The sequence below is a fragment of the Hemicordylus capensis genome, chromosome 1, assembly GCF_027244095.1.
Source record: "Hemicordylus capensis ecotype Gifberg chromosome 1, rHemCap1.1.pri, whole genome shotgun sequence".
NCBI lineage: Eukaryota > Metazoa > Chordata > Lepidosauria > Squamata > Cordylidae > Hemicordylus > Hemicordylus capensis.
The window spans coordinates 172695763-172767851 of NC_069657.1; the positions used below are offsets into that span (position 1 = coordinate 172695763).

The following is a 72089-nucleotide window of genomic DNA, read 5'->3' on the forward strand; positions in this document are numbered from 1 at the left end:
CACCTTCTGGACCCTCCCCCTAAGAAAGGACCAAAGCCACTCCAAAGCAGTACCTCCAGTCCCTATACTCGAGAGGCGGCCCAGAAAGACACCATAGTCAATAGTATTGAACGATGACATCAAACGCTGCTGAGAGGTCCAGCAGAACCAACAGGGATGCACTTCCCTGTCAAGCGCCCAGCATAGGTCATCCACTAGAGCCATCAAGGCAGTTTCAGTCCCATATTCAGGATGGAAGCCAGATTGAAAGGGGTCTCAATAATCCATATCATCAAAGTCCCTCTGCAGATAAGACACCACCACACACTCTTATCACCTTGCCCCAAAAGGGAAAGTTAGAAATAGGTCTATAGATGTCTAGGTTGGAAGGACAAAGGGAGCACTTTTTAAAATAATGGTCTTACCATCGCCTCCTTGAGGCATGGTGGTATCTTGCCGTCCCTTAATGAAGCATTGGTTATAGCCTCGAACTATCTGTACCTCCCTAGCAGATTTTATTAGCCATAAAGAGCAACGGTCAAGGACACACGATGTTGCCCTCATATTTCCCAGGATCTTTTCCACATCTTCAATCTGTACTAACTGAAAATAATTCAATACAATAGGACCAGATATTACCCAAGACATGTCTGCTGTAACTGCCAAAACCCTGGAGCCAAATCAGCACAGATTCAAGTGACTTTATCTGCAAAGTGACATGCTAACTGATCACAACATGCTGTAGATGGTTCCTCTCCCATTACCTGGGGAGATGTGTGGAGCAAAGCCTTTGCTACATGGAATAGTTCCACTGGTTTGCACCAAGCGGATGCAATGGAAGCAGAGAAAAAACACATTTCTTCACCATCCCCACCATCACGGAGTAGTCCCTAAAATGGGCTCTAGTGCGTGTTTGATCAGATTCACCACAACTGTGCCTCTAGCATTGTGCCAGCTGTCATCCGAGTTATTTCATTGACCTAAGCTCCTAGGAAAAACCAAGGAACAGAGAAGGCTCCTCCAAGCTGGGGAGGGCATTTAGGAACAACCATGTCCATGACCCAGGCTTTATCCATGTTCCAGAGATTCACCAGGGCCTCGACAGAGTCACCAGCTCTGGACACTAGAAACTCCCCGAGGGGCTATCTGGAAACCGAACAGATCCATAAGCCTCAGGGAGTGGACCATTCTAATTGGTCCACCAGCCCTGCAAAAGACAGATGTGATTGCTATGATGAGCTCCATGTCTGACTTTGAGACTAACTTGTGCTTCACTCACTGCTTTGCTCTGCAATCTGCATTGCAAGGTGTACTCAGTCAAAAAATGTGGCTGAAATTTCTCTAATTGAGCATATGGCTATGCTTGCTGCTAAGTAAGGGTGCTGCTGTTGCAATGCTAGGAAGTAAGATAAGGAGTCATAATTGTGTGTGGGAGAGCAACTTGTGCCAATGATGTTACTGCAGCACAGGTACTATGGCTGGCAGTGGATTCTGGGTCAGTGATTCTTTTTTGGCCATTTTAGGACTGTGTTTGAAATCTGTGTTGGGAGGGACAGATTTCCTTCTACTGTGTGCTTCTGCCATGTTTTTCAAGGCAGGACTGCAGAATGCATTGCAAATTGCAATGCAAAAAATGTGTGCATGCACTCTTTGAGTATAGCTTGTTTAGGCCATGGAGAACAATGGGGGAATGCAGAACACTCCACTGTTTCCCATGGGTAGCTCCTAGGGGCACAAAAGTGGGTTGGGTGGTAGGGCATGATGGGTGCTTCCTACCACCCAACCCACAAAACAAATGGGCAAGCAGGCTATTTTAAACATGTTTAACCTTTTCCCCAAACTCCCATAGGATCCTATGAGGGTTTGGGGAAAATATTAAAAACCACCTGCTTGCCCATTTTTTTTGTGGGCTGGGTGGTAGGTAGCACCCATCATGCCCTACCACACAATCCACTTTGGTGTCCCTAGGAGCTACCCATGGGGGACAATGGGGTACTTCGCGTTCCCCCATGGCTCCCTGTGTGTGACCGAAACACTTGAAACATATCAAGTTGTTTCATCAAAACAGCTGGCTCGGCCATTTCAAGCCCAAAACAGAACACAAAATTCATTTTGTGCACATCCCTAGTTGAAACCCAACAACTTTAAGTAATCATATAGTGGACACTGGGTGTATCTTAATTGGAAATCATATACAAACCAATGTTCTTTTCTAATTTCCATGCATCTCTATGGCACAGAACATTAATTTAGTGCTTAGATTTTTTTTTTAAAGGTCATTACCATTGTTCCAACTTTGCCTGCTATATTATAACATCTTAGCCCTAGATGTGTCTGCTAGATATTAAAAGACTTTACTCTCCCCAGGTTCAATGAATGCAGGTAGGGGGTGGGGGAGTGCCCTGACTAGTCATGCTGATGGCCCCACACACTTCTTGAACCAAAGTTTCACTGGCCATGTCCCTGGGTGTCTGTCTGCAAAGGCCTGTACGGCAAATTGGGAAGGTTCCACTTGGAACCCTGGCCAACCTGGTTCCAAATGCTGTGCTTAGTGCTGCCTTTTGCAGACAAGCACTGAATGTGTGGGTGCCAGGGGGTAGGGGCAAAGCCACAGGACATGTTAGAATGCAGAGGCATGGCCATTGGGCCTGCTTCCATTCCTCCCTTCCAGGTGTTCCAGGTCTGCATAGGGTTCTTATCTTAAGCCAGGGGTTCCCAACCTGCATTCCTCCAGATGTTGCTGAACTACAACTCCCATCATCCCCAGATATAATTTATTGTGGCTGGGGGTGCTGGGAGTTGTAGTTCAGCAACATCTGGAGTACCACAAGTTGGGAAGTTAAGCATTTGAGCAGTGTTAAGCATTTGAGAGCGTGGAGAGTGGAAGGCATTAGTAATGGTTCCTTTTAAGTTCTTGATCTCCTACAATTCTATCACTCTGGTTGTCTAACACATTTACTTGGAAGTAAGCCTCATGGATTTCAATGGGATTTATATTCAGGTAAGCAGGTAGAGAACTGCAATCTAAGTGAAACATTTTTTCCTTCCAAATTACTGTTGCTTGCAGTTAACAATTTAGCCAGACATCTTCAACTGAAAAGATTTTCAGCAGTATACCACAGCATGACGTGTCATATTGTGCTAGCCTAGAATTAAGATTGGACTATAACTCTAATAAAGGTTTTGTTAACTTTTTATTTCTGTATCTCTGATGCAGTATTTAAATGGTTAATGTGTATCTGCTGGACTGAGTATGTTGTGCTTGAGTGATCTTTAAGATGAGGCTCCCTTTTATGAGAAAACAGCAGGTAATCTCATGAGTATTATGGAAAATGGAAAAAGCAAATGTTAAAGGTTTCCCAGGTCAGTCTCACCTTTTGGAATGGCTTCTGTGCATCACCTTGACTTTGTTAGAGGTCTTTCCATTGCTTTAGAAGAGAGGTAGTGGTGTGTGTGAGAGAGAGAACGGGGAGGGGGGAGAGAGACAGACAGAGAGAGAGACATCCCCTTTGGTATTTCTCCTGCTTTTCAGTCTGATTCTCAACCACCTGTCTCACTCCATCTCATATAACTAGAAAGCACCTGAGGCGTGATGTTTGCAGAAATATAATCTAAGGCTGCAATCACAAATAGCTATTTGGAAGTAAGTTGTATTGGTATCAATGGGATTTTCTTCCAAGTCAATGTGTCTAGGATTGAAGTGTTTGAGGGTCAATTTGTAATATGTACCAGAAAAATGTCAGAAAGTTTAACACACAGGAAACTTTTCCAAAAAGGGGGAAAAAAAAGTTCTCTGCAAAACAGGAATTTAAAATACCATTTGGATTACACAAACTTTAATTTAAAAGAAAATCATTTCCCATGAAATTGGGTTTTCATAAAAAAATTTCTTTAACATGAAACCATATTACAAACAAACACCAGAAGGACGTTTGAGATCTGAGCACCAATAGAATTCCTAATTAGGGTTGTCAGGTCAAACCCTGAGACTCAAGAGCCAGGGAAGGGGGAGCCTGGAAGCTAAAAGGAGGAGCTTCTAGGAATGGGCGTGGAGCTTTCTGGCATCATCAAGCTTCTCCTCATTGATCTCCAGGCCAGGATTATTGCCCACTGTCTTATTGTTCACTTTTTCCCTTGGTGACAGAATAGAAGCAGCCAGGTGCATGAGAGGGTTGAGGGGATAGAGGCTAAGACTGCAAGGTAAACTGGAGAAGAACTCAGCTGTTGTAATAGTCAACTTTGTATTTAAGGAGAATACTACGATTTGCCAAGATTTACATTCCAAGCGAAGGCGTACAAAAATTGGTGACACATCTCTACCGTCTACTCAGACTGCTAAACCTCTTACATGTAAATAAACCAAACTGTGTTATTAGCTGTGCTTAACATATTAGCAAGACATGATAACATACTTGTTGTGATGGTACCTCAGCTTGATGCCATCATTAATCATAACATAAATAGACCTGTTCACATGACCGTTTGGGCATGGATTGGAGAACTCCTATCCCATTAGCAGCACACACACAACCAGATCATCTTTTTCGGTCAGGAAACACAGGATTAAGCCAGGCACAGTGACTTCTGTTGAACGTGGCTACATCTGGCAAGCCCTACTCCTCCATTGAAGGTCCTTCAAAGCCTTTAATGGTGATGGCCATTTTTTTTACTCACACTGTCCCACCACAACTCTGCATCTCAGGTCATATAGTTAACTAAAATATCCACCATAAGGAGGTATCTGTGTGGTGGAGCCATTACGTAAATGAAACATATGACATCTAAATAAACAAAGAAAAACCCTCTTCTCTGGCTCACACCTAAGGGATAGTATACATGCAGTATAAGTTTTCATGCCTGGTATTTCCATCTACAGAAGTTCTGGGTAGTAGTTTGTTCCACTTAAATTTCCTAGTTTATTTTGTTCCTGCTGATACATAGAGCCATACTGCTACAAATATGTCCTTCCCTGCCCTTTCTATAAATTTTATATCCAGAAATATGAGCATCACATCGATTCTCACTTTCCATCAGATTTATGAAGTGACCACTATATTTATGTTCTCTCTTCATAACACTCAGAACTTATTTCCCCATTTTGAGGCTTCTGGCATTAGCACAATACCTGTATTAGGACTCTCATTTGTGTCATCATTGTATTTGTTGACATGCAGGTGATAGGAAAGAGGTGAAGAAAATCACTTCGGTAGCACCAGTTTAAGGGAATTGTCATATCAATTTTTACAAGTTTGCTAAGGCAAAAACTAGGGAGATCAGCTCGTCAAAGTCAAAGGCTGATGATTAATTCATCAGATGTCTTAACTAGTGAAACTGTTTGAAAAGCAACAGCTCTCTGCAGATGTTTCTTCTATGCCATGGCAAGATATACAGGTTAGGAAAAAACAGAATTTTTTACTCACTTTTGGCAATTGTACAGTCATGGGAACTGTATCCTTCCATGCACTGACACCCCCGCTTAGTGCACTGGCCATGACCATTACAGAGTTCAGGACACCTGAGCACTCTGATGATTTCTTCATGCTTAGTGGACAGCTCACTTGCTGAAGGAAAACCCTCTGTTGTGTTATGTAGCACTCTTTTTTCACAATCATTCTCCAGGAATGCGATCATTGCTTCTCCCCATGTGAGGTCATCCTTGATTTGTACATCTAAAAGGCACATTTCAATGGCCACATCCAGTTGGCTACCAAGAAGACCCTTGCAAGCTGAGCCCACGGCAGAGTTTTCAAGAACTTTCCGACAGCTTGCTAAGGCATTGGCCAAGGTTAGGCCACTTGGAGTAGGCCATATCAACTGAGCTTTAGGCCTCTTCCCTTCAAAATAATCCTCTGGGAAAAAATATGTGAAAGTCTCCAAGTCAGCTTGACTCAAGCTTTGAAAAGAGGAAACCGATAAATATTCAGAATAATCTTCTTGTTCTCCTGAGAGCTCCTCCCAGTTATTAGAGGATTCTGCAAAGCTTTCATTTTCTGTTTTTTTCAAGGAGATATTTTGCCCATTCGCTTTTAAGAGGCTATCAGGGTTGTCTCTTTTTTTGATTGACTGTGGCAAATACCACTGGTCAAGAGGCTTGGCTGACCAATTCCCATCAGCAAGTAGAGCAGAATCAGTTTCCAAATTACTGGCATAGTCTGATGTGACATCTAAATATGGAATTATTAATGTGTAATCCAAGTTATGGTAATGGCAACCCAAAGATGGTGGATGAGAATTCTCAAAAGTGTCCACATAATTTACATGCTCCTTCTGGCATAGGCAGTAATGTTTCGTCTTTGCCCATTCAAGCAGTGGTGGAGTCCTGTCAAACAGACTCATTCCTGGAGCTATCCTAATGAAAGAGAAGCAGGTCAGAAAGCAAAAGGGTTTGACGTATCATTGAACAACCTTTCTTTGCATATAGTTGGGGTCCAGGGAACGAATGAGAAAACAACGCATGCACGCGCGCGCGCGCGCACACACACACACACACACACAGAGTAATCATATTATGTAAACAATGTACAAGAAAAATTCAGTTACAAAGTATATTGTAAGAAGCATTCCTTTTGAAAAAAAATGTATAGCATGCCTATGCAATCTGTGACCTATCAAGTCAAATGCCAGAAATACAGAGGAGCCAAAAGATTTCTTTGAGGTTTCCATGACAGTTTCTTGCTCCTTCAAAAGTGCAGAAGCCTTCAAGTAGCCTCTTGTGTGGTAGCCATAATGTAAGAAACAGCCATCAAGAGAAATGGGAATCAGAACTGCAACAATAAACTCCAGTTTATTGAAAAAATCTTTAAACATTCAGATGTTGATTCAACAGCAGTCAAGGCTCCATACACATTGCTTTTTTAAAAATAAGAAGCTGAAATAGTGTTATAATCAGCCACCAAAAGTAGTGTTTGACCAACATGTCAGGGACACAGAAGAAGGGCGAACATAACCTGCACTATATAAACGTGCTTCTAATTTCTATTTCTATTTTTGCACATGTTCTTTTGATTTCATTACAACGGCATTCAAGTGCAAAGGAATTGAATTTTAATGTGGAAATCTTTCAAGTGGCCTCTCGCGTGGCAGCTGTAAGACAGGAGCATGTGGCAGCCCACAAGAATAGAGAAATCACAGTATTGATCTGCAATGCAATAATGTCCAAGAAAGCCTCCTCTAAGAAAATGCAGCCTTGTGTTTCATGCATTTTCTTCCTGTCTGGATGAATTCAAAGTCATAACCAAGTGATCATTTAGCAACTTCCTGTCTAGCATGGCAAATTACAGCTCACTAAAGGCTATTGGTATTTTTCCTTAAATAGTTGTAAAAAATGTATGTATTCATACAAATGTATAAATGTATGAGTTGATTGGGGGTGGGAAACCTTTAAAGACATGGATTCCACTTGGGAGATGAGGCAGACAGTTTCGCAGATGGAACAAGATAGAAAGACACTTTTTAAAAGCCTTAAGACATTTGTTTTAGCATGATAGAAATTGTCTAATATTACATACATTACATACAACCTAGATCCTTTGTCACCAGAAGCTCCCCGACTTCCCACACACACCAAGAGAAACACGGGACCCAGAGCTAGCAACCCACCATGAGTGAGGACATGGCCTTGCCTTCATCTGCTGGAGTCCACCAAGGACTTAGTAGCCCAAGCAGAGGTCCCACAGCTGGAGCCAGTGCTTGGTAAATTGGGCAACTCCCCTTTAAACAGAGCCTTCCCCAGGGAATAGATGCTGCCAATCCCACTCTGCCTGGGCAGCAGCCATAAATATATTTGAAGCAGTCAGCCACAACTGCAGGAGCAACATGCAAGGTGTGTGTGTGTCCCCATTTTGGGTCCTGGTCTCAGACGAGGCCCCAATTTGGCTTTAAACAGGATATCCACTACTGGAGCATGTTCAGAGCAGCAGAGACATTCACACAGAGAGAGCCTTTTCCCCTTTTGACAAAAATCACTAGTCAGCTGTTTGGTGAAAGACAGGAAGCAACTAAAAAGGTCCCTTGCTGTAGGGCTAAGTTCAATTCCAACAACTCTTGGCCCAGTTACCTCTGGGGCTCAAGGTGTTGGGATGAGTTGCAGAATTCCACATGCAGTATTGACACTTCGCGATTTTCCATTGAGTTAGGGACATGCATATGGAAGTCTGATTCCACATGTGTATGGAACCTAGCTGAAGCTGGGCAACAGTAACTGACAAATTAATGATACTGAAAAATTTGATATTCTAGTGACTAAGAGCATACATCTTCTTTTGGTCTTAAACTATGAGTGTGTCTTCTGTCTGACCTGTCCTCAGTGCCCATGAAGCTGGAGGTGAAGTCTGTTTGAGGATCTGGTGGTTGTGAAGGCTGAGGTGAAAGAAGAAGAGATGGAAGCTGGAGATGAGGCTGCAGCGGGTTTGTGACAAGGCAGAAGCAGGACTGGAGGAGAAGCAGGGTGGAAGGTTATGTGAGGCTAGAGTTCTCTGGAGTGGCCCCAGGGAACAAGCTAACTCACCAGTGTCTGCCGACCAACTGAGCTCATAAACACTGCCTGAGCTTAGATCACTCCTCCCCAGCGCTAGGGATGTGCGAAAAATTTTGGGCACAGAACGATCTGTGCCCAAAATGAACAATTTCGGGTGATTCGGGGCTGAACCGAATCACCCCCAATGTCCACCGATATTTTTAGGGCACGAGCCGAATCACCCGAATTTCGGACCTGAAAAATTCGGGTGATTCGGTTCATGGTTGATTTTTGGCGATTTTTTGAAGTTTTAGTGACTTTGGGGCAGTTCGGGGGCATAGCATGGGATCTGGGCAAAAGGAGTGGGGTGGGGTGGTAGTGCCTAATGGGTGCAGGCTACCACCCCAATTTCAGGGGGATTGGGCAAAGGGCTGATTTTTTGGTAAATTTCTGAAATTTTCATGTCTTTGGGGCAGATTGGGGCATATTGGGGCAGAAAGTGGGGCCTGGGGCAGAATAGTGGGGTGGGGTGGTAGTGCCTAAGGGGTGGAGGCTACCACCCCAATTTCAGGGGGTTTGGACAAAGGGGTGATTTTTTTTAGAATTTTGGAACTTTTAGTGACTTTGGGGCAGTTTGGGGGCAGAAAGTGGATCTGCCCCAAAAGAGTGGGGTGGGGTGGTAGTGCCTAATGGGTGGAGGCTACCACCCCAATTTCAGGGGGATTGGGCAGAGGGCTGATTTTTTGGGAATATTTGAAGTTTGGGTGTCTTTGGGGCAGATTGGGGGCAGAAAGTGGATCTGCCCCAAAGGAGTGGGATGGGCTGGTAGATAGTGCCTAATGGGTGGATGCTACCACCCATCCCCAATTTAAGAGTGATTGGGCAGAGGGGTGAATTTTGGTGAATTTATTTTTATGAGGTTTGTCTTCATAAGGTGAAGTGTGCTAAATTGATTACTTCCTCATATTATTCATAGTAATTGAGGTGTGAAAAAGTGAAAGTGGGGTCATGAGAGTTGTTTAATTGAAAAAAATCTCATTTGCTATGATAGAATGAGAATTCACACCTCAGAAAAAACTTCTGAGGTGTGAATTCTCATTGTATCATAGCAAATGAGATTTTTTTTTCAATTAGACAACTCTCATGACCCCACTTTCACTTTTTCACATTCTCTATTACTATGAATAATATGAGGAAGTAATCAATTTAGCACACTTCACCTTATGAAGACAAACCTCATAAAAATAAATTCACCAAAATTCACCCCTCTGCCCAATCACTCTGAAATTGGGGACGGGTGGTAGCCTCCACCCATTAGGCACTATCTACCAGCCCACCCCACTCCTTTGGGGCAGATCCACTTTCTGCCCCCAATCTGCCCCAAAGACACCCAAACTTCAAATATTCCCAAAAAATCAGCCCTCTGCCCAATCCCCCTGAAATTGGGGTGGTAGCCTCCACCCATTAGGCACTACCACTCCAACCCACTCCTTTTGCTCAGATCCCATGCTATGCCCCCGAACTGCCCCAAAGTCACTAAAACTTCAAAAATTCTCCAAAAATCAGGACTTTGCCCAATCCCCCTGAAATTGGGGTGGTAGACTCTACCCATTGGGCACTACCACCCCACCCCAAAATTCTGCCTCTGGGCCCCTTTTTACCCCCCCCGAATCAATTCAGATTCAGATCCAGATTAAATCCAAATCCGAACCGAATCAAGGGTGATTCGGGTGACCCAGATTCGGGCACAAAACAGAACAGGGGTGATTCGGTTCGGGTCCAAGCCGAATCACCTGAAAACCCGAATTGCACACCCCTACCTAGCGCCGCCTTCATGCCTGGCTTTAAAGGGGCCATTGCCTGGAGTCTAGCACTTCTCCCATCTGGTTTTCCCTGGATTGCTGGTGCTGCCAGCATGTTGACATTAGGGGTGGGGGCGGTCATGGTGGAGAGGCCAGCTCTTCAGTGGGTTCAGGTTCCCCAAGTGTGACTTCAACCATCTCTGACCCTAAAAGAATAATCACTGGGGAATCATCACTGGTGACAGGCTGGACCATGACAGTGAGGGGATTCTCACAGTCAGGCAAAAGCGGGCTAAGGTTGCCTAGCCCACTTTTGCCCAATTGTCTGCTGCCAAGGGAGCTGTGTGGCTCCCGGCAGCAAACCCTCTTAATTCCCCCTCCCCTTAGACAAGGTTTGTGGAGCGAGCATGCCACTAACCCCGTCTTATTGATTGTGTGTTGCTGTGGCATGGCTTTGTGCCATGGAGGCTGAAACAAGCCTCCCAGCCCTGGGGGTCTCTCCAGGATGCCCTGCGCAATTGCAAGAGGCGTCCTGGAACTCCTGGGGGCCACACGCCCCTCAATCCCCGCAGCCCCTGCTGGCTCTTTGACAAAGCCAGCAGTTGTGTGGTCAGCTGATCTGGCCACCCAGGGCTGCTTTCCTGCTCATCTGTGGAGAGAGTGGGCTAAGCCCACTCTCCCCGCAAACCTCTTCCCAGTGAGTCTCACTGATCATGAGACTCGCCTCAGTGTGTGTTCATAAGGTGGAAATACTGACATCCTGCCTTATGAAGCACCAATACAATGGGAGAAGCATCAGTGCTTCTGAAAAGTTCAGTTATCTCAGCTTCACTGCTGACTCAGGTAGGGGTCAAATTTCAATTACCTCCCTTTCTCCAGGAAGTGCTCAGTGCTGTCTGGAAATATGTCCCTGAGAGTCAAGAAGCTCTCAGGGATATATTTTTGGGTTAGACAGAGGACTTCTAGAGGTGAAACAGGACTTTTAGCAAAAGGGGAGGTCTTTGAAATTCTCCCACACAAACACTAGCTCCAGTGTAGTGTTAGTCTGGGACTTTCTGAAGCACTGGTGCCACATTAGTATTTTTCCCATTGCACCAGTGCTTAGTTAATTAGGATGCCAGCTATTGAACTGTGCTGACACACAAGCATTGCTATTCCTGCAATTCAACGAGAAAAACATATTGAGGCTATTCCCACAATCCCTGGAAAGTGGGCTAAGATCCTTTCCAGGGATCGTGGGAAACACTGGGCTCGCAGGCAAGCCTGGTGCTCCCAAGGTGGCTAGTCCACCTAATTCCCCCTCCCCTTAAATGAGGTTAACGGAGTGAGCGCTCTGTTAGCCTCATTTGGTTGCTCATGTGACGCCGCGACATGCAGTGACAGATGAGTGGACCCTCGACTGGGAGGCTGCAAGCAGCCTCCTGGACTCGGGGGTCTCTCCAGGATGGAAGTGACGGAGCTGGCAGTCATGTGGATGGCCAATCCAGCTGTCCAGAGCTGCCTTTTGATCATCTGCAGGGAGAGAGGGCTAAGCCCACTCTCCCTGCAGACCCGAAAGAAGCTCTTCTCACTGATCGTAAGAAGAGCTTCACTTTCTGTTAATTTTTAAAAAGAAAAAGTTGAGTGGGGGGGGGGGCATCATTAGCAATTTAGGTTTTGTAGGATGGAAGGCAATACCATGGTTGTTTCACTGCAATCTCTTAGACTTTTGGGACTTATGCATATAAATCTGATGATTATGTATTTAAAAGCCAATTTCATGATGATGAGAACAGTATTTACAACACTTACGCTTAGGGCCCCTTTTATTTTTGAAGGGAATATATACTACTTTCTATAACTAGGAGACAGCCTGAATTTTACAGCAGCATTAAACAAGTGCTGGGGAATAGGAGAACAGAGCTGCCAGTAGGTGAACTCTCCAGCTGGCCCCTGGTGACCAGAGGCATTGAAGTTTCAAGTGCTTCAAGGCAGCAAATTGAAAATACTTTACCAGTTACCATCTCTGCTGTTTTTGCCTTGTTTCATAAGCATGCTAGGGGCTTTGGAAATATGGAGAGCTTCATTATTTATATGGTTGACATTGCTCATTGCTGCATTCTCTCAGACATGACCCTTAAATGAGCTGTTCACTTTCCACATCTGTACTCTGACTGTAAAATCCACCTCAAACACCAAGTACATCCCTACATCAACAACATTCACTGAAGATTCATTCTAGAGTAACAAATGTTAGTATTACTTGTGATAGTGCCCTAAGGCAGTTGATCTGGCTCTACAATAGACTGGCATGTGGCCCCAATTCATATTGTATGACTAGATCCCCGACTACTGCTAATGCTCCACAGACCCACATAAACATGCTAGCGGGTTGAAAATGTGGCAAGTTCCATGTTAGGAGATTGTTCCATTTTCTCAAACATGACTCTGAAAACAAGGGTGGAACCATTAAAAATGACTTCCTTGTTGCATTAAAGACCTTGAGGTGGGTGGCAGCAATTTATTGCAACCCAGGGAATTGTGCAGCCCGCTGCCTCCAAGTTTGATGGCTATTAATATGCAAGGGGACCATGTTTTAACTTCATAGTATTAGCAGAATCCAATGGGGTGATTCTCACGATCAACAAAAATCAGGTTAGCAGAGGTTAGCCCGATTTTTGTTGACCGTAAGAACCACCGGGCTCACAGCCGAGCCCAGTGGTTCTTGAGTGGGTAACCCGCTCGAGAAACCCTACTAGAAAGCAGGTTTGCAGAGCGAGTGCTCCAGCAAACCTGCTTTTTGGGATCGTGAGTAGCCGTGGCGTGCCTTCGCACTGCGCCTACTCATGAGTAGACCCCCAGCAGGGGGTCTCCCCAGTATGCCCTGTGTGCTCGCACAGGGCATATTGGGGCTTGTGGGGGCCGCGCGGCCCCCGCTCCCCCACCCCACGCTGGCTCCGTCACGGGGCCAGCCATCGTGTGGGTGGCCGATCCGGCCGCCCAGGGCTCTCTGCCTGCTCGTGAGTGGGGAGAGTGGGCTTAGCTCGCTCTTCCTGCTCACTGCCCCAAACCAGGTCTCACTGATCGTGAGACCCGGTACAATATCTGTTATATGCTGAATCAAGGTCTTCACCAAGGCAGGGATCTGTCTCTTTAAAAGGCCTTGCCTTATTTCTTAAGTGCTGGCTCCAGGACTGGCACATCTTCAGCAGACTTCACTGAGTCTGAGGACAAAAGCAGGCATGTGTCCTCAGGTCATGATGAAGGTGCTGGCTCAGGTTCTCCTGGTGTGGTGGGTCATGGCAACATAGGATCACCTGGGTCATGATCATGAGGTCTTCCCACTACATCTCATTCCCTCAACTGTCCACCTCATTCCCCAATTGGATACAAAGAACTGGATATAAAGTCATGGTACCCGTGGACTCACACTGGGCACTGAAACTAGGCTTTCATTAAGCCCTGGACACTACCATGAGCATGTGCAGTAGCGCCTGATGACACTGCAACCATGGACATTTATTTTTCCATTATTCTAGACAGCTCTAGAAATTCTTGGGCATGCTTATGACATGTCCTACTTCAAAATCACTGCAATATCACTGTGAACTCTCGTCTAGGGATGGGCTTGTTTTGGGCCCTGAAGCGAGGCTCAATCAACTCTTCACTAAATTTAGAGGCTGGATTATTTCGTCAAATGTCTGGAGGAATTTTGGCTAAATAATATGGATTTCCTGAATTACTTCAAAAGTAGATGTGTGCTTATCCATATGTATGCATGTATGTGTGCATCCATCACTAGAAATAATTTTGGTTTCAAAACCAATATTTATGAGGATGCGTTATCAAGTTTGTATTTAGGAGTTTGGGTAGTTATTTCAAACTTAAGATGCTTATATTCAGTGCTCTGACTTACTTTTGAACAGCAGTATCAAAAGAGTTTCATATTTAACATTTATTTATGTTAAAAATAAATGTTAAATTTATTTAACAGAATAGACTTGTTAGATATTAACATTTTGTGCTACACATTTTGCTGGATCTTGTTAAAATCTACCCTTGAGTTCCACAGTCACGTATTGCAATTAGTGTCCAGGAATTAGAGAACAGAAGAAATATAAAACCTTGAATTGATGCCTTCTGTCAGGATTTTAAGTTTTCCAGAGTGGGTGAGAACTGTGCTCCCTAACAGCTGAGAGGGATCTCAGCACAGATGTTAATATGACATCATTTATGGATATGCAATTTCTTTCTAAGTAACAATAGTTGGGAATGTATGTTATACAAATTTATCTAAGATATCTTGAAGGCCTTTACACTTTATTTTGTTACCATGGGAAAGAATTTTGTATGCATCATTAAATGAGTATTTATTATATAACCTGTATACACTTTTTTTTAAGGGCTTATTTTTTTCCCAGTGCATCTTTTAGCAGTCTAACTCTTCATTTCTTACCTCCAAGCTGCTATGAAATCTTCCTCTGATGTGTTATTCTGACGAGGAAGTACAGGGCTCCCGTCAGCCCTGTGGAAGTCATTTTGACTATTTCTGTCAAAGATCCCACATAAACCTCTGGTGCTGTTAAAATCAATGCCTGGTGCCCTTACTGTCAAACTCATTCCCCAGTCGTTTACATCAGCTCGAACAAATGCTCCTGAAGGGAATACAATCTGAAGAAGCAGAAAATCTGGTGAATGGAATGTGTGAGCAAATGTACACTGTTTTTCCTGCAACAAAAACACCCTGCACACCCTCCTAACAATAATACATTTACCCAATGCTTGAATTGTTGGGAGAAAAGTAGAGGAGCCCTTAATGGAATCCACAAGCTTTACCGTGTTGACTCCCCCCAAATTTGAGCTATCATGCCCCTCACATGTCTTCTAAAAACAGAGGACAAATGGAAGAAGGCTATTCTGCTGCCTTGTGAGGCTGACTGGCTTGAAAGGCAGAATATAAACCTTTCAATAAGAATCCTCTCTAATAAAACGCTTGGTGTCCGTCCGTGGACGGGCACCAAGCGTGTGTTCGTGCCTCCCTGCCCTGTTCTGCGCCTGCGCGAAGCGCAGGCCCAGAACAGGGCAAGGGAGACACAACCGCCAGCACCCGGCAGACATCTTGGACGCCCAAAAAACGGCCGCCCAGAAGAAGCCGGGTGAACGGCGGAGGGGAGCACCAAGCCTGGTGTTCTGTGGAGGGGAGCTCTGCCGCCGCCTCGGCCACTAACAGCACGGCCGAAACAACGCCAAACGGCCAGAGACGGCCACCCCGTAAATGCCTGGAGCAATGGCGGCGGGGCATAAACAATGAGTAGGACAGGAAAGCCGGGCAACACCGAGACGGCCAGAGGCAGGCGCCCCAAATACGCCAGGAGCAATGGCGATGGGGAAAAACCAAAAATAAGGACGGGGAAGCCGAACAAAACAAAAAGGAGGACGGGGAAGGCGGCCAATTAACAGAAGGAGAGCGGGGAAGCCGGGCGAGAGAGCGGCGAAGCCGCCAATGAGACCTGCCACGCTAAACAAAACAAGATGCACCAGAGGAATAGTCCTCGCACACCCGTCCTCCAAGGTGCCGAAAATCAACTCCCCCGCTTCCCCCCCCCCGATCAAAAACCCCTTGCAAACTGCATCGCCCCCGCCTATCGCCCTCCCGCCCAACCAGCTGCCGAAACCCAACTTACCCACTGCACCGAGCAAACAAACAGACAACCTCCAAGAAGAAGGGAAGAGCTTACAGAAAGAGCTCCTCCCTGTGGTAAGCCTCTGCCTAGACTGCCGGTATGGACATGAAGGACGCCTATTGCGTCATTCACGTCCATTGCAACAGACTGGGCAGCAGCAACTCATAGAGAGGAACTCTTTTCACAAGCTCCTCACTTCCTCTTCACGAACAGCTCCGGGAACCAAAAAATAAATAAATAAAGTTACATCAAGCACTACACCACAACCCCAATAAACCAAATCAAAACAAATAGTGACACAAAGCACAATACCCTACACACATACAACACAACGCAAAAGATATACACTAAATAGAGCAGCGGCCACTGGCGGTCCCCACATCCCCCGCCCAATAAAAACAAACCAATCAAAGCCAGTCCCCCACCCACAGCCAGGGAGGGGGGGAAACCCGTTATTTACACGCGCACCCACCGACTGTCAGAGTAACGGTCGCCAACAGATCACTCCTACAGTGCTATAAGCACACAGCAGACGAGCAACATAGCAGAGAGAAGAGAAAGAGCTGCAAACTCTTGCAAATAGCCCTACTCCACCAAAATACCTCAAAGCTGCCAAGACTGAGAAAAAGGCAGTCTTGACACACTCAGGTGAGGCAAGAGATAGCATATACAGACCACCCCCAACATCCTGACTGACTCTGCCTACCGGCAAGCCACTAACAAAGTAAACAATTATATATATATAAAAAAACAAAAAAACCCCAAAACCAAACAGAAAGAAATTGACACTGCTGTGCTGAGTACACCAAGAAAAAACTCTGAAGGGAAAACCACCCTATTAAAAAAAAAACACCAGCCTAAAGCAGCAGCCAAGGAAGTAGCAAATAATAATAATAAAAAAACATCTTGCAGAAGCATTACAGAACCCAGAAAGAAAATTTACACATAAGCCAAACATAAAATACACAAAATCCAGCAAAAAAGAACAAATATGGCCAACAAAAACCAGAAACAGGACAAACATGTCAAACCACAAGAACCAAAACAAACCAGAGCCAACCAAACAATAGAGGAAGAAATAATAGCGCAGCAGATGCAGCATAGAAAAAATAAGGCCACAAGAGAAAAACAAAAACGCGCAACAAGATCAAATGAGGAGATTCAAAAAAGAAAGGACAGAGCCAAGGCAAGACGCAGAGAAAGAAGAGAAGAGCAGAGTCCAGAGGAACGAAAACTAAAGCAAAAGCAATACGCAGAAGCAGAAAGAGCAAGAAAAAGGCAAAAGACTGCTGCAGAGCAACAATTAGAACGTCAAAAAACAAACCTGAAAAAAGGGGACCAGGACAGTGCACCCCAACACACAACAACATCTCCAAATGACATAACAATAAAAACTAAAAACAACATTGCCACACACACATGTCCAAATTTAGAGCAGAACACAAACACTGACATAACACAGAGAGAGGACCAAGAACCCAAACCCAAAAGACGGAAACATGAAATCATAGACACACAACAAAGAGAGAGGGAGACAGCAGAACACCAAGAACAGCTGAAAAATAAAAAAAACTCAGGAGAGAAACAAAGAAGAGCACATAAAACCATGGAGGAGAAAAAAAAAGAACATCAAAGAAATGTTCAAAGACGAAGAGAAAAGAGAGCAAGCCAGACTCCAGAGGAGCAACAATTACAACGCAAACAAGACGCAGACAGAAAAAAAAAACAGAGGAAAGAAATAAAAACCCCAAGCCAACATAAACAACAACAACAACAACTGATATGTGCAGCAATAAACACAACAAAACCAATAAACAACACAGCAAACATCCCGGAAGACAACATCCAACCACACACATGTGGACATTTAGACCAGAGATGTGAATTCTGCAATGCAAAACATTTCAAAGGAGAAAGACCCACAGACCGGAAATTCACACAGTGCTGCTCAAAGGGAAAAGTGACCCTTGCCCCTATTAAAACCGACCCGCTCATCCAGCACCTGATGACGGGACAACATGAAAACAGCAAGAACTTCATGGAGAATGTCCGATCTATAAACAGTGCACTAGCATTTGCCTCCATAGGAGCAAACATAGTGCCACCACCAGGCCACGGGCCGTACTGCTTCCGAATACACGGCACAATTTGCCACCGAGCAGGCACACTGCACCCACAGCAGGGCCAAGACAGACAATATGCGCAACTATACATCTTAGACCCCACAGAGGCCACAGAAAGAAGATTACATAATAAATCCAACACAAAAATCAACCCACAACTTATGCAAGCTCTAAGTACACATTTTGCAAAAAACAATCCCTTTGCTGAGGCTTGCAAGATGCTACACCAAGTAGAAACAGAGTGCCAAGAGGACGCAGAACAGACAGGCGAAGCACTTAGGGAAGTAACCATGACCATAGTCCAAGACTGAGAAAATGACCAAAGACGTTACAATGCACCCCAGCATAATGAGGTCGCATTTATATTCAAAAACAATGACGGAGAGCCACCACTGGAAAGAGACCTACTAATTCACTGTAAACCTAGAGCAGGCAACCCAGACCATAACATTACACAAAGAATAAGTGTCCTCGATCCCAACCTAGAACCCATGGTATACCCATTACTATTCCCCAATGGAGAACAAAGCTGGGGGATAGACATACCTTTACAACTGAGGCCACAAGCCTTAAAGAATTTATCAAAGCAACCATGTTCACCGAGAGTACGAGTCACCCAGATGCAGTACTATGGCCACCGTTTATCCATCAGAGACAACTTTAACGCCTTCCTAAATGCAGGCCGCCTAACGCAGCAATACATGGTTGATGCATATGTAAAAACAGAGGCCAATAGACTCAATTTCGTCCGACACAATCAACCAAAATTGCGAGTTGAAAAATACTCAGGATTGATGGACCACTTAAACGAAACAGCCAATACAACAGGCCAACTCCCAGGAAAGACATTTATTTTGCCGTCCTCATTTGCAGGTAGCCCCAGAAATATGCTACAGAACTATCAGGATGCCATGGCTATTGTCAGAAAATACGGAAAACCAGACCTCTTCATTACAATGACATGCAACCCAAAGTGGAATGAAATAGAAGACAACCTAGAACAGGGCCAAAATGCTGCAGCAAGACCAGATATAGTGGCAAGAGTCTTTCACCTGAAACTTAGATCCCTAATTGAAGACATCTGCAAAAACCATATATTTGGCCCACCAACAGCCATTGTATATGTCATAGAGTTCCAAAAAAGAGGCTTGCCACATGCCCACATATTGCTCATCCTAACTGAACTCTATAAGCCAAAGACTGAAACATCCATCGATAATATAGTATCTGCAGAAATCCCGAACATTGAAACAACACCACGTCTGCATGCAATAGTAACAAAGCATATGATCCACGGTCCATGTGGTACTCACAATCGACATTCACCATGTATGTCGAATGAAAAATGTACAAAAGAATTCCCAAAAGAGTACCAAGACCAGACTATTGCAAACATCAATGGATACCCCAAATACAGAAGAAGAAACTCTGGAAACAGCAAAACACAGAGAGGAAAACCAATAGATAACAGATGGGTTGTGCCCTATAATCCATTTCTGACCCTAAGGTATAACTGCCACATCAATGTCGAAGTCTGCGCATCAGTCAGAAGTGTCAAATACCTATTCAAATATGTATACAAAGGCCATGATTGCGCAAAAGTGGAAATCCTAGAACCAGACACTTTGAACCATGATGAGATCACAACCTACATGGATGCAAGGTATGTCAGCGCGCCAGAGGCAGCATGGCGACTAAATGGATTCGAGATGCATTACCAATCCCATACAGTACAAAGACTGCCAGTGCATCTCCCAGACGAACAAGCAGTAATTTTCAACCCAGAAGACATTGGCGCAGCAACCGACAGAGCAGCAAGCCGTGAAACACAACTGACAGCATGGTTCAAATTAAACCAGCAAGATGAGAAGGCAAGACACATATTATACACAGACATCCCAGTATATTATGTCTTTGACAAAGCAAACAGCACATGGAAAATTAGACAGCGTGGGGCAGAAAAAATGATTGGCAGAATGTATTCTGCAAATTTACAAACAGACCAGGAGCGCTATTGCCTGCGCCTCCTACTGCTGCATGTGTCAGGAGCAACATCCTATGGAAACCTCAGAAGCGTGGATGGAAAAGAATACCCAACTTTCCAAGAAGCAGCAAAAGCAAGAGGACTCATAAACGATGAAACAGTGTGGGACAGCACACTTGAAGACGCAGCACAGTACAACATGCCCACGCAAATCAGAGAACTCTTCGCCTACATCTGTGTCTTTGCATCCCTCCAAAACATGCAGGAGCTATTTACAAAATATGAAGACTACCTCATCGAGGATTATGCCCATAAACATCTACAACACAATAAAGAATGCACAGTCTGCCGTGACCTCGCCCTGCAGGAAATTGGAAAAATTTTAACACTCCATGGAAAGAGATGCACAGACTACGGCCTGACATACAACAAGCATAATACCGAGCACCTTACAGAAACATACGACCAAGCCTATGAAAACCAAACAGCAAAACATATGTCAACAACCTTCAATGATGACCAAAGAGCAGCCATGGAAGAAATTTTAACAGCTAGCCAAAACAATGAGCTTGAACACCGCTGCTTTTTTTTGGATGGACCAGGAGGCAGTGGAAAGACATACTTATACAAAACCATCCTCAACACAATTCGTGGCCAGAATGAACTCGCGCTCCCTGTAGCCTCCACAGGGATAGCAGCCAACCTTCTACAAGGAGGCAGAACATATCACTCACAATTCAAACTGCCAGTACCAATACTGGAAAACTCCGTGTCTAACATGCGCCTCAATTCCCAAGATGCAAACAACATCAAAAAAGCCAGAATAATCATTTGGGATGAGTCAACGATGGCACCCACTCAAGCAATAACAACAGTAGACAAACTGATGAAGGAAATCATGGAGAACAACAAACCCATGGGTGGTAAGCTTTTTTTACTTGGAGGAGATTTCCGACAGACACTTCCCGTAGTACCGCATGGGACCCAAACCCATATTGTAGAGGCCTGCATAAAAAACAATACACTGTGGAACACATTCAAGATCCTGAGACTTCACAACAATATAAGATCAAAAGACCCAGAATTCAGTAAGTGGCTAATCACAGTAGGCAACGGAGAGACACCACACATTGAGGGATTACAAGAAAACATCATTGAGATCCCATCAAGCATCATATGCAGAACAGATATCGTGAAAAAAATTTTCGGAGAAAAAATACAAGTGCGGAACATCCACGACATAGCAAAAAGATCCATCCTTTGCCCAAAAAACAGTGATGTAGACAGCATCAACGACCAGGTGCTCCACATATTAGAGAGTGAACCAATAACTTATCTCAGCTCCGACTCCATAGATGACACCACTGAGGAAGATGCCAAAAACTACCCAGCAGAATTCCTACATGACCAAACACCCCCAGGAATGCCAAAACATACACTCACCCTGAAAGAAGGCGCAATCATAATGCTTCTAAGAAACCTGAACACAAAAAAAGGCTTATGCAATGGAACCCGCCTGATTGTCACACACCTGGAAAAAAATATCATACTAGCAGAAGTAATTACAGGATCAGCACAGGGAGACATGGTCTTCATCCCAAGAATAGATTTGGCACCAACATGCACGGACCTGCCATTCACCTTAAGAAGACGACAATACCCAGTGAAATTAGCATTCGCAATGACAATCAACAAGTCACAAGGACAAACCCTGGAAAAGGTCGGAATCTATCTGCCTGAACCCGTGTTCAGCCACGGACAATTATATGTCGCGTTATCAAGAGTGCAAAGTTTTAAAGACGTCGTGGTCAGGGTGCTGGAAGGGCCAGAACAAGGAAGACTAATACCAGACTCAGAACAAATATTCACCAAAAATGTGGTGTATAAAGAAATACTATAACGGCGGAGGGGGGGGGAACAAGAAAAATAAATAATACTTATTACACAAAACATAGCCTCATAGCCTCATACGTATGTAACAACAAAATAAGGGAGACGAAGAACAAGAAAACAAAACAGAGAGAGTAAAAAAGGGGCAAGGGAGAGGAAAGGGGCAAAGGAGAGGAAAGTAAACAGGGGCAAAAAATCAAAGAAACAGGGGCAAAAAGGAGAGCAGACAAGACAAGAGAGAGGGGGGGGGGGAAGGGTGCAGGAAAACATAGACCCAGAGACAGTGAGCAAAAACCACAAAGAGAGAGAGAGAGAGAGAGAGACGAGGGGGGTGAAAAAAAACCCCGAAGGGACAAAAAGAAACACACCAAAAAAAGGGGGGGGGGAAAGCTAGCGCCCGTTATTATAACGGGCTTAAAAATACTAGTCATAATCATAATTATCCAGGCATGGCTGCACACACAGGCATGCACATACCCCTCAAAAAAAACCCCAAACTCAAACAGGCAATTGGCTCTGCCAACAGTGAGCCAATGTAGTTTTTAGATGTACCAAAAATGATTGTTCAAAATATTATTTACGGTTAAGTATTTTGCATCTTTTCCACCCTAATGCAGCTATTGTTGGATTTAAAGTGATTATCATTTCAGAAGAGTGATTATATCCACTTAACACTTTACCAGCAGTAGCTTGCCAGTTGAAACTGCCAACATGACAATCAGTGGCTCTCTGACTGTGTCTTTGCTTGGGAAATGGTTACTTTTAAAGAAAAATTCCTGACAGTTTGTCTCAGTCGGAAGGAAGTATTTCATTTTCTCCATAATACCAATTTACACAGAAAATGATTGTTTTTTCAGCCAAATCAAACAATTGTCTCATTACAAAAATTACTCTGGTTGGTCCTTTGAGAGTGGCGGGAATCTTAGTCAGATCAAGGTGAGAAATGGGCCAGCTTTTTATTCTGAAAACATTAGGTTTGAATTTTAGCTTTGGTCATGTTAAAAGATTTTAGCTTTGGTCATGTGAATGAGATTTTCTCACAGACCTATTCTTACAAGGACCTCTAGACACACCTCAGAATGGCATGAAAATTACTGCAGCATGATTCCTTTCCATGCCATTAAGGTGATGTCACATGCAAAGGGCCATGAAGCTGGTCGCCATGCAACATGCCCCCAGTTTCCATGCAAGCACTATCCCAGTCTCCACAAAGGACAATGCTGATGGGAAAACAGCTTGATTATGGAATTCCCCTGCATGAATGGGGTGGTCTGTGGGGAGGGCGGGTTACATTCACCCTCCCCGCAGACAAGCATCTGTCCCTCCTTAGGTGGGCAGATTGCCCATCCACATGAGCACCAGGCTCCTGCCAGTAGCACCGGGGGTCAGGGCCCAGGGAAATGCTGCCACATATCGCCCCCCACCCGGCAGAGCTCCAATAATGCACCATGCAAGTGCACACGGCATTATTGGGATCCCCCCCCCAATAGTGCCAGCTGAGGCTGCAAGCAGCCTCGGCTGACACACAAGCACAAAAATGGGGTTAAGGGAATGCTCGCTCCCTTAACCTCATTTTGAAGGGAGTCTACTTAGGCGGTTTTGCCACTGTGTAGCTGCCAGCATTGGTCCCAATCTTGGCAGTTTACATGTGCGTGCAAAACCAGGCTGGGCTCCCTTAGCCAGAGGCGTAACTATAGGGGGGCAGGGGGGGCACGTGCCCCGGGCGCCATCTTTTCTGGTCACGTGGGGGGCGCCGCCATGACCAATTTTTTTTAATTTTTAATTTCTTGTTAATACAAATGTTTCCTGCTCAGTGCAGCAGCGCTGCAGCAGTCAAGGGAGCGCGTCAGTGCCCCCTTCCCCACGAGCGGTCCCTTCCGCGCTGCCTGTGCCCCCCCCATTGCTTTGCTGGCACCTGGCGGCCAGTCAGTGGCCTGGCGCGGCGGCGGCGGGCGCTTGTGAGAAAAAACCTAAGTATAATGTAGTATGTTGTAGGGGCGGCAGGGGGGGCGGTGGGGGGCGCCATTTCAGTGCTTGCCCCGGGCGCCGTTTCCCCTAGTTACGCCTCTGCCCTTAGCCTGTTTTTGCATGCACATGTGAAGAGCCTCACTGCTGGGGACTTCTAATATTGCCTTTCCCACATGGGAAACAAACAACTAGATTGCAGTAGCTCCATTATTATTATTATTTCTTGTTTACACAGTCAGACAGGTGTTATTGACTGGTTTGTTTTATCCAGACATCGAGTCCTTCCCAAGGACCTGGGATGGCTGAATTTTTATTGTCAATTGTTATAGATATCGTCGCAGAATATAGGCTGTTCCCAGTAAAGCTGCTTTTTGTAATTGGCTGATGGTGATTTCTGTGGCCCCTATGGTGTTGAGGTGCTCTTCAAGGTCTTTTGGAACTGCACCCAGGGCGCCAATTACCACTGGGATTATTTGGGTCTTTTTCTGCCACAGCCTTTCAATTTCAATTTGTAGATCTTTGTATTTTGTGATTTTTTTCTATTTCTTTTTCTTCTATTCTGCTGTCCCCTGGTATTGCTATGTCGATTATTTTCACTTGTTTTTCTTTCTTCTCAACTACAGTTATATCTGGTGTATTGTGTGGCAGATGTTTGTCTGTTTGTAGTCGCAAGTCCCATAATATTTTTACATCTTCATTTTCTACCACTTTTTCAATTTTATGGTCCCACCAATTTTTGGGTACAGGTAGCTTGCATTTTTTGCAGATGTTCCAGTGTATCATCCCTGCTACCTTGTCATGCCTTTGTTTGTAGTCAGTCTGTGCGATCCTTTTTACAACAGCTGATTAGGTGGTCCACAGTTTCATCTGCTTCTTTACAAAGGCGGCACTTGCTGTTTGTGGTGGATTTTTCGACTTTTGCTCTTATTGCATTTGTTCTTCGTGCCTGTTCTTGTGCAGCCAGTATTAAACCCTCTGTTTCTTTCTTCAAGTAACCATTCTTAAGCCATTGCCAGGTCTTGGTGATGTCTGATTTTCCACTTATATTGTGCAAATATTGACCATGCAGTGGCTTATTTTTCCATTTTTCTGCTCGGTTCTTGACTTGTTCTTTCTTGTAGGCCTGGTTTCTTTCATTGGTGTTGAATAGTTTCTTGTTCTTGACCATTTGAAGTGCATCTTCTTCACTGTCCTTGATATATTCTTCAAGGCCTCTTTTCTCCTCCTCTACTGTTTGATGGACTTGCAGCATTCCTCTTCCACCTGAGCTGCGAGGGAGGTAGAGCTTATCTACATCACTGCGGGGGTGCAGAGCATGATTGGTGGTCATTATTTTCCTGGTCTTACGATCTAGCGTCTCTAGCTCTGCCTGGGTCCAGTCTATTATTCCTGCAGTGTATCTGATAACAGGTATAGCCCAGGTGTTTATGGCTTGTATGGTGTTCCTGCCATTGAGTTTGGACTTGAGGATTTTTCTTACTTTCCTGATGTATTCACTTTCCATTTTTCTTTTAACTTCAGTGTGTGCGATGTTATCAGCCTGGAGAATGCCCAAGTATTTGTAATGTTCTTTCTCTTCTAGGTTCTTGATCTTGCTTCCATTGGGCAGTTTTATTCCTTCTGTTTTTCTTATTTTTCCTCTGTTCATTATTAATGCAGCACACTTGTCTAGTCCAAACTCCATTGCTATATCACTACTCAATATACAGACAGTGTTTAGCAGTGATTCAATTTCTGACTGGGACTTTCCATACAACTTCAGATCGTCCATCTACAGCAGATGGTTGATTTTACTGGATATTTTAGATGTTTGGTATCCGAGGCCTGTTTTGTTTAGTATTTGTGAAAGCGGGGTCATGGCAATTACAAACAACAGAGGGGATAGTGAGTCCCCTTGGAAAATGCCTCTTCTAATGCTAACCTGTCCAAGTGTCTCGCCATTGATTGTTAACTGTGTACTCCACATGCTTATTGCTTTTTTTAAACAAATATCTGAATGTTTTTGCTGACACCAGTTGTTTCTAAACATTTTAGTATCCATGTGTGAGGCAATGAGTTGAAGGCTTTCTTGTAGTCAATCCATGCAACACTTAGATTGGTTTTTCTTCTCTGGCAATTTTCTAAAATCATTTTGTCAATCAGCAGCTGGTCTTTTGTGCCTCTGGTGTTTGGGCAATTTCCTTTCTGTTCAACTGGAAGCTGTTTGTTAGTTAATAAGTGTTGCATCACTTCATCTGCTATTATTCCAGTTAATAATTTGAACATGGTTGGCAGGCAGGTTATCGGTCTATAATTATTTGGAACTGCATCTTTTGCTGGGTCTTTCATGATGAGATGAGTTTTCCCAGTTGTTAGCCATTGTTCAATATCCCCTCCTTGCAAAATGTGATTGAACTGTTTTGATAGTTGTTTATGAAGGCTTGTTAGGTGTTTAAGCCAAAAGCCATGCAGTTCATCGTTGCCTGGAGCAGTCCAATTTTTAATTTTCTCTGCTCTTTCACTTATTAATTCTGGTGTTATTATTAGATCTTGCATTTGTTGGTTACATTTTTCGACCTCTTTCATCCAGCCTGCTTTTTTATTATAATCTGTTGGATTGTCCCATAATTTCCCCCAGAATTGCACTGTTTCTTCTTTATTTGGTGTTTCTATGTTTCTTGCAGTTTTTCCTTCTATGCTTTGGTAGAAACGTCTCTGATTTGACTGGAATTGGAGATTCTGCCTGTGTTGTGTAATTCTGGCTTCATACCTGCTAATCTTCTTTGACACTGCTGTTATTTGCTGCTTTATTATTTCCAGGATTTCTCTAATTTTCCTTGAATAATCTAGGTAGTATTTTTGGATCAGATACTGTTTGGTGTTTTCATTCTTCAGCTTCTTGTCTTTCATATCTTTCAATTTACTAGCATCTGATCTAAGCCTGGAGATTTTATTTTCTAACTAATCTTCCATTTAGGTGATGTACTGCTTTCTTTTTTGACAGGTCCACTGATCTTATATCTGAGCTCTTGTGTTGTTATTGTTGCTGCACTGTACATTAGTTGGTTTGTTTCTTGCATATTATTGGTTGTTATTTCTGCAAGTGCAGCGTTGACATCTTTTAATGACTGAGCGAGTTGTTTTTTGGCAACTGTTTTAGAGCTGGAAGTCGAACCCTGGTGGTTGTTTGGTTCATGTGCTCAGTTATTTTTTGCTTTAGTTCTTGTTGCTTTTCTGTTAAATGGCATTTGGGTTTTTGAGGTGAAGGCAAAGGGGTGGTTGCCTGGTTTTGATTTTGAAACATTTCAGTAACAGTGGCACCCTCAATTTCCAACACCTCCTCCACCTGTGCCTGAGCAACTTCTTCAATTGGTGGTAATTCTTCTTCCCTATCTTGAGCCTGTGTTGCTCTTTGCAGTTCTTCCAGCTCAACTCCTGTGAATACTTTATTTCTTATTATGTATATTCTCTGGTCTGCTAGTCTTTGTTCTGTTATTTCTGTATCTGGATGCTTCTCTTTCCAAATTTGGTACATTCTTTTAAAATAACCTCTTCTAGTTGGACTAGACTTGTAATAGCAGATCATTATTTCCTTGTTGGCATGTTTTGTATTTTCCCCCCGGTTAATAATAATATTATTATTATTTCTATAACGCCTTTCCAAAAATAGCTCAGGGCAGTTTACAAAGAGAAATAACAAATAAATAAGATGGCTCTCGGTCCCCAAAGGGCTCACATTCTAAAACAAAACATAAGATAGACACCAGCAACAGTCACTGGAAGTACTGTGCTGTGGGTGGATAGGGCCAGTTACTCTCCCCCTGCTAAATAAAGAGAATCACCACAGTAAAAGGTGCCTCTTTGCCTAGTTAGCAGGTGTGCTACAAATATATCAAAGAATGGATACCTGAACTGAAACACATGGGTTTAATTTTTAAGACATGAGAACTTGCATAATCTACCAAAACAATGTGGGGATGTGCAAGAACTTCTCAAATTAAAGAAGAATTGTGGGGTCAGTCAGAGTAACTCACATGCCTCCATCTCACATTCCTGGTAAATACTGGAGAGAAGTGGAGGCTCAAAGGTAGTGCTAATCCACTGCATAGTAAGTAGCTAAATATTTTACAGCCAGCCAGGGAGTGGACCATCATATTGATGCTGCCCAAATTATTAAATAGGAGGTGACTACATTAAGATAGGTAATTGTTATAAATTTTGATACTGTTGGTACTGCAATTTAAAGGTATTTTTGTCTTGTGATATCCATTGTAGTACTCTGTATAAGACAGTTTGTATTTATTTTCCACAGTGTATAGAATGTACTATGGAAGGGAGATTGGCTGCACAGATAGGAGATATCTAGTGCAGATTGGAGAGTGTAATTATGTCCTAAGTCATTTTGTTTGTTTTTTTAAGTTATAGTGAAACAGTTCTTCTGTGAAGGTTATCTGCACATACTGACTCCTGGAAATGTTTCTCAGTAATACCTATGCAGTTTATTTTGGTTACAGTCCTACACTGTATTATATCAACACATTATTAGGGATGTTCAAAACGTTTCAACACTGAAACATTTTGACTCGAAATGGGCCATTTCGAGTGTTTCGAGCTCAAAATAAAGCACCTGTTTTGAGCTCAAAACAAAATGACCACAGTTCAAGCTCGAAACATTTTGAGTTCCAAGCACCATTTTGGCAGGCTGTTTTTAAATTTGCTGGTTCAATTGCTGGTACTAGCATGCAATTGGCTTGAGATCTCCTTGCTTCTTTGTTGTCTTGTTATCATACAGATCAATTGTTTTCATGGGCAACTGTTCCCCCATTAGCTTGGGGGAGGGAGCGGGGAGGGGCAACAATAAAGGAAGGAATGAATATATATATCTCCAAAGGGTCTTTCTGGGAGGCAGAGAGTGTGCCTTATTGTGCCATTGAAAAGGATACATCAGGGGAAGAGGAGAAAGAAATCACTGAAGGTTTGATTAGTAGTTTTCTCAGCACTGAGTATAATATGCTGTGATATTGCTGCTATAACTATCTGGTTTTGCTGGATCTCAGATTAATAAAGGCAGAACTTGGGTATCTGCCTTCCTTGAGTTGTGGTTTGGCTTGTTTGTGAGATAGTGTTGTGGCAAGATATTGACAGTGGCAGCTCTCTGGGTGTTATTTCTTGGTGATTGCTGTGATGGGCAATAGTATTCACATTTGTATGAGCTCCATGTCTGGCTTTGAGAATAACTTGTGCTTCACTCACTGCTCTAGTCTGCTCTGCAATCTGTACTGCAAGGTGTACTCATTCAAAATATGACGTAAGTTGCGCCTGCTGAGCTTATGGCTATACCTGCTACTAAGGGTGCTGTTCGGACAGTTGCTGCAATGCTAGGAATGTAAGTAGTCATAGAGCCTTTCTCACGAGTGGCAAGAAAGGGCAAGATTGCTAGATAGCAAGGAGGACACCGCAAAGAGCTTACCTCCCTGGTTGACCAAGGGCTCCCTCTTTGGTGGGTGGATTGCCCGCCCATACAAGTATTGGATAAGGATGTGCACAAAACTGGTTTGCCCAGTTCGGTTTGAATTCGAACTAGGTTCGAACCAGGAGGAGGTGTTTCGGTTTTGGTTTTGCTCGAACCTCCCCCTGGTTCAGTTCGAATTTGAACCATTTTGAACCATTTTGAACCATTTCAGACATCCAAAAATTGGTAGAATGGTAGCTGGCACCCAAGGGTACCTGTCACCCAAACCCCAAAGCAATCGGACATTCGTACGATTTTTCATGAATTTTTGAAAATTACTTTTATTTTTTCTCATAGGGTATAATGGGACTCGAACCAGCCCATTATTCTTTATTGTGGAGCACCCATGGGTGCCAACAACCACCCAAACCCTGAAGCAATTGGACACCCCTATAATTTTTTATGAATATTTGGGTGCCCATGGGTGCTCTACAATAAAGAATAATGGGCTGGTTCGAGTCCCATTATACCCTATGAGAAAAAATATAAATAATTTTCAAAAATTCATGAAATATTGTACGAATGTCCGATTGCTTTGGGGTTTGGGTGACAGGTGCCCCTGGGTGCCAGCTACCATCCTACCAATTTTTGGATGTCTGGACCAGTTCGAACTGGTTCAAACCGGTTCAAATCGAACCACCCCCTGGTTCAGTTTGAATTCAAACCTGCAGCTCGAACCTGATGGCTGGTTCAGTTCGAATTCGAACCTTCGAACCACCCTGGTTCGAATTCGAACTGGTTCGCACATCCCTACTATTGGATGCTGCCAGTAGCTCAGAGGGCCAGGGTGCCAGGACACATCACAAACAGCCACAGCTGGAAGACAATCACAGAAACGGGATTAGGAGAGCGCTTGCTCTCCTAACCTTGTTTTAGAGGGTGGCTGCGGAAGTCAGCTTGCCACCAAGGCACCCCCGGAATAGGAACTGGTACACACACAAAGGCAAAACCGGGCTGGGCTTCCTTAGCCCGGTTTTGCCTGTGCATGTGAAAAGCTTCATAAATCTGTGTTTGAGAGAGCAACTTGTGCCAATGATGTTACTGCACTGCAGGCACTGTGGCTGGCAGGCATTCTGGGTCAGTGATTATTTATTGGCCTTTTTTGGATTGTGTTTTTGCCAAAATGTGGTGGTCCATGTTGGGAGGGACTGTGCTTCAGATCTGCAGTGTTTTTCAATGCATGGTTGCAAAATGCATTGCAAATTGCAATGCAAACTTATGTGTACACTCTGTGAGTGCAGCTTGTATCTACCACCCAACCCACAAAAGAAACGCGCAAGTGGCTGATTTTTAACTTTCCCCAAACCTCCCATAGGATCCTATTGGGGTTTGAGGAAAGGTTGAAATGTGTTTAAAATCAGGTATTACCCATCTTGCACTACCAACCAATCCACTTTGGCGTCTCTAGGAGCTACCTGTGGGGAACAATGGTGTGTTTCAAGTTCCCCCATTGTTCCATTCGGGCAAAACGCTTGAAACATTTCAAGTTTGTTTCGTTGAAACAACCGGCCGATCTCTGTTTTAACAAAATATTTTGGCTATCTGCATTTTGTTTTGAGCGCAAAACAAAATGCAAAATCCATTTCTTGCACATCCCTACATGCTATACGTTGTATATTGTTTTCCTTAGAAAACTGCCACTCTTCTATGGGCAACATTGCTACCGTTACTGCAGCTGTTGTTGGTAGTGGACAGTATGGGTGGGACGGGGGCCTGGTAAACTAGTCACAGGTGCAACTTGTTCCTGCTCTCCTGCCCCTGCTCTGGTCATCTCGCTCTGTCTTGACTTGCCCACCACTGTGTTAACCCCAGGTGTGCTGGCTTGTTATTCACCCAGTTTCCTAACTTGTTCCCAATGTGTTCATTGTTACCCTAACCCTGACCCTAACCCTTTCCTCTGTGCAAAAATGACTGCATTTTCCCCCTAATTGGTTGGGGATAGGGATAAAGATGGGGTGATAGCACAGAGAAAGCTGTGTAAGTACACCAATGCTATCACCTACTTTCCATTTCTAAGGGGGTCAAAGTTGCCAAAAATCACTCTGCTCATTTGTCGCCGGAAATGGTACTGATGGACCAAATTTGAGGGGCCTGGCTCAAAGACTAATTGTGTTTGGATCCAGTTGTCCAATTCCTCAGGTGGACTGGACTTACATCCTTCTGGAATCTATAACAGTCAAGTCAGAGAATCTCCCTGACTTTGCTGTGTCAAAGTCCCATTGTGACCACTGTAAAATGTTGCAATCCTTGAAGCCTGCTCATAAAAGTATCCTTTGGAAGAAACTGATTATGATTCATTGCTTTAACACTGGCCATCACATCTCTCTCTCTCTCTCTCTCTCTCTCTCTCTCTCTCTCTCTCTCTCTCTCTCTCTGTGTGTGTGTGTGTGTGTGTGTTTAGCAATATCTTCACCAAGAATATATTCACAATAACTGCATATTCGTTGCAAAAGTCAAATCTCTGGTATCTGTTAAAATTTGTAGCCCCCTCTCAGACAGGTCTATCTGTGGCTACTGGTCTGAGGGCTATAGGCCACCTCCAGTCTCAGATGCCAGATGCCTCTTAATACCAGCTGCAGGAGAGTAGCAGTAGGAGAGAAGGCATGCCCTCAGCTCTTGCCTGTGGGCTTTCCAGGTGCATGTGTGAAACAGAATGCTGGACCTGATAGGCCAGGCCTTGGGCCTGATCCAGCAGGGCTTTTCTTATATTCTTATGTTCTTATATGCCCATTAAAAATAAAATAAAAGAAAGTTGATCTACGTACAGTAATTTTTTTTCCTCCATAGGATTTCATGACTCTGACATGTTGTTGTGCTGAGGCTTTGATGCTTTTAATTACCAGCTGAGGCTTGGTTTCCAGAAACTGCCCATTGCACATATCCAAGATAACAATATCATTATTTTCCCATGCAGCAACACCACAGTTACAGGCAAGGGCAAGGTGGTGGCTGCCACAGCTCCACTGACGTACGTGTACTTCAAACACACGGTTAAGGCTCTTGTACAGAACAAAAGTTCCAATGATGTAGTTATCGAAACGCCTAAACAATCAAAAGAACAGCATAAAAGAAGGGTTTACAGACATGGTGTGCCTCACTGCTTTGGTTGCACATTTTTACACTTAACAACAAGACTCCTTAATTAGACCAGTATGGTGGCTGGCCTCAGAGGGGAAAGAAAATAAACACTTGGTGAGGAGACACTTTTTCATCAACATAAGCAAACTAACACCACTGGAGTTATTAGCTGGAAGTGCATAAGAATTCATGTGAGAAGCTCCTAGCTGTCTAAGAACTGCTGCTATGGCAACAGGCATGGATAAGAAGGATAAACATTTGATAAAAGTAAATGGGAAAATATCTCTGCCTCCAGGCCTTAATAAATATGTTTTAGTTGTAACTAGATGCTTTACAGTGTGGTATTCTTCAAAGCAAAATCAGTGCTCAAATAACATCTTCTGTGACTAATCATCCACTTTTACAAGGTTGACTATAGGTAGGTGAACATTTCATATGAAAAATTAGAGCTTCACCAGAATCCTGTTAAAGTGAAGGCATTCCCTCCTCCCCCAACAACACCTTTGCAATAAACATAGGTTTCACTGTTAACTGGATTTACAGTTAGCATATGGTAGTGGGCTGAACAATTTGGGATGTTTACTCTTTTCTACTGCAAATGGAGCTTCATGAGTCTTCCCGAATTTACTGTGGAACTGATTTTATTGTTGCTCAGAACCTACCACCCAGCATGGTAGACACTACATGCACTTACTTTCTGCCATGTTGAGGTGATCACATGAATTCAGATGCTACACACAGAGCACACAGTGGGTTTTCCCCCCACATGACTAAAGAAGTGGCTTTTCGAGTTGCACAAAACCCAATCCACAAAGAGGCATCTTATTTCCCTATAAGATTGCAGTGCTTACCCAAACAGAATTCTGCTTGCAATTAGTAGGACTGATGTCTGAGCACACATGGTTAGGATCAGGTTATTAGTGTTACCTATGTTTTAGTGCCTAACCTATGAACTACCATGCTGCAGCTTAAGATTAGAAAACAACTAATGTGATAAGCCTTCTTAAGGCATTATTAAAAGGATGGATGTGATATAGTGGGTACTATCTCATCTACCCAGATATAACACGCACAGGAGTCTGCCAGCAAGCCCTTCCCCTGTGCTGATGCACTCTGTTGCCCCACCTCCTATGGTCCATCATGCCTGGCTGCTTGCAAGTACTGAACCTGGAGAGCAATCCTTCCCATGATTAAGATTGCTATAACCAACCCAGTATTAGCACAGAGTTGCATGGAAACCATGATGGGGGATGAGCTGGGCCAACTGAAGCTTTACACATGGGTGGGCCTTTGTGGCTGCACAGTGGAGAAGTTGTGGCTTTGTGCCCCATTAGGGCTGTGAAGGATTATCTGGCACAGCAGCTCAAGTGGGGATCACGTTTGTTTATACATGACACTCACCTACCTCTTATTCTGTTTCCATTCTCTTGTATGGTTCCTTGCACACTGAGGGGAGCTGGGTTGCCATCGGAGTGTTATGTAGCATGCTCATTTTGCATTAGGACGGCAACAGTGGCAGCGCTGGAGGGCACTAAGCAGGTGACCTTAAAGTGGATCAGGTGATGGTGCACACTAAGGCTTAAAAGTCTTATGTGCATACTGGCCATGGAGCAGAAGCACACTGAAGCTTAGATCTGACTACTCATAGTTTTGTTTTCTTTCACATGGCACTTCATGGCACAGGCAGCTGTGGTCTAGATCAGGGATTCCAAACGTTGGGTCCCCAGATGTTATTGGACTTCAGCTCCCATAATCTACAGCCCCAGTGGCCTTTAGTTGGGGATTATGGGAGTTGAAGTCCAATAACATCTGAGGACCCAACATTGGGAATCCCTAGTCTAGATTGTAGAGCTCAGCATCTCCTTTTGGGCTGAGTTGGCTTGTCAAGAACAGGACCTGGGAATAGCGCCAGAGGTGACAGTTTGCTGGGATTGTAAGCAGGGGGTGCTGTGGGCTGATTTGAAGCCCTGCTTATTTGACTTGGCTGAGGAGGGCCTTGGACATTCTGGACAATCATTGCAGTGAGAATGATGTGGGACCCTTGACTTATATGGAACAAATTACTTATGTTGCCATGGGCCTGTTGGAGATAAACAGGCTTTTTCTTTGAATGGCTGATGGACAGAAACGCTCACTCAGAGGAGCTGACAGGGTCCTAGCCACCCACCAGCAATCAAATTGCCAGAAAGAAGGCTAACACACTGATAAGCAGGATATTCAGGTGAAGGGTTGGTGATATATCACCGTAATAGGATTTTGTCATCAAGCAGAGTTCTACAAGGCGACGGGATACATATAGAGGTGTCACTTGTATCTGAACATGCTCAGAGTTGGGTTGGGTAATCGTCTCAGGTGTTGACTTCGTGGTTCGACAGGAATGCAAGTTTAAGGTTCCATTCCTGGCTGTGGTGGGGTAGCTGGATGGACCAAGGACCTAAGGCTGGTGTGGGGTGGAGTTCAGGAGTTTTCTTTGAGGGCATTTGCTATTGTAATAGTGTTGGCTGAAAGTCAGGGCAACCTCTAGCTGGGCATCTATATGGTGGGCAGGCTGTGGCTAACTGCAGCTGGGCTTCTGGAGTTTGTTTTGGTCTGTTCATTATGCTCTTTTCTAGGAGGTTCTGGGCTGGAACCTAGACCTGTAGCCTAGACCCAAACCGGATATCGGGTATAAAAATTGGCAAGAAGTTATTTCAACTTGTTCTCCATGGGATATAGCTAGGTAGTACTTATGTCATCCAACTACCTGTAGGTAAATTTTCAGTAAATATTGCTACATTGCTACTTTAATAAAGTTGTGGCCGGATATTTGCTGTACTATATATCCGCATGTAATGTGTTTGTGTCTTTACTAATCTCATTTTTCATTCTTTTTTGTTTCCATGAAGAATCTACACCAGGGCTGCACAACTTGGGCCCTCCAGCTATTACTGGACTACAATTCCCATCATCCCTAGCCACAATGGGATAATGGAATGCGTAGTACAACATCTGCAGAAGTGCCAGTTGTACAGCCCTAAGCTATGCATTTGGAAGGGTGTTTTTTTAATATTAAAAAAATATTTAATAAAAACACATTCTTGAATTCTGTATTAGAGCTTTTACTGCAAATGGTCAGGGAATCATTCAAAATAGTGGAATAGAATATCAAAATGTATGTTTATGGTGTAACCAATTTCATAAAGAAGACTCACCATCCATCAAATGTGATGATGTGTGGATCAGTGAAAGAGTAGCAGTTCTCTGAAGGCAGGTCTTGAACTGTGACCTAGTTCAAATGAGAGCTGTCATGAATATTGCCTCTGAGGCAGCACTCCATTATGTTTTGTTATTTGCAAGACATTGCAGGCTGCATTTGACAGTTGAGAGCAAATCAAAATTTGACTTCTCAATTATGATGCAGGATCAATATATCCTGAGGTCCGCTTACTGTATTATTATTTATTTATTTTCTATAAACAACAACAACAAAAGATCTATAGAAAGCCTGTATAACCTATTGCCACATAAACATACAGGTGAAACTCGGAAAATTAGAATATCGTGCAAAAGTCCATTAATTTCAGTAATGCAAATTAAAAGGCGAAACTGATATATGAGACAGATGCATTACATGCAAAGCGAGATAAGTCAAGCCTTAATTTGTTATAATTGTGATGATCATGGCGTACAGCTCATGAAAACCCCAAACCCACAATCTCAGAAAATTAGAATATTACATGGAACCAAGAAGACAAGGATTGAAGAATAGAACAATATCGGACCTCTGAAAAGTATACAGTGTACTGTGCTTGATTGGCCAGCAAACTCGCCTGACCTGACCCCACAGAGAATCTATGGGGCATTGCCAAGAGAAGGATGAGAGACATGAGACCAAACAATGCAGAATTGCTGAAGGCCGCTAATGAAGCATCCTGGTCTTCCATAATACCTCATCAGTGCCACAGGCTGATAGCATCCATGCCACGCCGCATTGAGGCAGTAATTGCTGCAAAAGGGGCCCAAACCAAGTACTGAATACATATGCATGCTTATACTTTAGAGAGGTCCGATATTGTTCTATTCTTCAATCCTTGTCTTCTTGGTTCCATGTAATATTCTAATTTTCTGAGATTGTGGATTTGGGGTTTTCATGAGCTGAACGCCATGATCATCACAATTATAACAAATTAAGGCTTGACTTATCTCGCTTTGCATGTAATGCATCTGTCTCATATATTAGTTCCACCTTTTAATTTGCATTACTGAAATTAATGGACTTTTGCACGATATTCTAATTTTCCGAGTTTCACCTGTAGAGTCATTCACACAATCAAAAACTGTGTTCTACCTGGGTACTTCTACCCAGGCTTCCCTCCTACCTTGCTTCTACACAATCAAAAATTGGGAGCACACACAGCTCCTAAACCTAGGTAGAACACAGTTTTTGATCGTATGAATGACCTCACTGTTTGGAGCAGATCATAGAATTATAGAATCTAATTGGTTCTAATCCCACCCTCAGGAGCGACAGAGGAAAAGTGCAGTCATTCAGACCTCTAAGAGAGTCTTAATATTTCTTCTTAGTCATCTCTTCTCCAGGTTAACATACCCATCTCTAACTATTCCTCAGTTAGGGGAGGAATAGGGCTCATAGGGCTTGATCTCTAGACTTCTCACCATTTTCCTTGCCCTCCTCTGAAACTGTTCCAGTTTATCAATGCCCTCCTTTAAATGCAACCCACAGTATTCTAAATGAGGTCTGATCAGAACAGAACAGAATTGAGTGGATCTGTTCAGACATTACATTGTACTTGCATGCAGGTGTCTCTACACATGCACATATGTGAATGGCTGTGCATGCATATCTTTATGCAGGTGAATGGTACTCAAACTGTAAGGAGGGGGGGCATGGGAGCAAAGCAAGCTGCCTGCCGCCCCTTTCTGCGGCGCAGCTGATTTGCCCTAAGCCCCTTCCCCTAGGAGCATGTGGGGACCAGGAGCCGGCTCCCATTGGCCCCTGCCGCTTCCGGGGGCAGGACAGGAAGATCCAAGCCGGCAGCGCGCCTGCGCCAGCATCAGTCCGCCTCCGAACAGTGAAGGAGGACAGACGTGCCGGGCAGGAGCTCTGGGTCAGCCACGGAATATGTGGCCTACCGGAGGAGCCGCTCGGCCAGGGGCATAGGCGGGGAGTTCGGGTTTTACGCCCGACCACCTTTTTGAGTTGTCTGGCACTCCGTGCCGCTTCAAGCGGAGCGGCCATCGGGGCTGAGCGACGAGTGCCGGCTGCCATTTTGGCCATGGTGCAGCTGAGGGGCAGCGGCGGAGAGTTCGGGCGTTAGGCCCGCCCACCTGTCAGTGGGCTGGTCCTCCGTCAGCCTTGGGGAGTGGCCTTAGGGCCCGACCGGCGAGCGCTGGCCGCCATCTTGGCTGCAGCACGGCTGAGGAGCAGCGACGGAGAGTTTGGGGGTTAGGCCCATCCGTCGGTCAGGTAGCTGGTCCTCTGCCGGCCTTGGGGAGCTTTTAGGCGGGGGGGACCGGGCGCCAGGAGTGCCGGCCTCAATTTTGGCCACATGTCTTGGCCTGTGTCCGGCGCGAGCCGGCCTTGCCTGCCCCGATAGTTTCGTCGGGGGCGGTGGCTGAGGGTATGGGCTATTAAGCCCCCCCTCTTATCACGCCGGCCTCCACTTAGTGGCCATGGCCATTGGTGGGGCATCAAGGCAGGCATGCCAATGGGAAGGTCTCTCCGATGGCAGAACCAGAGCCTCAGAACACCAGGAACAGCATCCAGCAGCACATCAGGCTGGGTTCTACCTGGCCCAGGTTTAGGGGTTCTTTCTTTTACTTGGGGGAGGTGCAGGCCACCATAAGGCCAGGAAACAGGTGGGATAATAGCCAGACAGGAGGCCCTCCCCTCCCCCTTCCAGTGGTCCCCAGGGCCGCTGCCTCATTAAGCTGTGCGCTGCGCGCACTCAGCCCCCCCACCCCTGGTTACACAGATCAGTTTGGGAATACCATGGCCATGGGTCCCAAGAATGCACCACCGGGGAAGGGAAAGAGGCTGGCCACAACACCTAGGAGGCTGCCAGCCCAGCCAGATTCCTCTTCGGAGGACGAACAGGATATGGAGCTGGTGGCTATCAAGGCGCTTATTGCCAGGCTCGAGGCTTTGGAGAGGGAGAGGGCAGCAAAAGGGGACGGTGGTGGGGGTTGCCCATCTGGGGTTGGGACAATCAGGGGAGATGGAGGGGTGGGCTCTGGGCCCACTCGCACTCAAATGCAATTGAGGGCGGCAAATCGAGCCAAACTGATGCAAGGTTTCACTGATTGTATAGCAGCGCTCGAGGCAGCCTTGTCATCAGTGCCCAGTCTGGGAGGCAGCGGGATGGCGGTGGGTCATGGCGGAGACAGCGGGGCGACTGTGGGACCCATCATTGGAGGTGAGGCGGCAGCTGGACCTGAACCAGGAGACACCGCGGAGGAACCCGTTGGACAGGGATCCGGATCTGGTGAGTCCCCCCCAGGGTGTTTGGCCTTGGGGTTTACCTTGCACCCCCCTACCGGGCCTTGTGGGTGGTTGCCAGGACCAATGAATTGGGCATCACCTCATGCCACGTGTAACCAAGTTTGGCAAGGAGGCACTGGGCAAGCGGGTTAGAGTGCCACACCTACTCCGGCCACCCCGGCAGGGGCAGGCAGTAGCAATGATGACGGACCAGTCCCGTTGGGTGACCACTTATTGCCACATGTAAAAGAACGCATTTGGAAGGTGAGTACATGGATGTCTTCCAACTGCTTTTCAAGGAGCCAGAGCCTGTAGGCAAGCAGGCCGAGCAGGAAAGGGACAAGTAATGGACCAAGGGAAAGCCCATTGAACGCAATTGGAACAACTGGGTTTCCGGGTTTACAATATACATGGGAGTGGTCACCCAGAAGCATCTTGATAAGAGGCCCGCGCTCATTAAATATTTTGATACCATTCATAAGGCCTTCATGGACTTTGCGGACAATGCATGGGAGTGCTATGATAAAGCCTTTAGGGAATGGGCAGCCAACAATCCAGGGCTGTCATGGGAGAAGCAACACTCCGAGCTGTGGCTCAGGATCATGACACTGTCCTGGCCCTTAACTGGGGAGCATGCGGAAAGTGGCCACTGAATTTCTAGAACCCCAGCGGTGTCAGCAGCCTCATCCATGTGCGCCCAGGGGGTTCAAATTCCCCTGGTAGGCTGGGAGTTCAACAGGAGCGGGAAATGCATCCACTCTCCCTGCAAATTCAGGCATGATTGTGGCTTCTGTGGGGGTTGGCACCCTGGCATTAACTGCTCCCGGGCAAAGGGTTTTAGGATGGGAGGAGATGGTCACCACTTTGGAGGGGGCAAGGGGCCTGCAACCACCCATGGGGGCAGTGCGGGGAAGGGGCCCCACCCCAATTAATATAGACACACTGCGGCGGCGGCTGAGCGACTATGTGGACAGGGAACACGCACAGTATTTGGAAGTTGGTTTTTCTGAAGGCTTTAGGATTCCATGCCAGTTTCCATGTAGCTGTAGTTTTGCTCACAATCTGAAGTCAGTGATAGGGATGGAGCAGGTGGTGGCGAGGGAAATCAACAAAGAGGTGGCATTAGGCCAGGTGTTAGGCCCTTTCACTGAGCTTCCCTTGCAGACTCTGAGGATATCCCCCCTGGGGGTGGTACCCAAGAAAGCTTCCGGGGAGTATAGGCTAATACACCACTTGCCTTACCCTAAGAGTGCCTCTGTCAATGACGGCATATCGACCGAGCTTTGCTTGGTCCGCTACACTACCTTTGACAAAGCAACAGCAATGGTCCGGGCATGTGGGCCCAGGGCACTGCTGGCCAAGTGTGACATTGAGTCAGCCTTTCGGCTGCTGCCAGTCCACCCAGATGACTTTGACCTACTGGGATTTGCACTTGGGGGGAAGTATCACATTGACAGAGTGCTGCCTATGGGTTGCTCAGTCTCTTGTGCAGCTTTTGAGGCCTTTAGCACGATGCTGGAGTGGGCACTGCGACGAAGGGTGCGGCTCAGCTCATCAGCTCACTGACTAGATGACTACCTTTTGGGGGGAAGGGCGGGCTCTAGTCAATGCACTACACTGCTACACATGTTCATTGCCCTTTGCCAGGAGCTGGGGTGCCCCTGGCAAAGGACAAAACCGAGGGGCCCACCACTAGGCTCACCTTTCTAGGCATAGAACTAGACATGCAGGGGCAATTGTCCCGGCTGCCTGCAGACAAGCTCGAGGCCTTGCAGGCCCTCCTGAGGGCCTGCGAGAAGGCCAGGAAGGTGACTCTGCGCCAGCTGCAGTCACTGATAAGGCACCTCAACTTTGCTTGCCGGGTAGTGGCCCCCAGTCGCCCCTTCCTGCAGCAGCTCTGTGATGCCGCGGCTGGGTGCAGACTGTGGCCTACCTTTGAGGGACCGCACTGTAGGGGGAAGAGCCAATCCCAAATAATATGCCCGTGTGCACAATGCATCTAAGCCTCAATAAAATTGGCCGATTACAGCATAACAATGTCTGCGTCTCCTTGGGTCTGGGTGCAATCCCCATGTTATGTGCTTTGAATGGATTAAATGAAGCTGTAGCCCTTTATCTCTGTATCTTTAGCTCATGTCTTCATTTGTGTGGCTGCAATCACGTAGTGCAGTTAATTGGTGGGCACCTCAGTGTACGTATTTGACAGAAGGAGAAACCATGAGTCAATCCCTAGAAGGTGTGTGCAGCTCAGGGAGTGCTGGCTGGGGTTTCTCTAGATTGCAGTTCCTTGTTTCTTGTTTGGTAAATGTAAAACTTTCCCTGCTTATCTACAAGACATATGTCTTGCCGAAATTAAATCCACCAATTTTAAAGCTAGAAATATGACATAAGGTGTTGCAACTATCGCTCATTATATTTTAGAAGCGAGCAAGTCTTTGCATATTTGACCTTACAGTTTTATGGCATGCAGTTTGAATGATTAAATCACTTAATGTGCAGATTGTTAGCTAGATTCTGATCTTAGCTGCTCTGTTGTGAGCTTTTAGTGTAATCCAATCAACTGGACCTCAGAACCTTGTTATAAATTAAACCATTTTTTTTTACTAGAACAGCTAATTTTGCCTACATAGTTATATGGTTTTCAGGAAGAGATTGACACAGACTCAAATATTCACTAGAATTTCCTCCAGTAATTGATTTTAATGGGATTCGCATAAGATCTGATAGATTTAGTATCTATGCTGATCCTAAACCTGATATGTACATCCCATCATTTCCTATGAGACTTAGTCAGATCAGATGTGATACTAAATGTATACTCCCCGCCCCCATTAAAATAGCTGCGGCAGTACCAATTGGACCTCCCAGAGCTAACAGTAGCATGGTGTGTGTGTGTGTGTGTGTGTGTGTGTGTGTGTGTGTGTGTGTGTGTGCGCGCGCGCGCGCGCATGTTCGTGCATCAAGGCCACAAGTGGAAGGAATATCTCTGCCTGCATGCCACAACCTGATAGCCACCTCATTGGAAAAGACAAAGATGGAAACAACAAAGACATGTTTGGCATCATGTCTGATTTCATCCTCACTTAGGAACAGATATGTTTAGGATCGTAACCTTAAACTATAAGAATACAGAAGGAGGCTATGATGCCAAATGGACTTAAGGCTGTTTCATGCATATGACTAACCTGTATGCCTACTTATTAAAGAGATGTACATCTCTATATACATACTGTGTGAATGAAACTAATGTGACCTTGGAAACATGTTATCTTACAATAGCAAATCCACATTTCCATGAGCTACGTAAGCAGTGGGAATGCCCTTACTCAATTCTGAGCATCAAGAGATTGATAAGAATTCTTTCCACATAAATGTCTTTAGGACTGGAGTGCTACCTTAAAATCTATCCTCAGAGAAGTCTTGCCTATCTATAATGCATTATTATGTTTTCCAATCTATAATGCACTGTGTACATTGTGCATGTGATGACTGAAAGCCCATTTGGGATGTTTTACAGACAACAAGGTTTAGTAGTCCTGAGTGATTTCTAAAAAGAAAACATCCTTTAACTTTCTGACCCTGAGAAGAATGCAACGGTACACTTTACTTTCAGGCATTTGGTCCTTAGTTTGGCAGAAAAAACCAAGTCTGACATAGCCAGTAGGGTATTGTTAGGTAAGTCTTGCTGTTCAAAGTCAAGTTGAACAGCATTGCAAAAGTGAGTAATGCAGAGAGCCCAAGTTTGGATTCTGGAATGATGTAGGAGATATATCTGACACTATAATTTCTACTTCACACGTTCCATATGATTGCCAGCTATTGTTGGAGATAGGTAATATTTAAAGTTTGAGCCTGGGGAGCTGAAACTTGTAAGGGTTTATGGGCATGCTACTCCAATACTTGCCTTCAATCCTGCCTCACCAACCTTTTGGAGTTCTTTGAGAGTGTCAACAAGTGTGTGGATAAAGGTAAGCTTTTCTGGACTTCCAAAAAGCTTTCGACAAAGTTCCTCATCAAAGGCTCCTGAGAAAACTTAGCAGTCATGGGATAAGGGGACAAGTACATGTGTGGATTGCTAACTGGTTGAAGGACAGGAAACAGAGGGTAAGGACAAATGGAGAGTTTTCACAATGGAGGGAAGTAAGAAATGGTGTACCCCAGGGATCTGTACTGGGACCAGTGCTTTTTAATTGATTCATAAATGATCTAGAAGTAGGGGTAAGCAGTGAGGTGGCCAGATTTGCAGATGATACCAAACTCGTTTGGCTAGTGAAATCCAAAGTGGATTGTGAGGAGCTCCAAAAGGATCTATCCAAACTGGGTGAGTGGATGACAAAATTGCAAGTGCGGTTCAGTGTTGGCACATGTAAAGTGATGCACATTGGGATGAAAAACCCCAACTTCAAGTATATGCTGATGGGATCTGAGCTGACTGACCAGGAGAGGGATCTTGGGGTCGTGGTGGACAGCTCGTTGAAAGTGTCGACTCAATGTGTGGCAGCTGTGAAAATGGCCAATTCCATGCTAGAGATCATTAGGAAGGGGATTGAAAATAAAACAGCTAATATTCTAATGGTGCGGCCATACCTGGAGTAATGCGTACAATTCTGGTCACCACATATAAAAAAGGATATTGTGGAACTGGAAAAGGTGCAGAAGAGGGCAACCAAGATTATCAGGGGCCTAGAACACCTTTCTTATGAGGCAAGGCTACAACACCAGGGGCTATTTAGTTTAGAAAAAAGATGACTGTGGGGAGACATGATAGAGGTTTATAAAATCATGCATGGTGTGGAGAAAATGGATAGAGAGAAATTCTTCTCCCTCTCACAGAACACTAGAACCAGGGGTCATCCCATGAAATTGATTGCCAGGAAATTTGGGACCAGCAAATGGCGGTTCTTTTTCACACAACACATAATCAACTTGTGGAATTCTTTGCCACCAGATGTGGTGACAGCCTACAACCTGGATAGCTTTAAGAGGGGTTTGGATAACTTCATGGAGAAGAGGTCTATCAATGGCTACTAGCCGGAGGGCTATAGGCCACCTCCAGGCTCAAAGGCAGGATGCCTCTGAGTACCAGTTGCAGGGGAGTAACAGCAGGAGGGAGGGCATGCACGGTTTCACTCATTTGGCTTCTGTAGGCTTCCAGCGGCATCTGGTGGGCCACTGTGTGAAACAGGATGCTGGATTAGATGGGCCTTGGGCCTGATCCAGCAGGGCTGTTCTTATGTTCTAATACATATAGCAGAGTATTTCAGGAGCTAACTCACTCCCATTACAGCAGAAGCTAACAGGGGCCTAGGCAACAGTTTGTAAATGATAAGCATAGGGATTGATTTAAGGTTAAACTAATCTACTTTATTTAAATGTACATGATGACAGGAAAGACCTATACCCTAGCTCAGGGCCCTCCTTTGGGCTAGCTGACATATGGTCAGTGGACAAAACAGTTTTGATTGACTGATTGATTAACTGATTGATATTGTTTAGGTGGTCCATGTAAATGTTGATAGATCATTACAGTATCTCAGAGAAGGTAGCATCTGTGTTACCAAAATCAGTACATTGGGATCATCACTGTTTTTATTTAACCTCATGTAACACTTTTTTTTCCTTTCCAATAATGATTTATTCTACTTTGGCACTGCTGCATACACATATTTCAGAGCCACCATGCAATTTTGTGAAACTGCATTAAAGAGCTTACAGTCAATTCACAACAGAAAAGTCTGTTATTTTCAGGGTTTTCTTTCCCATCTGCATGGTTAAAATTATCCTGAACCGCATGAATGTCACTTCAGATATATAACTAAGCAGAAGCATAGGTGCCTCCATAGTTTGTGTTCCCAAAGCAAGCATGTTTCCAGTGCACCATATAAAGCAGGCCTCAGCCTTTGGTACTGATCTGATCTTTCTTTGTGCAACTGGTGATGATACAATTGAGCTAGCGTAGTGTCTATATTGTCACTGGGCATTGAGAATATGTACAGCCATATATTTCGATATCTGGAGGCCTAACGTAATGCCCTATGTGCCTTTCTCATGCTCTAAGAATATCATGTAGGGGGAAATGATCTTCCAGGTGAATAGAAGAAAGTATTTCACATTAATTCTCAGAATGATTAGCAAAATAGTCACAGAGGTGGGGTTGAGATCTTCTATTCTTTCTCTGCTTCAGTCTAGTTTTCACTGTCTCCAAAGCACTTTGAAAACAATGCAGCCAATGTGAGGTACTCTACTCAAAGAGAATTAAATATACATGTTAAACATTTCTACATGCTTTGATGGAACTTAGCAATGCTTAGATTTGCCTGGATTTTTATTATTTAAACTACTGTCAGCTATAGCTTTCCTGCATAAATGCTGTTTTTAAAAGAATTGTTAATGCCATCAAAAATTAAAATAAAAAACTGGCTACAGTGCACTGGATTCAATTTAAGTATTCAGATTTATTCATTTGAATAATCCTGATGCACTTCAAACCTAAAAGAGCAGTTTTTCAGGCACAAAACTATGCTGTGTAAAACAAAAAAACAAAAAAAACCCCAACCCAAAACCCCAACCCTCTATGAGCTTGTTACTTCTATTCTGAAAACTTTACCTACCCAAACATTTTGAATTCAAAGAAGTATTTGGAATCTTTCATTGGGACTGAGTGAATGGTGTACTCTACTCACCAAACAGAACCCCAAAGCTATCCTTAGAATTTTCACCTGCTGAACTGACTGACTTCTTGATATATATATTTAGCTAGAGAAAAACTCTGTGGCTCTATCTATCTATCTATCTATCTATCTATCTATCTATCTTAAGGGAGGAGGAGATCTGGTCTTGTGGTAGCAAACATGACTTGTCCCCCTTCCCTAAGCAGGGTCTGCCTTCCCTGCATATAAATAGGAGACTTGATGTGTGAGCACTGTAAGATATTCCCCTTAGGGAAAGGAGCTGCTCTGGGAAGAACAGAAAGTTCCAAGTTCCCTCCCTGGTTCCAAGTTCCCTCCCAAGTTCCTCAACCCAAGATAGGGTTGAGAGAGATTCCTGCCTGCAACCTTGGAGATGCAGCTGCCAGTCTGTGTGGACAATACTGAGCTAGATGCACCTTTGGTCTGACTCAGTATATAGAAGCTTCCTATGTCCATAAACACTTCTTCACTTGACCTTTATGACTACAGAATCAATGAAGAGATTTGTATTAAAATATAAATGTGTATAAAAGAAATCACCCTCCCCCACCAAATATGCCCAGTTCTATGTCCTTACAATAGCCCATATGTTCTGCAATGCACAGCTGGGAGAAGAATGAGGAAACAATTTTCACTTTTCTCCCCTCCCTCCAAAAGCCCTTTCACTTCCAGAAATTTGTCCCTAAGGGTAATGCCGCAGAAGAAGCCTTTGCCACAGCAATACCCCAACCTCTCTGTGAGAGTGCAGAACATCTTCTACCCTAATATCGCTGTGGAACATGTGGGCCAATGTCACCACATGATTTCTTTCATAAGTCAGTGCTTGATTCTAGACTACCCAAGTCATAACTAAGCACAGTGAATTCACTGTGGAATGCCCCTTTGATGACAACTCACTCCCCTCTCCATCTCTTACCTTACTCTAAGAAACTCCTGCTCAAGGCTATATTTGTAACCCTGCCAGGGAGCCAAATATAATTCTATCTGTTAAATTACCAACACCTGTGTAGAGCTTATATCTAATAGTTAAGGAACACGATCATACAAGGAATAATCTCACTGCATATTTCTCTTATAAGGATTCAATTATTTCCAAATGTGTCTTCATATACTGCTATACATTCCTCTTCCATGCCCTTACACTGAAGTGGACTTACACTCAAGTGTAACACTTACCTAATCTGATTTAGCTTTTACTGGAAAGTTGCTTATATTTTATTATTATAGTGTATGTTTATTATTTTCATAAGCATTGTTTTACTGATACATGGTAAGTTTTTTTTAAAGGTTTCAAATTTTGGATTTAAAATGTAGAAATAAAATAACGAGGTCAGCTAAGCGGGGGCATCATTAAGGGGTGGCTCATGGGGCACAGGCCCTCAGTGAAGTGCTCAGAACCCCAAATCTCCTGAGTTACCTCCTTCTTCCATGACCTCTTCCAGAAAGAAAGTGTGGCAGTGGAGGCATCTACATAGATCATGAGAGAGAGTGCTCCTAACCTCAGCTAGCTCTCTGCTGGTTCCACCTTCACAGGTGTTGCAGTATAATATTGGAGACATAAAAACAAACAGTAATTATTCTTAAAGGTTAAGTTGTGCCCTCGAGTCAGTGACGACTCCTGGCGACCACTGAGCCATGTGGTTATCTTTGGTAGAATACAGGAGAGTTTACCATTGCCTTCTCCCACACAGTGTGAGATGATGCCTTTCAGTACCTTCCTATATTGCTGCTGCCCGATATAGGTGTTTCCCACATTCTGGGAAACATACCAGAGGGGATTTGAACCAGCAACCTCTTGCTCGCTAGGCAAGTTATTTCCGGGGGGGGGCGGGGATATAACTGAGTTTAATTATCAAAAGAGGGGCTATGGGTCTGGGCCTCAGATCTTTTAATGTCCCTGCAGCTAATACATCCTATTATGATTTATTTATTGATCATATCATTTATTGGCATCATATACATTGATATTACCATCATACATTATGCTGTGAAAACTCCCTTGTTTTTTGTTTAACCAACCTTGACGTCTGTTGGTGTATGGTTGTGCCATAGTGGTCCACTTGTTTGGGTAGGCTCCGCTCGGATATAGCTGATGAAGTTCCCATCATCTACAAAGTCATCCATAGCTCGTACAGTTAGTGATGCTTCTGCACAGCTGCCTTCCTTGCAGGGCATGTGCTCCAGTTCGACTTGGCATGTTGAAAGAGCTATGTCGGGAGTCTTTCGCCCCTGGTTATCTAAAATGCACACAAACATATCCGCCGAGTTCATACTTTTGTCGATAAATGAAACCTTAGTGTGGCCTTCTTTTAATTAAGTGAAACTGGATGGTTTTTCATTTGTGATAAAAACGTTTTAACCCATATCTAAGAACTGTCGCACAAAGGTTTTTCAAAGGCAAGCAAAGCCATTACACTTAAAAAAGAAAGCAATAAAGACAAAACTCATACCTCAGCAATATGCCTCTATCTATTTTAAATTTATATACCACTTTTATGCCACATAAAATCTCCCAAGGTAGGTCACAATATAAAACATAAATACAATATTAAGACCACACCAACAATAAAACCAATAACTCAACACAGAAAACCAGCAACACTTAAATACAGCAGCGAAGATCAAAACAATGACAGCAGCATCAAGAGTAGTCAGATTAAAAAAACCTCCAATGTTCCTTACCCCTTCCAAATGCCCTGAACAATAAGAGATCTCTATTGTACTTGAAACCACCATGAGATAACCCGATGCACCCCCTTGAGGATGGAGTTCCACAGAATGGGTACTACAACAGGAAAAGCAAATCTTTCCTGCTTGAAGCATTCATTGTGAGAATGTTCTTTCTGCTTTTAGTAAATGACTTCCTTTTACTGTACTTTGTTGCCACAGTGCTGATACTTTGGTTCCTCTAGATGTGGAGTGTGTTATTTAATTTATTCTATACAAATTATTCTATTAAAGTCTATACAATACGTTTTACATTCAATAGGCACAGAAGTGGCCAGACCTTTAAAAAAATTTTTTTAACTACTTTGTAGACTTCATCACAAGATACTTTCTGACACAGGTCATCTTTGCTTTGGGAAAAGAATGTACCTTATGCGCAGGATGGAATGTGTAGCATTTTATATAAAGAGCTATCATATATCAGCCACCCAACATTATATTTTTGCTGATCTTCATACATTATACACAATTGTCTGAAATTCTGTGAATCATTATATTCATTGAATCTCTGTGCTGGATAAAGTAATATGAGAAATGGACCAAAAGAGAAAACATAATAATGCAAAGTATTATACCTCAGTGCTCAAAGTGAAAAGAGTTGTTTGCCTCCTGTAAATGAACACAAATATAACATGTAACATTATTGGCTACATAAAATGTAAGAAATTGTCTCAGCATCACTAAAGCAACGAATGAGCCTTGAAGTAGAGAGTCATCAAAAGCTAAGTTGGTTATACGTTTCATGTCTAGAAAAGTAATGATTTAAAAGGACAAAACCCACGGCTGTGTCTGTGCTCTATCATGGCTTCTTAACTGGTTGCTGTTTCACCATTTTGGCATTTATCATCTAAAATTATTAAAGTAAATCTACATAGTAATATGTTAATTCCAAAAGAAGCCATCACTCTTCTTCACAGGTAAAGTGAAGGTTAAAATAGGATCTGAGCATGTAAACAGGTACTGAAGTCATGGGAAACTATTCTGTCTAGAGCCGGGGCAGGCAACCGTGGATCTTCAGCTGTTGTTGACCTACAACTCCATCAACCCCGGTCACAATTTGTTGAGCCTGATGTAGTTCTACTTTTGCCATGCAAGAACACAGAGGAAGCTAGAGGAATGTGCAGAATCGTGTATTCTGAAGGCCTGACAAAGGGTGGCTTCACACAATCAACCTCAAGTAAGGAAGGATGGGAAATATTGGGAGAAATGCTTGCACCCAGCAGGCATGTCATTTGAATTCTCCCAAGTCTGGTTCCTGAGTCCTCCACCCAAGATTCTCTGAGATTCTCTGCCTCTTTGAGTCTTGGTTATGGAAGCTGGGCAGAAGTCGAGAGAATGTTGCAAGGAGAATCTTGGGAACCAGACCTGGGCAGGTTAGCATGACATTGTTCTGCCAGTTCTGACAATTCCCTGACATGTGAGTGAATAAAATTCATAAAATTCTTCCTCCATGCAAATATTAATCAATTAGTTCATTATATTTGTGCACTGCCCCAAAAACCCATCTCTGGGTGGTTTACAGAAATTAAAACCTTAAAACAATTTAAAACCACAAGTCTAGTTAAAAAGTATGGGTGAATAAACATGTCTGTAAAGACTTTTAAAAAGTTGTCAGAGATGGGAGTTAATATGAAGTTAATATTCTTATTTTACAAATAGACTCACTCACTGAGTCTATAACTGTGCTGAGTTTGCACTGAGTCCCGTTTCCATGTCTGTCACTCTATCTACTGATCATTCTTTCTCTATTATGTACAGGTATACCTTGTTATACTTTTGTGCTAGTCATCATGATCTAAATAGCTTAATCAAAATAGCTTAATGCACTGAACAGAAGCTTCAAGTATTTGTCTCATCCATTTTATTTTATAGTCTAGCAATGTGTTTGCCTTCTCAAGCCCTTTAGTAGTATTAAACGATGGAGTTCGTCAACCCACACCCTGCTTTCTGATTCATTATAGTGATTTCAGGGGGGAAAGTCAGCAAATGCACTTGATCAAGTGCTAACTGACATAAGACTCTTACCAGAATCCCTGGTACTCAGCTGCAAAGTAATTTTACAGATGTCATCCTGGCCTAGACAGGTAATAGGGATGGTACTTAGGATTGTCAAAATATGCTCCTTGCCATCCTCTGCAATTTGTAAGAATTCTGGCACAAACTAGAAATAAAAAGAGATGATCAGTCTTAGGCTGTGTTCATATTAAGGTCTGACCTGTTTTGATGGCAAATGGCCTCTGGTTTAGGGCAAAGATGGATTTTTAGCTTTTGCATCAAAAGTTGCCTTTTCATCAAGTTGCTTTTTCAACCTGTTTGTTGAAAAAAGAGACAACTGAGGGGAGATCAGACAGTGCTGGCTGATATACTGCACACAGTGTTACAATGCAGTGGAATATAATGTTCACACAGTTGCTCAAGAGTGCTATTATGCAACTGCAACAATTGCACAGAGTTGCACAACGATGAACTCCACTTGCGCATTTGCACTTGCAAAACAGCAGTCTTGCGAAAATGTGTGAACGTTACGTTCCACTATTAGTGCAATACTGTGCAGTATGTCAGCTAATGTACTCAAGGCTATCTTGTAAGGGGGTGGTTTCCGGGTTTGGGGTATGTGTCCCAAAGACACATACCCAAGGAAGCTGACGAGAATGAATTAAACAGAGACCCACGGCCAAAAGTTTGTTCTGAGGGTGCCTAAGTGGGGTCGTGTTTTCAGAATATCCAGAACATAAATACAGGCTGCTGAATATAGTTAAATTTATGTAGTCTTCTAAAATGAGCCATTTTTGGAAGGGCAGTATATAAATCAAATAAATAAAACAAACAAATAAATACAGAAAATTTAAGCTTATGTAATTGTAAAAGAAGGCACCCCATGTCTATGCACTCATTGGCTGGCACTAATTATTCATTTGTTTAACGTACATCTACCCCACTCCTCCAGCACACAGCTGCTTGGAATGGCTTACAATACAATATAACAGAACATAATTAAAGCAAACAGTGACAAAAATGCAAAGTGATAACAAATGCCAACATTGGTTAAAACTACACAACTGATTAACAAAGAGATTTGAAATGCCTCCAGGAAGAGAAGGCTTTTCAAGCCCTTTTAAAAATGCATCGGGAAAGGAGACTGGCAAAGCTCCCCTGCTGGCAGGGCATTCCAAAGAAGGGAAGCCACTACAGCAAGTGCCCTGTCCCTAGTCTCTGCCAATGGTGACTGGGCTGACAGCAGGGCCTGTGTGAGGAAGAGCAAAGGACCCTGGCAGATTCCTATGAGCAAATTCACATTGTCTCCTGCAGTCTCCTTTCCTCTGCAGTCCCTTAAAAATCCAAAGCTGCAGTTTGGGGGAGCAGGATGGCACAAAGCACACGGACCGCAGATGAAAGGGGAAGGTTAGTGGAGTTCTCTCCCCCTCCTCCTGTGTGAATGGAGGAGTAACTTATTATACAAGCCAGTGACAAGTGAGAGCAAGATTCTGTCTTGGTGAGCAATTGTATACAACATTGCAGGCACACTTTCCCTTCTATCTCCAAAAGGAAAAAAAGACTAGAGTCTTCTTACAACATATGAGCTGACAAGTCAGAAAGGGGGCCTAGAATATCTCCGATGGTGGGCAGCCTGCACAGGACTTATTTTGGCTATACAGTCTGTGCTCTGATCTTAAAGGGCTACGTCAGGGGGTTCTTGGGCTTCAGAGAGAGGAGTTGGGCAATTCTTCAGATAGTCCAGACATCATCAGGGGAGTTACCCAGGTTTGGAAGAAGGAGCCATGAAGTTCAAGGCCAAAAAAAAAAGCTTTATAATTCTTGCTCTATTGATTCTATTTTGTTTCAGTCTTCTTAAAACTGTGCTTGGAAACAAAAAGTCAAATTAACCATATTAACCAAATTAGATAGCAAAATTTGTTAACAGCAGTTAATAGTCTGTGTTGGTGATAACCTAAGCCAAAGACACCTTAAAGGTAAAGTGTGCCATCAAGTCAATTTCGACTCCCGGCACCCACAGAGCTCTGTGGTCTTCTTGGGCAAAGATACCGGGGGTAGACTGATACTCCAGAGAAGCTTTATCTAAAGCACATGGAATAGTTAAGAGCCATGGGAGGAACTCAGAATCACTTTTAAGATCGAGTCGTCAGCTGTTCTAGTTTTGTCAGTGTGTGTTCAAATTCAGTGGAGAAAGGTTTGCACATTCTTCCTTTCTCAGCCTGTAAGTAAAGTTGCGCTGTCCTGGTGACCACAGAGTCCTGTGGTTGTCTTTGGTAGAATACAGGAGGAGTTTACCATTGCCATCTTCCTCACAGTATGAGATGATGCCTTTCAGCATCTTCCTATATCACTGCTGCCCAATATTGGTGTTTCCCATAGTCTGGGGAACATAATAGCGGGGATTCAAGCCAGCAGCCTCTGGCTCCCTAGGCAAGTTACTTCCCCGCTGTGCCATTACCTTCCCTCTTTTCTCCCATTGCTATAGGGCAAATGAAGGAGACCTTGGATCATTGCCACTGCAAGATAAGGATAAGATAAGAAACTGTTAATTTGCTATCTTGGTGGCTGGCTGAGATTTCTCCTTAACTCTAAACCACTCTGCCAAATTAGCCACTATAATTGCTTATTAGGTACACATTGTCTTAATTTCCAAATGTTACCTTTTGCTTTTGAATGTCTTCAGTTATTACACAATCATTTTCAGGTACAGCTGGGTAATTATTACTTATTTCTGGTATAGAAGAAAAAACAATGCTTTGAAAAATCCTAATAACCAACAGCATGGAACCAATTTGTTCAGTACAGAGCTACTAATAAAAATGTTAATTATAAAGCACTGGGCTGTATATTGAGATAATTATTTGGCCATGTGGCCTGCATTATTGTATTTTATATGCACAAGTAAAATCAACTTCATATGAATGTATGAAGCTGCCCTCTATTGAATCAGATTATTAGTCTATTTTAGCCTTGTGTCTGCTCTGGCCAGCCATCTAATGGCACAGCAGGAAATGACTTGACTAACAAGCCAGAGGTTGCCAGTTTGAATTCCCGCTGGTATGTTTCCCGGGCTATGGGAAACTCCTATATCGGGCAGCAGCGATATAGGAAAATACTGAAAGGCATCATCTCATACTGCAAGGGAGATGGCAATGGTAAACCCTTCCCGTATTCTACCAAAGACAACCACAGAGCTCTGTGGTTGCCAGGAGTTGACATTGACTTGACGGCACACATTACCTTTTACCTACACTGGCCACAACTCTTCAAGGGTTCCAGGCAGAGAGTTTTTCCAGCACTTGCTAACTGCAACCCTTTAACTGGAATAGCTGAAGACTGAACCTGGAATAACAGGTTCAAAACTGAGTTTTGCACCTGTTGTTCTCTTACTTTGGTCCAAAAGAAAAATAATACATATCTGGTATATATCACTACTGAATGACTTCCATGTTCATATTGTTGTGATAGCTTCCATATTAGAGATTACAAGATTGAAAGCTTCTACTCATTACCTGTCTGAAGGTTAAAAATTGAAAATGGCAGTTTGAGAGCTTTGAATGTTTTCTACTCATTACCTGTCTGAAAGTTTAGAATTGAAAATGGCAGCATGCAGCATTTACTTATGGATCTGAAGGGAGGTAAGGGTAGCCCATAGTTTGTTGGAGTAGTGATGGTTGCATAAACACATACATGTTTTGAGCCATATAATTATTTTTAAGCAAGTCTCTAAATTCCATCAAAATCTTTTTAGCCCTAAGTGGAACAACAGAACAGGAAAGGTGTGGAAAAGAGAGATCCTCAGTCTTCACTTCCCACTGCTGGTTTTGTTCTTGTTTGCTGACAACAGTAGAAAAAATGCTACAAAAATAGAAAAGGGGTTCAAAGCTCATGTGTGCTAGAGAATACAAAGCTGTTCTCTCATCTCTGGTTCCAGCAGCTTATCAAGGCCTATTCTGGAAAGGAAATGCATTCTGTAAAGGAAATGTAAGATACACCAATTTTATTGTATTTATTTAATTATTTTAAATATTTGTATCTCTCCTTTTAACCCATACAGGTCTTTGAGGTGAATCACAAGGAAATGAAAGGAAAGCGGTGACCATAATTAGCCCTCCCTTTGACACGAGGCTCCTCCGAGCATGACAGCCAGATCTCATTTCGTATTCTCCTTTAAGTTCTCAATCTTAGAGGCCTCCAAACCGGTTCGGAAATGGCCCAGTCCAGTGGTTCGGTGCCGGGGAGGGTCTCGCTTTAAGTGCGGGGGTTGTACTTATCCCTCCTGCTGCTTTCCCCCCTCTGGTGCTCTGTTTTTCAACAAAGTTTTTGGGGCCAGAGAGGGAACTTGAGAGCGGCTCTGTCCCCTGAAGGGAATATCTTACAGTGCTCACACTTTTAGTCTTCCATTTATAGTAAGGGGCCCGTGTTCACCCCTCTCCCTGGTGGCTCCTTTGAGTGAGGGAGATAATAGTAATTATTATTATTAATTTGAATGAAGAAAATAGGGTGGGGTGGAGCTGGGGGGCCTTCAGGAGCTTGGGGGCCCAGGTTCTTTGCACCCATCTGCTCAGTTATAGCTATGCTTCTGAGTATTAGGCAGCAAGTCTGAGAGCATCTTGGTTCTTGCTTCTTTTCCCCCACAGCAGTTCTAGCTGACAGGAAGGCTGTGGGGATGAGATTGCAACAATCTTCACCCCCAGTCCTGGTTGCTGCTGTTGCCACTGGTTGTTAAAGCAGTAGATCCAATATAATAGTCTCTTGTGGAAAAGGCACAGTGCTTCACTGGGCCACAGATTGGAAGATGGCCCGTGGCTCTTGCATATGTATGGCTCCTTCACAAAAATAATGCAACAGAGTCTATAGTTATGTTTGTGCTATTAGGTCCCCAACTAAAACCTCATGAACGAGCCACAGTGATGACTATAAGGCATAAGAATTGTCCCATAAATAATAATTGTGGACTTAGCATGCACGTCCTTGTTTTTATGGTTTTAGCTTTTGAAAACTAATCTGTACTGCAACCTCCTTTATGAGATGACATTTCATGTCAGTTATTTATATTGCATTCTACAATAAGCAAATGAAGGGGAGAAAGAAATGTTCTTCTATAAAATACCTGCTTCCAAATGCCCAGCTAAGGTCAGGAAATGTTTTTGCCCACTGAGTGCTAAAAAATTCACCATTAACATAATGCAGTTTTGCCATGGAATTCTTCAAAAGGTCACTGGTACCTTTCAGGAAATTTAAAGACTCTAGATCCTAACCCCAAACCAGATTGAACATTTAAAGACATAACAATTTTTATTTCATGTTATGGGTGTGATACAACCACATAATTCTGAATTCAGACAATTGCAGACCTACTTAAGGCTGCATATCAATGCCTCTTGGAAGCTGAAAGGAGCACTTTCACAATACATTTCTCGGCACCCAGATGCAGTTGCTGTTAGTGCTTTGAGAAAGGCTGATAGAATGATTGATAGAATGGCAGGCAATTTATTGAGACATTTTCTCCTTGGGCACCTAGGAGTGCCCTGTTTATAATCACCAAAGCCAATTTTACGGTGTGTTGTCTTGCGAAGCAAGGTGGTTAATAGAGAAATCTCCATCAAGGATATGCTAGAGAAGCTTGTTAAATGAGGTGCGTTGCTGTTACCTTAATCCCAGCATAGAATCCAGTGCTTTCTTCAGGGAAAGACTGGTGATCAGGTGAGTCCCACCTAAAAGCTGTGACAGTGCAAAAGACCTGCAATAAATAAATCGTTCATTTTACTGTTTTTCCCCCTTCTCAATGTAGAACTTACGAAAGATGATTGAGGATGTTATAAAGGTTATGAAGGTTTTGTTGAGATTTTATCCCCTTAGAAGACTGCTTTTGCTGCTTGGCTGCTCTGCCTCTTTTCCTCTCCTGACCTGCAGATCCCCTTTGCAAAGTGGCCAGCACCACATTAAACAGGGAATGCACAGATAGACCACAGGCATGGAAAACTCCACTACCAATCCATCAGGAAGCATTTGTATTAGCTAACAGGTAATGCCCTACTGCCAGTGGAGATGCACAGAAGTGATGCTACATAATCTGATTGGCTTTGACTATTAGAAATAGCTATTAACATCTTTTAATAAAGCATTAGACTATGGGGATGTGTAAGGCTTTGTGCAGCAATCGTGTTCTATTGTATGGCTGTTACAACAGTATTTCTTTATCTATCATATTTATATATCTGTAGGCGACATACACAATTTAAAACAAATGATTTTAAAATTTGATTTTAAAACTGGCTTTTATAAGTTTTTAAATTTAAATTGTTTTATATTGTATTTTCTTTCTTTCTTTCTTTCTTTCTTTCTTTCTTTCTTTCTTTCTTTCTTTCTTTCTTTCTTGGCTAACTAAGTTGTTGTTATGAACAAATATGAAACTGAGTAAAAACACTTAAAACAATTTCACAGAATAAAAAGTTAAAACAATTACTTAGGATAAAAACAAACAGTTTGAAATTCATATCAAAAGCCTGAGAAAACAAGTGTGTATTACAGGTCTTTCTAAAAGCAATCAGAGATGGAGATGCTCTTATTTTGACACGGAGCATATTCCAAAGCCCCGGTGCAGCCACAGAGAAGGCCTGGTCCTGAGTCGCCAGGCGATCCTACTAGATGGCTGGATTCATGACAGAGAAGGAGCTCTCCAACAGCCATTGAGGGCTTCATGGGTAATAACCAACACTTTGTATTTTGCTTGGAAACATATCGGCAGTCAGTGCAGTTCTTTCAGGATCAGTGTTATATGGACCCTTCTAGTTGTCCCAGAGACCAGTCTGGCTGCCACATTCTGTACCAGTTGTACTTTCCGGACTATGTACAAAGGTAGCCCAGATAGAGTGCATAACAGTAATTGAGCTTGGAGATTTCCAGCATATGCACCAGTTTTTAGGTCATTTGCCTCCAGAAATGGGCACAGCTGACTATCAGCCAAAGCTAATAAAAGGTGCTCCTGGCCACTGCATCAACCTGAGAAACCAGAGAGAGTTTGGGATCCAGGAGCACTCCCAAGCTATGTTAGGGATGTGCACAAAACAATGGTTTGTGCACAGGTTCAGTGCTGAACTGGTTCAGATGCCATGTGTGTGCCAGTGCCTTGGAGGGTTCAGTGGGGGGGGGGTGCTGTTGCAGCAGGAAGCTGCATGGGATGGTAGAGAGCAGATGACCTGCTCTCTTCCTCTTTAAAGCTCCCGCTCACTGCTTCCCCTTCCCGGCGATACCAAACCTTAGTTCGTGCACATCCCTAAGCTACATACTTGATCTTTCATGGGGAGTATAACCCAATCCAGAACAGGCAGATCTAAACCATCTCTCAGGTCCCAACCTCCCACACTCAGTACCTCCACCTTATTTTGATTCAATTTGTTATCCCACATCCAGCCCATAACTGCCTCCAGGCAGGCATTTAGGGAAATTATGCCATTTCCTGATGAGAGCGATATGGAGAAATAGGTATGGGTGTCATCAGCATATTGAGAACACCCTGCACCAAATCTCCTCATGCTCTCTCCCATCAGTTTCATGTAGATATTAAAGAGCATTGGAGATAGTATGGAGCTTTGTAGTATTGACTACAGTAAACAGACAGTGTGAAGGGCATACAGATGTTCAAGAACACAATAATATAACTATATATTTGTATCTACATTTTGAATGCTTAGTGCACAGTTCTGTTCTTCACACTTTCATATGTCAACTATGGGAAACTCCATTGCAACACTCAGGAGATGTGCCAGGGAACATTGATTGGCCATGGCCCTACAGTACATCTTTAGGGACATGCATGCACTTTTCACATTATATATGCTTGCTATTACAATACACTTACTCAGTGCTCAAAGGCCAGAAGCACTATGTACCTCATCATTTGTCTTCCCTTTAGAGCTTCCTGAGAACTGGATATAGGGAAATGGATATGGGGCAATGAATTGGAGAGTAGGACCAGGATTGAAGAACTAGTTCAAATCATTCTGCATGCCCACTGTTGCATTGGACATACAGTATGTTCCTAAAACAAGAGCCCAAAAAACAAGGAATTCCACAGAGTGGGCACAAGCCCTTAAACTCTACAGTCATTTTTTGGATCCCAGCCAAGTTGTATGGGAAGTATGTATGATATTGTCTGCAAGCTTGTCATTTCCAGGACATACATACTCTGGCATAGAGACAAAACCTGAGTATGTGTCCTTTCTTGAAACATTTTGCCTTCTTTTGTGGATGTTGTTCTTGAGACAATGCTTTGCAGTACCTTTACCTTAGAGCAAAAGTAATGCATCCTTAAAACAAGTCGGCACCTATTATATCATATGTTGAGCTTTGATCATGAGAAGAAAATGTTTACCCCATTTTGCCCAATGCAAAATCCTTTCCAAATGATGAGGATAAGACAGCAAGGCTTATTTTTCAGAAAGCAAGTGAGATCAGGCCAATTATGTTTGTTCATACAGCAGCAATACAATTGTTATCTCTGCTGAGGCAACACACTATCTGCTATCTTAATGGGTTTTTCCCCCAAATAAACATTTCTTTCTTTCCCAAGCCTTACCCAGCAAGTCCCATTCCTTTTAACAAAAGTCTATGTCACATGAACTATCCCTTATAGCAGGTTTTATTTGCAAAAGGCAGGCAAATTTTTATATATTTTCCCTACCTTTCATTAAGTGATTATGAATTAAAATCATAAATTCAGGGTTGACACTAAAATTCTTCCTGAAACAAAATTTAAAATTAACTTGGGGCAGGGGGACATATCCTTCAGGGACATATTGCCCCTCCCCTGTATGTTAGTCACTGAATTTAGTTGTATGAGCATGAATTCTAGTATTGTTTATTCATAACATTTATATACCACCCCATCCAAATGGCTCTGGGCAGTGCACAACAACAAAAACAAAACCCGCATTTTATTTAAAGGTCATTTTAAAAACAATCAATACAAACAAATCATTAAAACAGTTTAAAACCAATACCAATTAAAACATTTAAAATAGTTTAAAAACCCTGGAAGGCCAGGCAAATAGATAGGTTTTAAGGGCTCTCTTGTAGACCAGCAATGTACTCAAACTAAGGATTTCTGCTGGGATGAATAATAGGGATGTTGCCTTTATGATGTGCTTGGGACCTTGCCAGGGCTGTCTGGCTGGCCACAGTCAGGGAACCAGTGTCAGTATCCAATTCCCTTGGATAAATACTGAGACTCCAATACCACTAGTCTCACTGCTGACACCTTTCTTGGGGCTCTTCAGGGAGGATTGGTCGAGCCAGCAATTCCTGACCCCCAGCTGGGTAGACTTCCTTTCTCTCACCTCCTTAGAAGGTTTGGTTGCAGACAGCAAATTGTTTTGTCCCCAACAGTAGGAGAAACAATGGAGTTCTAGCTGGCAGGTGTGTTCATGCCCCCACAAAATCCCATGTAGCATTCTGTGTGTGTCACTATGCAGGATCTTAGTGGAGAGCCAAAATGGTGGGCATTTGTCAACTTGAACACTATTGTTTCTGCTGCTCAGGGGCGTAGCAAGGTTGGAGTGGGCCCAGAGACAAGATTTTAAAATGGGCCCCCACAATAGAACATCATCCTAAATTATTTTTGAAAAGATTTTGTAAATTGTGGATGATGCAAGTCATTTAATGGTACTAGAGAAAGACATGCTGTTCTGGTAGCTCCAGGTCTTAATACTCACATTAATTTTGGAGGATGAATACAACTGAAGGAAGCCCAGGCGGGTGCGTGGCTGAGGGAGTCAGCCATGTGATTTGTCTCTGCGGGGGCCCGCAAGGCAGTGGGCCCTCAGACAACTGTCTCCTCTTGCCCTATTATAGTTACGCTCCTGCTGCTGCTTATCCAGGAAACAGCTGCCATGTTTGGTCTGTAGCTGGTGGCTCCAATTGCCAGCTAAAATGCTCACTGTGCTCAACTGACACGACCACCAAAGAAAGCAGAGGGGGACCCATGGAGGTAGGAAGGGGCCCATGAGGAACCTTGTCAAGGCACCATTCAGACCTGGAGCTGAACCTGGCCACTGTGGAAAAGAATATATTTGGATGCACTTTTGGTTTGATCCAGGACTATTTTTATGTTCTTACAATAAGAAAAGAAATATTCTGTCTATTCTTTCTAACTGTACTGTTCATAATTTAATTCCTTTTTCCTAGCATCCCATTAGTGAAAATCACATGGAAGAATATCACTGCTACTGCATCCCTGCAGAACAAGATAATGCTCCGTGGATTGTTTCTATTTCATTCCTGTGGCTAACATTTCAAGCCAACATTATTCACACTGGACTTCCATCTGAAAGCACAGCTTTAAAACCTCTCCGGAAAGATACATAAGTAATGGTGACAGCTGAATTTTTTTTAAAGCAGAATTTAATCTTCCATTCTGAAACAACTCTTCAGTAAGCAAATATCACTCTTAGACATGAATGAGTATCACAAAGCTCTATCTGCTCACAGTAGTTTTGCTGTGTCACCACATATGCAAGGTGACATGGATGGATATGGAGTGTATTTTTCACATGCAAGACCATCAGCAATCGCAATTTCTATGGTGCAAAATAGCCTGGCATGCTCATCTTAAAAGCATTCCTTATCTCAAGTGCAGATAGCCTTAATAGCTTACTTTATTCAATTAAATGTGGTGTTTTTGACCCCTGCAGGGAGAGTGCTGAAGCTGACAGCCGTTTGCTTCAGACCACCTTCACATATTTATTCCTCAAAAGCACCAATATCTCAGGCTCATTTGCTGGTTCTAAACATTAGAATTATTCACACAACCTGGGAGGGCAGGCAAGGGGGATGGCAGGGATGGACCTGCCTCCCTCAGAGGAGCGTTGTGCATTCTTCAGCATGCAACCACATGCCCACATGATCCACACTGCACCTGGCAGTGTGGATCTCTGGAGGCTGGGATAATGTGTCCCGCGGCCTCCAGCTGTCCCACAATGCACCATGTGACAAGCACAGTGCATTGGGGATAACCCCATGAATCAGGCACTCTAGGCTTGAAGCCTAGTTGGGCTGCAGCCCAAGCACAAGTCTCCATGGAGTCGGGGTTGCTGCCTGAGCACACACATGACCCAGGCACTGTGGTTAAGGGTGCGCTCGAGCACAGTGCATTGAGATAGACCCCATGAGTCAGGTGCTCTAGGTGCCCAACTCTGTGTGTGTTTGGGCTGCAAGCAGCCCGAGCACACACAAATCCCAGTCCTGGGGCTAAGGGCATGCTCACACCTTTAAAGCTCAGCTAAAGGCCAGGGTACAAAGTAGGGTTAGGTGAGTGTGTAGATCCCAGCACTGCACATGAGAGCCTAACCCAGGCTGGGCTGCCCTGGCCTAGGTTAGGCTACTTATGAGAACAGGCTTATTATGGTTATATAATTTAAATGGGCATGTGTACTGGTGATGAATGCCAAGGCATATCCCCCCCACCTCTTTTTTTTAAAGGAGACTGTCCTGTGCTGGTACATAAGTGTTAAAGTTATTCTGACATGTTTTTAAAAAGATAATCAACAAATATAAATGCTTTTAGCGTGGAATACATCAACATTTTTGTACCCTGTTAAATTTTCTGTCCCCTTGTGCAACATGTGCAGAATGTACAGTATGCACTGATGTTGACTTTCCATGATGAGTACTGCAGAGGAGAAGGTGCCAAGAACATTTTCCATGTACCTGGATGAACATTTTAATGCTAAATAGGAAGCCTAGGAACTCTCCATGTGGATGAGGGCAGCAACATGTTTCTGCTGCAAAAGAGTACTTTGAGATTATAGTGGAGCACTCTGGCAGAAATGCCAACTGGCTCAGTTGCGCAAAGAACATGTGCATAAGGGGACAGATGAAACTGCAGTGGCAATCCTGCTGTGTACGTGTAGTTGCTGTTTACACACATACCTTGGTAGTTAGGATGTCAGCCAATATGGCAATAGTGTTTGCTGGTAACAAGTGCTGATTTTCTCGATGTGCAATATAAATGCTCTTCTGCTTGAAATTCTGATCTAGCCATTTTTCCCCTCAGTTTTTGGCTTGTATTACTGTTGATTAACATTGATTGATTGTGCATTTTTATCCTGGGCGGTTTACAATTTTAAAACACACACAACAATTAAAGCATTAAATCAATTAAAACAGATTAAAACATAGATAAATATATATACAGTATATGTGTGTGTGTGTGTGTGTGTGTATTTATTTATTTATTTATTTAAGTATATAATAAAATATTAATGCAAATTAAAATTTAAAGCATTAAAACTATGGACTAATTTAACATTTAATCTTTAAGTTTTTAATGGTGTTTTATTTGTATTTGCTTTAATTTTCTGGTTTTCACCATGCAAAGAGTGAACTATAGGCTTGTAGTTCCAAATGTAAATGCTCCTGCGGGGGGAGGCCCCCCCCAAGGCTCTTTTTGTAACATTTCCCCCCATTGGGGCCAAGTTATGGTTTTACCAACTTGGTTCCATACTGAGGCTGAAGGCCAACTCAAAGGAACAGGGCATGCTTCTTTAAGACTCTGTCAATAGACAGATAAAGCCAATTGGGCCTAAACACGGGAATCATCATTTTAGCCACCCCCAGATATTCTAAAAGACAAGACTGATAGACCTTGATTCATTAATTTTGCTTCTTCCTAGATGGGTCTTTTTGACCCTCCCCAGTCTTTTGTTCAAGAAGAGACCCACTCTTCACTTTTGAAGAGGACTATGTTGCATCCTGTCCTTTGTCCCTTTTGTCCACCTTTGCGAGGAGCGATCAGCATATTGCCCACAGGCAAGAATTTTCCTATAAGAGATCAAGACACCAGCAATCCGTGTGTCTCCTTGGTCACCTGTTTTCTCTTGTGTCACTCGTAGCTCTACCTCAGATTCACCAGGTGTTTCTTCCTCGGGCTCACCATCTTTTTCCTACGTCTTGGCACAGGCACCTCCCCTTTGCCCTGCCTTGACTCTCAGTCCTGCTTTACCTTTTGCCTCCAGACCAGCCCTTTTCTTAATCTGGTCTTCACAGCACTCATGGCTGCAAGATTCTGGTCCATTTTGGGATTATCCCTGATCTCAGGTCTCTGCCTGGTTCCTGGGTTCCTGCTCCCGCCTTCCCATCTGCCTTGAAGGAGATAAGCCTCTTGGTAACGATCAAGCTGCAAGGGTTCACAGCATTCCTTTGAAAAGGTAATATATAACCTCTATTCTCAAACCCTTTCTCCTCATTTCTCCTAAAATCCAAAACTGTCTGTTCCTCTCTTGAGTGAACTTAATTCGGAAACTCAAGCCAAATTGCCTCCTTGTGAACTGTAACATAGTCTTTTGTAACTTGTTGGTCTTGCTACTCTTATTAATTTAATATCGTTGCCCATTAACCACTATTCTCTCTTCCTGTACCCCCAAACCCTTCAATAAACCTCATTGTATTTTAAACTTTAACTTCTTCATCCAGTTCTTTCCTCAACTGAAGCTTTGAACATATTTATTCTGAAAGTGGGACGGCTCCATTCCAAGCTAGCTAATCCAGCCCCCTCACAAGCCTAAAATGTAGCTCAGGGTCCCTGCCAATTCCCTGTGGGCAGTTCCATTAACACTGAGAAGTATGATATTCAGAATTTGTGCTTTTTAAAAAATGAAAAAAAGGGGGCATATTCCGGTGTAATAAGTAGTGTATTTAGCTAATTTCAGTGGCAGTATTGTGCATGCAAAATTTTGTATCTGTAGGTCATCAGGAAGTATGACTTTATTTTGCACAAACCAAAAAACAAACAAATTCTTCAAAATATATAATAGATTTAGTTGTCTTGCTCATCCTACCCATTACACCATGTGCACAATTCCTTCCTCTGTAGGTCCCACTGCCTTCTCCTACTCATGTGCACTTTTCACAGTAATCAGATATGCTCATTGGTCTCTGATCTACTATCTTGACAGTTTGACATATAATTATTAAGATAGTTTCTCTCTCATGTTTCTTGCCTTCAGCTGAATATTAGCTCCTGCTCTGTAGCTCAGCAATCAGAGATTTTGTTGTCCTTTTATCTTTTTATCATTTTAAGTGGGGCAAGGGCGGGAAATGAAAAAGGTACACCTGAAGGCAAAAGTGATTGACTATATGGCTGGTATTTTTCAGAGCTTCTCAATACAATAAAATCATATTTAACCTTCAGTATTCATATTTAACCTGCCAGTATCATTGGCAATATGTATAAGTGAATGAGATCCTCAGCCTAAACTTAATGCAATCCAGAAACTGAGCACACAAAGATGAAGCAATGTGCAATGTAGGGCACTATGCCTTTGCATAATTAGCAAGCACTGGTTGTGGACAGAAGCATTTCCTGGGCCGGCAAGTGAATAGCCTTGTTAGTGAATAGCTTTTACAAACCTCATTGTACCTGTACAAATTGGTTTGTTCCCTGTCACCTGTAGCTGATTTTTAAATGTTGAAATCATGTCCAGTGGTGTTCAGTTTCGTAGGGAGAATTGTGCATCTTTGCTCTGGCTAAATCCCCACATGGTCCAATTCTGATCAAGCTATGCACCTCGGGTTTGCCCCAATGCACATGGTTGAGGCTCTGAACACCTCTGAAAACGTAGCCAGGGCTTGTGGGGCTGGACGGACTTCTGTACTGCTTTATCACCTGATGAGAAGTGATGCATCTGGTATAAGGTGGCAATGATGCATTGCCCCCACACCAAAGAAGATACAGGGCAATAAACACGCAGAAAAACAGATATAGATAAAGAGCCCCACATTTACTAAACAATATTTTAACTAAATAACTCCCCACCCCACCCCAAGCAGTGTGGGCCTAAACTCAGGGAGAGATGTCCTTCTCCACAGTTCTGCTTTAGCAACTACACCCTGGCTTAAAGCAGTAGATCAGAATTATGTGGATCCCTGCTCCTATTTGCCAACCAGGATAATTTTAGCGGTTTCCCGCCGCACAAGCCATTCAGGCTTTGAGGTGGGTGTTGCGACCATCAGGGAGGAGTCGCAATCATGGCCCAGCACCACCAATCCCTCCATTATTCAAAGTGCCCAAAAGTGCCCACCAAATTGATCTTTACTGCTACCCCTGCCTGCATTGATCATGCCCATTGTGATCAAACAGATCCAAAAAAGGCCTAATGAAACAGTTGAAAAAGCTTCTGAACCAGGCCAATTTGTTAGGAAGCAGAAAGCTCCTACTCAGTCTCTAACAAGGCATCTAATAAGAATACTGTAGTGAGTTGCACTAACAGCTTCTGTGAAGCCACACCTCCATGCTGGGCTCTGGCCCTAAACCATATTTGTGTTGCAGATGCAGCTCTTGATAGCATCGGCTCTTAGCACCAGCAATCCTCTTGACCACATTAGGGGTAGAGATAGCCAGTAAGGGCATTCCCTCTCTGACCATGCTTCTTCTACTCTGATTCTCCTTTGTTAGACTGATAGTTTCAGGTTTCATTCTCTCACCTGGAGAGAGGGACTTCCTTCTTCTCCCCTCCCCGCTTCCTGTATGTAGCTAGCAGCCAGACATGTAGGCTTATCTATCTCTCTGATGGCTTTCCTAAATAAAATTCTTTATTTAGAATTTTAACTCTGTGTGTTAAGATAATATTAAGCGGTTATAAGTTTATTCGGTCATTGACCAGCAAAGAGATAATATTAATTAGAAGTGCTCTCCTTACCTGTTGCAACTGGGGTAAAGGTAAAGTGTGCCATCGAGTCAGCGTCAACTCCTGGCGACCACAGAGCCCTGTGGTTGTCTTTGGTAGAATACATTTACCATTGCCTCCTCCCACACAGTATGATGCCTTTTAGCATCTTCCTATATCGCTGCTGCCCAATATAGGTGTTTCCCATAGTCTGGGAAACATAACAGCAGGGATTTGAACTGGCAACTTCTTAGGTGGCTACAACTGGGGTAGATAAAGAAATCTCTCCTCCAAATTCTCTAACAATCTGCTGCCTGCTACAAAGGCTGAGTGGGGCAAAGCTGTCACCCCCAGCACAAGGCTGGGGGCATGGCATTATTGAACTTAGCTAGATGCAAGCACAAATGCTCAAGCATCATTTATCTGGGCCTGGTAAAACTTGTAGCATTGGCCCCATATCCCCCTCCTGCTCTTAAAAGTTGCTTGTTTTGAAACATTTTGCTTCTTTTAGTTCCTCCTTACATTCCTGGTGGCTTGATTTGTATTTATAGCCAGACACTGCAGTATAGCATGTATGCATATTAATTATACACAATACAAATGCCCTTAAACACTCTTCTCTATCCCTAAGATCTTGTATCAGTCCTCCAGCATACACTGGGGAACAAAAGTGTAAATAATTTACTCGCATATGTCTGAGGACTTTAAATCATATCAGCAACACTGATCCTCATCTCAGCCTCCAGGATTATTTTGGTGCCTGCTCCTCCTCCTTCTGGCCCATCTGTTGTCTCACCCTGTTGGCTCCTTCTGCTTGAGCTCAAGAAATAGCAGCATGAACTAAGCAATTCTGGGGCTTGTAGTCCTTGAGAGAACATAGCACACTGGGTGTGTCACACTTCTTTTTGTCTCTCAAAGTACAAGTCCTAGCATTTCCTGAATAGTCAGGCAGAACAGAATAGTCTTCTGCTCTTAAAAAAAAAAAAAAAAAAGACCTGAGGCAGCAGCCGTCATGTTGTATCTGTTCTACTTCTGAGTAACTCCAACAATTCTCACAAGATCTGGACATCATGTATGGATTCACAGAGAGAAGAAAATAAATTGGCATAAGCATCCTCAAATATGCTCAGCAATAGCTGTGTTCTCACAATCACAGTCTGATCCTAGTTATCTATTCTAGTTAAGTGCAGTTTAATTGCAGGAATTTGACCTAAGTTGCCTGGGAAATCTATGTTCTTATGGCATACTCCACAGGAGCGCACAGGGCTTGGCAATCCTGGTTAATTTCTTTAACTAGGCCATGATTGCCATGATTGTGAGAACGCAGCCAATGCCACCTCAGTTCCCCCACCCCCATGTGGAAATAGGCTTGCCTCTCTGGACCCTGGTAAACTACCCTGGTTCTTGCTTTACACAGCACCACATGCACTCACTTCTCTGGGGCATCTCTGGGGGACTGTTTATCCAACTCTTCTCCTTGCTTTCAAAGAAGGAGCTAAACTGCACTCTGTTTTATGTGTTATCTCTTTCCTAAACAAAATCCCATGAAATGCTCTCCTCTTTGGGCATTTTCGGAACTATTATTTTTGCCCTAAATTATCAACAGAAATTACAGCAAAGTCATTGTAATTAAATGTATCCTTAACTCAAACGGGGTAGTTCTGTGTTTTGTATTTTTTTCATAATGAAACTCTCAACTAAATCCTTGCTTGAAATATGAAATATAAAAATTAAAATTCATTCCAAAACATCATTCCAAACCAAACAATAATTGTATATTTGGTACTACTGTTCTCTCTTGGAGTGTAGTTAAAAGTGAAGACCTCTCTTATTTCCCCTTCATAGTAGAATCTAAGCAACTCTTTCTCAAATGTTAATACAGAGAGAAATCATTTTATAACTTGTACAGTGAGCTGCATTTCTCTGCCACTGCAAATAGTGTAACTTATCAGCATGATGGCCACTGCCATTGGCAAGTGCAAAAAAGCAATTTTGCATAAGCCTTTTTAAAAATGTATACCATCTCACCACATGAACTTTCAAATTGCTGTGCAGAGAAAAATCTGGCCAGTTTCTTTGGCATCTCCTGCTTCCTTAGCATCACCCATTGCACACACTGTGCCTGCTGTAATTTACAGATGGCTGTACCTCCAGGTATGGAATGACCTCTGTCAATATAATCTAAATTGGGCTTAGGACTACTATGATTTCAACTCAGATGGAATGGGCTATGCTGAGTGCTTATGTGGAAAAGGCAGCATATTGTAGATTTATTTATTAAAGCTGCAGCAGTTCCACTAACATTTTGCTGCCAAAGTAGTTTCCAGAATGGCATAATTGGGACCTAAAGTATGGGGAAATGTTCATATATACATTATGAGGAAATGGCCTTGGCCATTTAATCTAAAGAGATGTGAATAAAAGTTCAAACTCCACTGGACCAGTAAAGCTCAATTACTGTATTAAGGCTGTGAGTATGAACAACATCTAGATGGATATTTTATATTGTGTGTAACGGATATTACTGAAGGAGTTTGAAATGACTGAAAAGTGTGTAGATGGATATCGGTCAACTACTAGAAGCAGCTTTTAAAGCCGTCGCGCCCCCCCCCCCCATTTCTGATGAAGGACTATGCACCCAGATTTTAGAAAAAGAAGTTGGTCAGAATGTGTGCATATGGACATGGAGACTGCATTGCCAAAGGAAGTAACTGGATAGCCTGGTCACTAGTCACAGGAGTCCACAGTTGGCACCACCACTGCTAAAGCAGATGCATTGTGCTGGATTTATTATTTATTTGTTTGTTTGTTTGTTTGTTTATTTATTTATTTGATTTATGGATGCATAGAGAGCAGTTTACAAGCCAAGCTTGGGCTCACAAATCAGTCCGGAGGGTGCATCAGCACCCTTCATAGAGTTAGTATCAAAAGATATAAGAAAATGCATCCAGCTGGAGGAGAAAGTGCTCCACTGACTGGTGCAGGCAAGGGACTTCACAACATTGAGATTTTCTCACCAGAGGTTGTGAGCCCATGTTCATAGCTCTCAAGAAACTTTCAAGATGCACATTTTCATACTGGTTGCTACCTCCCGCCAGAAAGCAGTCTAAAATCAGGTTTCACAACTGGCTACAGATTTTGTCTGGCCCCTAAATACTGTCATGCCAGCATTTCACATACATAGAGGGGAAAATGCTGAAGCAGCTATGAAATGGCCAATGCATGTGTTCTGAAGGATCTGCTATGGACATTTGGTTTGGTTTGTGATAATAAACCCCCAGTCAGTTTTCTGTTCCATATACCATTCAGTTGACAGACGATAGTGGAAAATACCCCAGAGAATTTTGGAATCCAATTGTCTCCAGAAGTTTTTGGATAAACCAAGCAAGCTAGTTCTCTGCTACAACAGTGATGTTACAAAGGGCCATTGTTCTTATTCAGATAAATGAATGTTTAGCTACCTATATTTTAAAAGAAGCAATATTATGAGATATAACAAAAAGAAAATGTTATGAAAAATAAATAGAAGGCCATAAATGACCTACATGTAATGTACTGGAATGCTGGGGATTCTAAACCTTGATGAATAGTGTTTAATAACACTACATTAAAATGTGGTCCTGCTTGGGCACTCTTACATTCAGGCCAAATTCAGACTCAAGAGAACAGACTTAATAAGAGCAAACAAAGAACAAAACTACAGAGGGATTCAGTTCCTCTAAATGCTTGACCTTGTTTTCCGAGTTCAAGAAAGCATTACCGTATCTCCCAATCTGAAATTAACTCCATCCATCTCCACATAAGAGAATGTCTGTAAAGTTGTGTCATGATGAAGCTGTTCTTTCATGCTGGATGTGGAAAGGCGTGACCAGACCACCATGTAACGCACAGACTGATCCGAAGATGGACTATTGAAAGTACATTTGAGGTAGACACGGGCTCCAAAAAGCTCAGAAGTGACAATTGGCTGTAAATCTGGGATATGGAATTTTCCTGTATGGAAAGGAAAACAGATTCATGATGCACTTGAGAGGGAGAATAGTTCACCCACGTAAAAATTATAATGGAAGTAGTACTAGCAAATACAAAAAGATGCATCAGGCACTGTAGTTTCACAAATAAAATTGACCCGTTGAAGGTTTGCTGTAGAGATCTTTTAAATGGACTGTATATTGAATAAATGCACTAAGATAAAAATTTAGTGGTTGCAGTACAGGGGAAGAAGGAAGTGGGAAAAGGCAACCAAATATTCTCCAGGTGTGGAGAACATAAAAAGAGATGTATTGCCTCTGCTGAGGAGAAATAGTGTCAAGCTGGGAGGAAGGTGGCTTAAATGGTAAATGTATCTATGCCTGATCTATGACTGCTTCACAATCCACTTATGAATCACCATCTTGATATATCTAGTTTTACTACATGATTAAACAAGAGTCCCTGAAAAAGGATCAGGATCTGTTTGGGAAGGCTAGTATTAAAACCATGGTGTAGAATAAGGAAAACAACTTTTCACGTACATATAACTAATCATTACAATGCAAGTTCTTTCATTTTGTACTACATTGCTGGCTAGAATCATGAAAAGCTCCTTGCATTTGCAAAACATTTCTGCATATGCATAGGATGTTACCAGTTTTCTCTAGTTTCACCCCCATGCTACTAGGGATGTGCAAATTGATTTGGGTACAAATGTATTCAGATGATTTGTTTTCGGCACAAATCAAATCAAAAAATTGATTTGTGCATATCCCTACATGCCACTTCTCTGGAAATTCTTCTGCCTCTCAGGAATGGGTTTCTGGGAGGTACAAGAAGCTGCAGAAAGAAAGAATGTAAAAACACTGGTGTGCATGCAGAACACCTTACACAATCCTTTGGATCCCAGCTGTAGTCTCCAAATAAAACCTACATTCACTGCAAACATTATTCAGTTACCTGGCGAGGTGCCTTCTGGTTTAGTTCCTCTGGGACCAAAAGACTTAAATTTTGATTCATCAACAACTAAAGACAAAAAAATGAAATTAGTATGGTACCGTGAAATAGTGAAAATACCATTTAAAGGGGTGTGGTGCTAGCTGGAGTTGCCCCACTGATCTGAATAACTTTTATAGTTCTGATTAAGAATGGATATAATCTTTTGCACCTGACATGAATGGGGGCTATCGTGAAACAAATGTGCTGGGGACCAAATGGCATGAAGGTGTATGAATGAGGATCATTCCTTCGGAACCCACTTACATTCATTCATTTTTAAAAAATCCTTTTACAAGCAGTTTTCTCCACCACCTGTATCAGCAGAGGAAGGAGGTCCACTGTACAGCCGTCTCTTCATGGCAGCAATGTTTTAATCACAATGCCCTGGTTTGCAATATTGTTCTGGAACAGTGTGGTAACAAAATGGCTGCTACCATGAGCAAATGGTGGTTTCTACATGATGGCAGCTACATGATGGCATCCCCCCCACCCTCCACACTTTCCCAGGCTGCTGCTGCATTCCATTGCATATGGCTGCCACCTGACTGTGCACTGTTGACACAGGCAGCAGCAAAACCCCTTACAAAAGTATGGTATCAGGGAGGGGACAATTAATGGTGCGGTGGGTGGGGGGACAATGAATGGGAGAGACCTGAAACAAAAAACAGAGATCAGAAAAAGATCATTCTCACTTCTGTGTCTATTTTAGAGAAACCCAATTATATGCCTATAACTCATTTGCCATTGATGTGCCAAACATGTATGTTATATTCAATTATCCATACTCTACAAAAAGTAGGCCCTGATTTACAGTCTATCCACTTTTGCGTGTTGAAGATAGTATGGATATCAATGAGGTCAATCCAGCCAAAGTTAAGTAGTCTTAAGTTCCAGTGCTTATAGTGAGAGAAATGTAAACATATGCTTAACCCCTGCTAACTGAGCAAAGAGACACCTTTTAAAGTGGTGATTCTCTTATATTTAGCAGGGGGAGAGCAACTGGCCCTATCCAACCATAGCGCAGTATCCCTCCAGTAGCTGTTGCTGGTGTCTACCTTTCTGGTGTTTCTTTTAGATTGTGAGCCCTTTGGGGATAGGGGGCCATCTTATTTATGTATTATTTATTTT

At 43.3% G+C, this 72089-nt stretch overlaps 1 protein-coding gene across 1 annotated transcript; it reads left to right on the forward strand.

The window, feature by feature from the left end:
- The first annotated feature begins 18337 nt into the window (after positions 1–18337).
- Positions 18338–40480, forward strand: LOC128330076 (uncharacterized). The gene is made up of 2 exons (XM_053262379.1): positions 18338–21885; positions 40163–40480. Exons 1-2 carry the CDS (start codon positions 18514–18516, stop codon positions 40478–40480), a joined length of 3690 nt encoding a protein of 1229 aa, XP_053118354.1. The 5' UTR covers positions 18338–18513.
- Positions 40481–72089: the final 31609 nt, after the last annotated feature.

Coding starts and splice junctions, on each gene's coding strand:
- LOC128330076 (XM_053262379.1), top strand. CDS start 18,514: ATGGTATACCCATTACTATTCCCCAATGGAGAACAAAGCTGGGGGATA. Junction 21,886..40,162: donor AAATATTCACCAAAAATGTG/GTGTATAAAGAA, acceptor CCTTACCCTAAG/AGTGCCTCTGTCAATGACGG.